The sequence below is a fragment of the Diadema antillarum genome, unplaced genomic scaffold, assembly GCF_040938485.1.
Source record: "Diadema antillarum isolate AM-2024a unplaced genomic scaffold, OU_Dant_1.0 seq00000845_RagTag, whole genome shotgun sequence".
NCBI classification, from domain to species: Eukaryota; Metazoa; Echinodermata; class Echinoidea; order Diadematoida; family Diadematidae; genus Diadema; species Diadema antillarum.
The window spans coordinates 409667-481755 of record NW_027271719.1 but is presented as its reverse complement, the minus strand read 5'-3'; the positions used below and the strand labels follow the sequence as shown (position 1 = coordinate 481755).

General features: G+C 38.2%; 1 protein-coding gene across 1 annotated transcript; it reads right to left on the bottom strand.

The window, feature by feature from the left end:
- Positions 1-17654: 17654 nt before the first annotated feature.
- Positions 17655-68506, bottom strand: LOC139740231 (carnitine O-palmitoyltransferase 1, liver isoform-like). The gene is made up of 19 exons (XM_071650815.1): positions 68422-68506; positions 44964-45145; positions 42644-42783; positions 41890-42061; positions 40603-40704; positions 39441-39656; positions 38653-38849; positions 37373-37483; positions 36924-37001; positions 35725-35848; positions 33246-33317; positions 27853-27983; positions 27090-27240; positions 26103-26267; positions 25078-25212; positions 24070-24222; positions 22188-22301; positions 21098-21190; positions 17655-19752 (listed from the first exon to the last, which is right to left on the bottom strand). The coding sequence occupies exons 2-19, from the start codon at positions 45102-45104 to the stop codon at positions 19678-19680; spliced, it is 2370 nt and encodes a 789-aa protein (XP_071506916.1). The 5' UTR covers positions 45105-45145; positions 68422-68506; the 3' UTR covers positions 17655-19677.
- Between the last annotated feature and the right edge of the window lie 3583 nt (positions 68507-72089).

The following is a 72089-nucleotide window of genomic DNA, read 5'->3' as shown; positions in this document are numbered from 1 at the left end:
ACTGACTGACATGGAGGAAAATTCTCTCCTACAGCCAGTCACCAAATCAATGTAGGTCAATTATGTGGCGACATTTGTTTTCCCTTCGTCTCTTAGGTTCATAACCGTTACCAGGCAAGTTGCCCCGCACGGAGAGTAAAATAAATCGATACTGGCCTGTCCCTTATGAAGCTGATCAGGAACCAAGTAATTATTGTGCAGGGGAGAATGGCGGTTCTATAGGCACGAACCCCCAGGGACGGTATTGTTTGCGTTTTATTGTATAGCGACAATATCCTAAGAGTTCATATCTGGGGTTTTTTTTTTCATTTCTTTTATACAACCTGATGCTGATGAACATTTTCTGCATGGTTGTCTTGCGTTTAATTGTGTACTGTACCAACTTCGTGGGCACACTCGCTCATCTAAACTCTGATTTAATTCTTCATTCAATTCTGTGTGAAATGTAGGCCTAAAAGCCAGAGTAGACCACCCCCCCCCCCACCCGACATAAATCAAACGTTAATCATAAAAGGAGTGCTTTGGAGTGTGGTTGCTTGAGGACACTGATATAATTGCACTCGCGCATGTTTACGTTTGGTCTATCATAACCGATGGAATCAAGCCATTAAAGTATCTGGGCTTTATTTAGGAAAACATAGCTGACAGGGCATACTTTTTTTAGGTCTGAAATGTTGAAATCAAGTTTTTGATTGATTCGGTGAATAGCCCATATTCAGCGACGCCATCTTCCATGGGGTCCAGAATATCAAAATTACAAATGCAATACAATATAAAAATATGAAAAAATTGCATATTACAATTGGTCCGTGCAAATTACAAAGGAAAAGATAGGGAAAAAGGAGGTACCATATAGGATTACAAATAATAGCCTGTATTACCTGAAATAATTACAAGTTACCTGTATTAATTGAAAACTTTAACGCCACCGAGACTATTTCCAGACTGCTGAAATATCGCCCAGATTTTGCATTTAGCGTATCTCTATTTGAAAAAAAAAAAAAATATATATATATTCACTCCAAATTCACCACGATTTCACTCTGAATTCACTCCTTTGTGAGTGAACGTTTTCACTCGTTTTATATGTATGTACATGTATATATATATATATATATATATATATATATATATATATATAAACATATACATATATATATAAACATATATATATATATATATATATATATATATATATATATATATATATTATTCGGCAATACAACATACTATCATTTCTGTTAGAACTACTTATCAATATCTACTCTAAATTTCACTTGCCTGATCAGATATTTTGGTATGGTATATTACTAATCCAAAGATCTGCTCTTATTTCAGCGATAAAGATGATGATCATGATCATGATCTTTACGATAATTACTTCTTTGTAACTAATTTCCAAATTGCTCTATACATCGTCGTAAATAAGCACTGAATTGATCAGTGTTTTGGTAGTTTCTTTTTGCCATTAAGCACTGATCAATTCAGTGTTGTTTTTACGTCGTTGTGTAAGGGCAATTTGTCAATCAGTTGAAATAAAAACAACTCGACGCAAGAATTTCATCAATTTGAATTAATTCCTTGCGTCACAAGATTGGGTGGGAGTCTTCCTCCCCCCCCCCCCCCAGGTCTAGCAGACGAATCTTCTGTTTGAAAGACACACCCACCTCTCTCCCTCTCTTTCTTTCTGAGCATGCAGCGAGTAAACCCATCTCCCTTTGCTTGCCAGAAGATCTGGCGGCGTCTAAGCCGGGATCTTCTTTTAGACTTTCAAGCCAAGCGTAAACCCCAAACTGTCCCGGCCTCGATTCTCGATGACGGATAGGAAATAATCGCGGATATTTTTCTTTAAAATCCTTCCACCTGTTTGCCCATTGAGTGAAGCTTATTTCCGGATCGAGGTCGACTCTGTAGCACTTCATAGTTATTTCTAGTGTTCCTTCTATTTTCTTTTCTTGCCAGCACATTATCTCGAAAATAGCTGAATATGCGAGCTATTGTAGGTCCCCACATCACACTTTTCGTACAAAAGTATTAGAATGTGTAGGACGACTGAAAACAACTCCGTGATCGAGTTTCTGTTATAGAAGTGAGATTTACAAAATTGACTTTAGCGCACCAATTTCAAAGTCGCAATCACAGGGAGGGGATTCCCTGAGAACTTTAGCCAATGTTCCCCGCATTATGAGCTAAATCAATTTGAAAATACCCCGGCCAACCTACCCACCAACAAATAAACAAACAAACAATAGGCACACTCAATGACGAAATACAAATGACAATGGTCAAAATGATGAATTAGGGTGAAGAGCCTCACTATTATTTCTGTTTTTCATGTTATTGAAATGAGAGCATATGTCATTCTCATGAGCGAATCGATTTGAACCAACTTTTGGCAAAAACACAAAACGACTATTTTGTGGCAGTTGCCGATTATCGCGAAAAAAACAAACCGAAACAAAATTAAATTAGTCTTACACATAACGTCCTGCCCCCACTAAAAATTGTCCGTGTCGGTGATGATAGCTTACGTGAGCTTCTGCAGAGTGTTTTAGGCTCGGTTATTGTTGTCGTTGTTGTTGTTGTTGTTGTTGTTGTTGTTGTTGTTGTTGCTAGTGTTTTTATTTCGATGGTCCATTCTCCAAGAGGGATGGACATTAATCACTTGTAAATTACTGAACCAGCGATTCATAGCAGATATATCATTTGTACGGTTACTCTCAAAATGATATTAGATCATCGTGCTTGGAATACCAATTACTTTGCGTACGTGATGAGGATTTTCGAAAGTTTATGGAATGATAGACAAATATAATCTCAGCCTCAAAGGTCCAATGGACCTGATGAATGCATCAAAACATCCAAGTTTACCTTGTCATGAAGACAAATAAACTTTAGTAAAATTCCACGGGAAAAATTATCTGAAATATTATTTCGCATACACTAAGTTAACCTATATGACAAGCATCAAAGAAGACATTGTTTACCGTATTAAGAGTATTGACATAATCAGCTTTCTACAGATTAACATAATATTTACCAAGGAAAACCGCAGGGAAGTCAAACATGTTCGCTGTTGTCAAGTATTCTTAGTTTTTTTCTTTGTGATGGCTAAACACCGAGGTCAAATATGGTAGAAGTAAGCACGGTGTAAGGATTTAACAGCGCATTGTAATTCCGTAACCATGACGACAAGAAAATAACAGTATGCATAAACTCGTCGATATTATATTGCATACACCGACTGTTTCCTGACTATCAAGAGAAGCTGAAAAATTTGCATTCGTCTCCTTCAATACAAAGATGAATAATGAAAATAAAGCGTTTACAACCTCACATCACAGGAAAAAAAAAATTCTCCTTTAATTCTTTCTTATGTGTAAGATAAATCCCCCTTTTGATGGCGAGTGCGTTAAGGTTAAAGCTGTCAAAGAACAATTTTCTACATATGCCACGTCTTGTGGAAAACAGGAAGATGACAGTAAACTTACACATAGGTATGATTGATCGCACAAGGCGTTTGCTTTTGGTGTTAAATTTTAAAATTGGATTTTTGGTCATCAACATCAAGCTCCAGTATATACTGGGTAACACAATCTGGTTTGTTTGTGTTGTTTTTCCCCTCTCACAATCTTCATTATATATGCCATTTACATTTGAAATTTCTTGTACAGTTAAGAGTGAAATTCCATCCTCTTCTTCCGTCATTCATATCTGCAAGAGAGCATGTGTGTGCATTTACAAAACTTCTCGCAATTTTATGGTAAAGTCAACATGGTCAACCTGGAAAGTATCACTAAAAGTGTTCGGATCTATGTATTTGTTGGCACTCCGCTATAATTTGTTTTGATTGATATATTTGCCATATGATTACAATATACGATGCATTCCCTACTGACAAATAAAGAATATAGAGAGATGGACAGAAAAGCATCTTTTTTAATGATCTTGCAGGCAGCGATAGGTACAGAACTAACACCCACATATAATTTCAATTTATTTTCCTTTTTCTCAATGACAAGTACATCAAATATAACCAAATAGAATGGAACATGAAATCCACCTTGGATGCGCAAACAAATACTAATATCAAACAACTGGTCCGTGTTTTTCATTATATTGTACAACCATGTGGCTAACATGGCTAATGCAGGACAGAAGTCGTTACATTGCCTGAAGGGACGTCACATCAGGCAATATCAGGCAAGAATTTAACTAGCTGCCGAGGGGGCTAGAATAAAAAGATGTGTATCTTTAGACCTTTATAATAATAATAATTAAAAAAAGGTTAGTCTTTCCTTGTCTATCTTTGCAATATGATACTTCGACGGTCCCTTGAGAGTTATATTTTCCCCTCGATACAATATTTTCCCGAAGAGCGCATCACTGAGGGAAAATATAATCTGTTGGGAAAAAAATAGTTCCCGCGGGAAAGTATTACTAGTATCACACCTCTAAAAACGCAGTGTTGTAAAATATTGTAATGGTAGTTTCATCAAACTTTAAATCAAGATTGAAATGTAGATAAACATGATAGGACCTACTTAAAAGCAAGCTTCTTAAGCGTACAGCTTCTTAAGCGTAGGTCCCTGTAGTGGTCGTGTATAGATACGGAGCACGAACGCAAGTGTGGAGTAAAGTAAAGAAAAGAACATGATAAAAGTAAGAATCATTACTAGGGGGTATAAGCATATGCTTAAAAAAATAAAAGAGAAAAATATAAACTCCCATGCTGTTGCCAAATTCACTGTTGTTATGATTGCAACGCCGAAACAACTATTCGCCTGGAAAAGGTGACTTAATAAGATTGAGCCATTTTAGAAGTATTTTGTGCGTGGTGCTCAGAAAATGTAATGAAAGTATCATAGGAAAAAAAAGCGAAATATACGTAACATTCAAGAGCAATCTATCACTATCTATAAGGGAGTATTATCAGTTCTGATAAGATACGCGTTCAACGTTCACATCGCACTTATGCAGCGACGTTCCTACGTAAGGCAAGAGATCGGAAGATAGAAAATGATACCAGATAGTGTAAATGTATATAGAGGGGAAGAAGCGTAGAGGGATAATAAGACTGTGTGTTCATAAGATAATATGATGGTATGAAAGTGCAAGGACAAAGCACGTTTCGAAAATAATTCACAATTTCAGCGTTTATGGCCTGTTATTTTCATATTTGTATAACTGATAGTGTCTCAAGTAACATGTCAATTATTTAAGATTTTATTTAAAACCCTCTACCGACTAGGTGAAAAAGAAAAAAAAATGGAGGAGGGCACGTGCGCCCACATTTGATTTAATCCCCCCCCCCTTTACGGAATTCCTGGATCCGCCCCTGTGATCATTACGAATGCGGGTTCAAATACAGGCAATGACAGAGCTATTCATATACCGCGCTTTAAGTGGCCTGTATTATGCCTGATAATAAGGTAAACCTTTAGCCATCTCATGTGAAAAAGGAAGAAGTTTTTTTTTTTTTTTTTTGGTGTTCTCCATGATGGGTGCATGTTTCCCCTTCACTGCTCCTAGTTGCACACCCCCATCCACAAGTCGAGCATCCAAAAGCCATCGTTACATCACGCAGGCAAGTTCGATTACACCGTGAAATGCTTGATATATAGCAATGAGGGTTAGGCGTAATGTAGCTGACCGATATTATATATATATATATATATACATATATATATATATATGCATGTATATATATATATATATATATATATGTATATATACATACATACATTAAAAACTGTGTATTGTAATGCAATTGTACTTTATTCTTCTGACTTTTATTTCAACATGCAATCATCATAATGTCAACTATAACTAACACATTTCCTTGAAACCAGTGGTTGATATTTCTCAGTAAACAAAGAAAACTATGATATCACATTTAAGTTTTAGTCGTTTACCCACCTCATCTCGTCATAAATACACTGATATGACTCTCGTTTTCTCTTACCGTCATTTTTTTTTTCATTCTACAGCAAACCTACTTTGCTTTAAAAGTTCATTATCCACCAAAGAGCATCGTCCGAGATTTCATGATGCTATACGAAAAATCGGATACAAGCGATCTGTGATCCCCCCCCCCCCCCCCCCGGGCTCGGTATTGTGTTTGTGTTTGTGTGCACCTTTCTATACTTAAACCCCATTCAGTTCCACTAGAAAGGCATTCACCCACTCTCTTCATACTCAGGCATGTGTAAAGGGAAGTCTTTCATAGATATTTCATACAAGGAATAAAGTGAGAGAGAGGGTGAAAGTGTGTGTGTGTGTGTGTGTGTCTGTATGTCAGTGACTGAAAGCGAAGGGCACAGAGATAGAAAGGCGAGATAAAGTGATAGATAAGAACAGAGAGGAAGGGAGAGAGTAGGGAGAGAGAGAGAAAAAAAAAGCAAATAGGTGAAGTACGCGGAGAGACAGAACAAGGTTAAGACTCAGATTTTATCAGAGTGGAGCAAACACTCTTTGCCAGATGAAAAGGAAATATGGGAAAAGTTCTAGACAGAGAGAAGATTGATGAAGATCGATGAGGAAAAAAGAAAAAGACTCAGAAATGAAGAAAGGACAGACTGAACAAAACATTAGGCGTATACATCAACAAGATTCAAGATAAGGAGAAAAAATGTAAAAGTTCCTCATTGAACACATCGATTGAATAATTGAGCTTTCCCAAGGAAATGTCCTCATTCTGGTATATAGTTTCCATGCTGGTTCATTAAGGGAACCATTATTGAGGTTAATTGCAAGGTCTCTCATCTTGACCCATCTGCTTCCAAAAGGCCGCCAAAATTTGCGCATCTATATCCGGGAAAGTGACAGAATGCAGTCACTACAACGGTCAAACGCTGTAACGGCTTTGATGCATGGAAATAATCGGCCCGTTGAAAACGTGAACAGACCCCTTTAAAATTGAGATTATGATAAAAGAATACAGTCTGGGGGAGGAAAATATCCAAGAAAATTAGTGTGAGTCAGAAAGAAAAAAAAAGGCACCCACGCTTAGAAATGAATGCAAGACGTTTAGTCGCAGTGTCAAATCGCGGTATGTATAAAAAAAATGCAGTAATTTTGTTTTCAGGAAGATGTGGAGGACATCTCAACATAAAAACAAACAAGTAGACACACACACACACACAAATCAATTAAAATTAGCAAAATCTACGACAGGTAGTTTGACTCTAAGGAATTAAATGTGACATCTATTATATTCAATCCATCTCTCTGCTGCGCATGAAAATTTCGAGTGTTCACCTACTGACTTATACTGCTATCTACTACAGATATGAAGTTATTAGCGTTTGTCATCTCACAGACTATAAAGTCGGCAACTTGAGCGATAAAAAACACGCCGGGTCAAAGGTAGGAACCATAAACTCTGTCTTCTTTGAGTATTCTATGTCATATCTTTCCTTTTTTATGTGAGGGTTTAGTGTGTGTAAGTGTGCGTATGTGTGTTTGTGTGTATGACATTACGCGACAGGGTGTTAGCAGCAATAAATCAATAAATAATTGAACGATATCATTGTCATTGCTCGCAGGAGCTCTGCATTACTCACCGCACTGTTAATTTCATTGAGATCCACACAATCCACACGTTATCGTCTAGTTTATATATTGCAACAGGTGAAAACGCCGCAAAATAATTTTCTCGTACGTTTACGGCATCATTAAGCCCTGAGTTTCACTAACACAAAAATAAGAGAAACAAAGTCAAGCTCTTTACGGTTCCATATGTTTCACTCGCTCTCCCTGGGTATACTCTTTCCCTTTCTATACACTTCTATTCAAAACACTCGCACAATTTCTGAAATCCTGACATGGGTCACGTTAATAGTCGAACCATCGAATGATTCCTATAGTAGTGCATTTTTGAGAGGTGTTTAGGGCGCTTCTTTTGAAGATACCCTATAGAGCACGCAATAACCATTTGGATATTGTGCTTTTCTCAACGTTTAGCGAATCCGCCAATTATAAGCAATAAAGTCTGAGACAAGGTTGGGAAGCTTTTAGCCAATAATACATAACACCTTACAAGTCTACTATCATCTATGAGGACATAATGAGTTACAACTGATCCAAAAAGCTCTCACATTTAGAGGTGACAGTCATAACGCTCTCCCAAGCATGGCAAGAACATAAGCATCATTAGAAAATAGAGCGGCAGTTCCCTATACATGTTAGGCGTAGCTCGTGTAATTCGAATGAAAATACATGTAGAATAAAAGATAATCTGAATACGTACCTTTATTTCTTGAGAATCGTTTTCATGCTTTCATCAAAACCACGCGACAGATGAATCTAGTTTGATGCATGTGCTTGGAAAGTTTGTTGAGTTCACAGTGAATATTGCCTTCTCAGACGTTTTCAGCACTAACCCTGAGATACGAAGATTGTACTGATGATGGCGGGTTTCCTTCTTCCTCTGCTTTCAGACGATGTTTATGTCGGAGGATGTTTGAGCAGGAAATCCGTCCTGATCCACAAACTGATCGTCAAAAATGACTGGAATGTGAAACGATGAAGAGCTTCACTGGAATAACACTTTAAATTAACTGTCAACATTTGCTGAGCGCCGTGATTTCCCGCCTATAGTTTCATCGCAGACGACTCCACAGGTTGCTTATGTGGGCGCGATACGAGCGCGTTTTTTTCACAGTATCGTCTGTCGAACCGATCGCATGTTTCTTCTGTTCAACCGTCTGCTAGCTACTGCTTGATGAGGCCCTCAAAATGTGTGCCTGCGTTCCTCTCTAGCTTCTCGCACAAGAATCACTTCTGACCCCCCCCCCTTTTTTTTTTCCGGCATAACGCCTTAGCTTTTATCGGAATATTTGTGGCGAGGAATAATCCGTCCTTCACTTTTTACATTGAACTGTCCCTCCGTGTATTTATCTCTCTGCTGTGAAGCAAATAATATTCTGAAGAAACGAAGAAAAAAGAATGTGTGTCCACATCCAATCATCATAATTATAACATGATATCTAAGCATTAAAAAACTTCAAAAAGAAAGCAGAAACAGCTTATTTTTATGTACCTGATGTACAACCCACCAAAAAAAGAAACACCAACAACAGCATAAAATAGATAATTATGCATTAAACGTTTGAAGACTTATTGACAGCAAAACAAACAAACAAACAAACAAACAAACAAAAGACAGAAATTGAAATGACGGAATAAGCTTTGTGAATGGATTTCCTGGGCTGAGACACATGCAATATGAATACACCTATATCTTTGGAATACGTTTAGCAGTGTCTTGTCTTGCTAAATAGAATATACGTAACGGTTAGACCCATGGGGCCTTAAGATCATCTCGTATTACACATCATAATCTGATGTGCGTGTACTGTAACGAAGATAAAGGATTTAAAAGAAGAAAACTCTATTTCGACATTCTCTTTAAAACTAATGATCCTCTGTATCATAGTTCCGTTTTAAAACACGGGTAAGAAGAACGAATGGGGTGTCCAATGATAGACTAAATCTTTGCAAATAGTCGTACAATTTTCATTCCTGATGGTGCGAGGAAAGAAAACTCCATAACGCTCACATTGTTTTCCAGTTGCATTTGGAAATACGAAGCTCTCAAAGCTACCGACATGCCTACGGCTGCGGATGAATGGTAGGCCTACGTCTACGCCGCTGTGAATAATTGCTACCAAAATGCAATTAATTAGGTTGCCCACCGGCTATTTCCACACGATATGACGACACGATTAAATGTGGCGTGATATATATCTAGTGCTGCTGGCAGAGAAAAATAAGGACATACATCCACACAATAACTGCACACATCGTTACAAATCAATGTAGGTATATGAATTATACTGCGATATCTCACAAAGATTATATCAGTGTGGATAGACTCTATGTGCCCTTGATAGCTGAATAAAATAATGGTAACATTGACTAAGTGACCTATATGGGAACAATTAGGCCTATTTGGATATACAGCCACAACCGTCTGAGTTAGCTTATCAGATTTGAAAAGCGTTCTACCCACGACCTGTAGATGGGATGAATTTGAAAGAGACAAAGATTTGTTGGTAATTAAAGTGATCAAGGTTGCGTCTGTGTCAATGAACACAAATACACGTGGCACACAACACGCGATCATACACGCATAAATTATTGACACGAATGAGTGCATGTATACATGGATACATGTGTAAACACACGATAGTAATATACATGAATAACATGTAATAATGAATGTACAGTGTGTCTATGATCTTCCCATTGAATGAATCAACATAGATTACGGCAAAAAAAAAATACAAACAAACAACAACCAAACAAAACAAAAAACGAATTCCACTTATATGACTAAGATCTTATTGCTCAATCACTGTCGTACATTAAATCAACCCTAGTGCAAGACACTAGTTTTAGCAGTTTTTTCTAGAACTTTTTTGTTTTGTTTTTGAAAAGCGTGATTAAGTATGTCTTGACAATAAAGGCCTCTCTCATCTCTTAAAACCCTTTATACAAACTACACTTTCAACTCTTGTAACTTTTGAAAGGATGATGCTACTGCTTTGAAAGTTGTTATTAGTCATGAATAGAATGTGTTAATGGAGCATGCTTAATCTCAGCTTCGTGTGCTTTCTTTCCAACATTAGGGGAGTCTATTTGTATTGAGTTAAACATCAAAATCAAAGTTTAAAGCCTGCTCTTTCAGAATCTGTTTAAGATTCAACTTTGATGAATAATTTCGGAGCTGGCAAAAGATACCTGCTATCGTCAGTTAAGGTTACCAAGGTAACACTTGTGTGCAAGTAGGATTCGCAAATAACATGACGTAACATTTAAAATGGAAACATCTTTGTGAAAAGGATAGTGACTGAATTTCAAATCAGAGGAAATCGAGGAAGAGAGTGCGCGTGCGTGTGAGTAAACCTATGTGTGTATGTGTGTTTCTTTCATTTGTTTACTTTTCCCTTCACTCAAATTGAAGTCAATATATCCAACATGTCCAATGAGACTATCAATGGTCCCTCAACACCAAGTTTTTATGACACTGAATGAAATAAAGCGTTGTAATTGAGAGTAGGGGCTTAGTTGTGGTTATTTCGGTAGACAAATTGTTTGATTTTTATGTTTAACTCGAGCGAATCTCTTCTGCAGTGGGTTATAAAGACCTGAGTTAGACTAGGCTTTGGCGAGAGGACCAAGAATCGACGGTTTGAATCTAGTTTGGATAAAAGGTATTTCGACTGAATTTGTCAGCTATACGTGAGGAAATCTGATGAAAATTTCGAGGGCTTTAATCACGTGGGGTGGACAGTTACAAGACATCATTCTAGGCCAGTGCGAACCAGTGTGCCCTGGAAGCAGGTGACACCTTTACTTTGTATGCCATTGTCTCGCTAATGACAAACCACTAGCACTCTTAATTTCAACTCGCAAGGGTATTCATATTGCCTGCACACGTAGCGGTGTGCAGCGTGCGCAGTATGCAAACTATTGAATCCTCATCAAGCTGTGGCCTCATCCTTGAATAGTCTGTACGTGCGCGTTTCTCTTTCTTTCTTCACCGCAGTCAGTCGTTCGTCGCATGGTACTCAGTGCATGCATTATGCATGTCTGGCGAAACTTGAGAGATTTGGTCATATGCCTGCAGGGGGTACCACGGACACGGCAGGCTGTTTTGAGTTTAGTGGCTGATAAAAGAGATCGCGACCAAAAAACAGTGCGGTTTCTATGGATATGGAGGCCTTACGGTTTCTTTCGCACGAAAATTGCAATAAATTTCTTGAGAGGAGGGGGAAGGGGAGGCGAGGCTTGCTAGGGAAAGTGAGGAAGAGGCGTCTCGGGGGAAAATACTGAGTTGGCCTAAATGCGCTCAAAACATAAAAGCGTTATTCTAGAAGGCCCGTTCTATTCTATTCATTCATCGGCATTATAATATGTGATCATCGTGAGTATGAGGACTCAGTGGGTCGTTAATGTCTGTCATCCTGTGATGCTGTTTTAGGAAGATAAATAAGAGATCTGTCTGTCCTCCCCTACTTCCAATCATATGGGACTTACATATGTACACACACAGACTCACTGACACATAATATGTTATATATATATAATTATATATTACACACATGTATGTATATAAATATACACATATATATATATATATATATATATATTATATATATATATATATATATATATATATATATATATATATATATATATACACTTGGTGATTCTATCCTTCTATGAAGAGTGCTCGATATCCTGATGATTGCCCGATGATGATTAAAAGGAAACTGTAGGCCCTATATACATATATCATTAATATATCTATATATATATATATATATATATATATTTATATATATAAATTTATATATATATATTTATATATATATATATATATATATATATATATATATATATATATTTATATTCATTTATATTTATATTTTTTTTCGATATTGATATCCTGATGATTGCCTGATGATTGCCCCTCATGGAGGTGGCATGAAACTCCGAGTAGCAATAAAATACGGATGAACCTGCTGTCAACCGAGTGAACTTGTTCCAAAATATATATATATATATACAGTTGAACCTCTATTATCCGGCCTCCCTTTATCCGGATCTCTCTATTATACGGACGCAATCTCGCCGTGATTTTGCCCAACTCCTTGAGAACTCCTACACAAACACACATGAATTACATATTACTTCCAACATGATTAACATACATTACATCAAATTTCCTTCCAAATTGCTTACCCTCAGACATTTTAACATCCCCAAACATCCCCAAATGTAACAATGAAAAGGTTGCTGTATACACATTACTACATGTGGTACTACAATGGGCTACATCAGTACATGTGTATGTATGTACATGTATAAAGCATTGAGTCTCCCGTATCCGGCCAAATCCCTTATCCGGATGAGCCCCGGTCCCGACTTGTCCGGATACGAGAGGTTCAACTGTATATATATATAGGGCCTACAGTTTCCTTTTTATAATCACTATGATTCATTAGCAATTCATATTGAGTCAACGTCATTAAAAGTGATACTTCCTGCGTGAATTTGAAGGGCCCTTCACAAAATTGTCGTAGGCACATAAATCACGCTTGGACATGTTATACTATTCTGACCATACATTATATATGAATTTGAACACACTTGGATGTGTATACAGATGTCAGACAAGATGTAGTTCAGATAATGTGGACATAAACGTTCACTATATGCATACTCGCTATCATAGATCTCTCGACAAAAGATAAATGTGGCCAAGAGCTCAGGAACAAAGGAACCCATATACATCTAATCGGCTTCCTTCCCCCCACCCCCCCCCCCCCACCCTCTCTCTTTTTAGTATAAAAGCCAGCTACTATTTACTAAGGTACAAGAGATGCAAGAACAAAACAACAGCATAACAACAGGAACAAGAGCAGAAGCTTCACTTTTGCCAGATGGTGATAAATCATTTACTTTGCTATATATACAATCACAAAAAAAAGAAGGAAACGGCAATTTCTGCAACACACTGTAACATCACACGCTTCCCCAACATCTGAATTTGTATGAGAGTATTGAATACAACAAAGTTCAAATGTCACTTCACGCAACTTCTTAGGTTTCCGACTATAAGTGGGCTGTGCAACTATGACCCTGACGTAGGCTAGTAGACATCAAATCTTTAAACGCGTGCACACAACAAATCTGTCTTTAAGAAAAGCAATCGGGGCAAGCCTAGGTATATCGCATATAGTGTAGGTGTCAAACACATCGTTAGCATCTACCTATGCTCCTGGGCCAGCTGACTAAAAAAAAAAAAAAAGCCTGTAGTGCACACGGAAAAAAAAAAATCAGACCACTACAAATCCATCAAACAAAACCAACTTTCAATAGCAGCACCTTACTGGCTGCATCACAGCTAAGATTATTGATATTTAATTAATCTGTCATGATTTAATACAACAATAAACTGACAATTCGCTTTCCACCACTAGCTCACCAAGAGAATATTCCATTTAGGTTCTATTTGCATAATTACACATAAAAATTTCATATTTATACATCTGTCATATCACAAAGTATTTACCACACACAAACATAAATGCCAAGCACATTATGGTGGAAAAGTATCATTCCATTGCTAATACATTTGATAACTTTTATGAATAGAACGGATGGGTACAACATTATGTATACAATCTTACATATTCAATACATCTCTGTGCTTGCATGAATTAATTAACTGTCTCCTCCCTCCCTATAACCCACAAACTAACTAACTCACTCTCATGTGGATATGTACATTAAAGGGCAAGTTAAAACCAAAGACAAAAACAGTCATTTTGGCTTCTAAGTTCAATGGTTGAGCTGCAGTTTAGTGTTTAGGGAAGAACATTTGTTATTACAATTGACATTTCTATGACTATTGCTTGTGGTCAATTTTTTCCTGACTGCTCTTTCAAATTTGGTTATGTTGACACTTGAGCAACTTCTGACATCATCAAAATTATGTGCTCCTACTCACATGCTTTTTCAAAACTTACATACAAATACACCCTAATCCTTCAGGATTTATCATTCCTGTCGTAAGCGCAGTTTTCCCTACGAATTCACAAATTTGTCTGGTTGCAAGAGACCAATCAAGAAGAGAAAAAGAAATTTTACAAATCTAGTCTGTACTACAATTAGGTTTCCTGAGAGTAGGAACAACATTTAGACAAGCAATGAAGCTGGTAGTACACTTACATTGGTATCATGCCGTTCTCTTCTAAATAAAGAGACTCTTTCTTTTCTGTATTTCAGCTCAATTTTGCTATAAACTTGAAACGCCTTGAAATGGGCATTGCCATAGGAACCTTAGCCTTAGCACCGATGACAGGTTTAATAGTGAAAACAAAATGCTGAGAAGAAACATTCAAATTGCTTTAGCGAGGCTCCCTAAAATCAATGAAATATACAGTGATATTCCATCATGTGGCTAAACATGCCCACGATCTCTGTACACATGGGGACACACGTGAATACTGCCTTGCTCAATGCGCAGCATATACACGGCGTAACACGGTCGTTTCCCTGTATTGTTTCATGAACAGCAAAGGGGAAATAATAATCATAGCACAAACCACAAATACTCCAGCCTATGGCCATTCTATCAAGCTACCTGCAAGGAAGCACAGTGGGCATTTTAAACACCACAATATACATAGTTTTTGACAGTGCCACCGTTCAAATCAAATCACCATGTCATAAAAGTAACCTGGTTCAGTTTGTGTTCCTACGTGTATGTGTATTTCTAATTCCACCTCTACAGTCCTATGCATGTATCTTCAATAATTCGAATAATAGCCTCAAGCCAAAATATGTCTCCAGCATCTATGGCATGGATGTATGAAATAGTATTAGAGAGAGAGAGGGAGAGAGAGAGAGAGAGAGAAGAAAAAACAACAACAACATAAATCACACAAGAATCAAATACAAAAACTTTTGACACCTATCCAAGGTCTGGCTGCTCATACGCTGCCTGAATAACAGATTCATATACATGTATCACCAAAACTGGCCATACCTGTCAGTACCACAAGCGAGAACAGGATGAGAAAATTTAGTCAGTGGCACGGAGAGTTACATACATGGCTGTTCATAACAATCATACAACACAGGAAATGTATAGAATTAAAACATTTGCATGACTGCTCAGTACACAAAATCTTACATTAAAAAACAAACAAACCAATAACGACATTAACATATCCTTTTTGAAATGGGGATAAAAGGTTTTGTAAACTCTACATTCTGGCAGAATAGAGAAATATTTACATTCTTGTCCCACTAAATAAATAATGTCAAACTGAATGACTATCTCAGTATGTTTAAAGAAATGAATGGCTACCACATCAAAATGTGCCCTCCACACTGCAAATGAAACAAAACTGATGTTTCAACACTACAGAATGCATGGGAAAAAAAAAAAACACTGTGAGGCAAGGTGGTACGACACTAATCCCTGATGTAGGAAACAAATATTTCAAGAATGGTAACACAAGTACACATACATCTGTCAGGACTATTTCACAATGCAACCAGTAGCCCTGAGTGGAACAGATGGGGGGGACAGCAACTCAATTTGTGTGTCTCCATAAAAATCACAAGTTCCCAAATTCTTGCAAACTTTAAACACTTAAAAATCACAGAAATGACAAGAGACAAATTGAATGTCACATCCAATACAGCATCTCCGGATCAAATGTCAATCCTCAAGTACGCATTACCCTCTCTTTAGGAGATAGCTCCACTCAAGCCGCCACATTCTGGTAAACATTTGCCTAAACCAATGCCAATGAAATACCCCACGACGTACCACGTGAGAAGAGTTTGTTGTTATGGATTTAATTCCTCATTCAAAGGCAGCCCTGGCATTCTCAAACAGACGTCTTCCTCCACTAAAAATCGCTACTTTCTATACACTTGACCACAACAGCTCCACTGGTCAAGAAGAAATGTGTGCTTTCTTTGACTGGTAGCTTTTAACCAGCCATCAGTACAATCGTCCGTTTGACCCCTTTCTTCTTATTCAGAGATTTACAAACATTGCAACAATTCACAAGAAGTTTGTGCCTGCCAGCACTTTCTGATGTACTGTAAATGTGAATATTTTTGCTCGAGTAATCATTCATGCTGGGCTGGGTAAGATGAATTTTGCGTGTTTAAAATTCTGCAGAATCTACAAACATTTAAAAGTGGTACATATCAAAAGCAAAATGTTTGTGTGCTTTTATTTTCGCAGTAGCTTCTGGTTGCGCAAAACACAAACATTCCCACTTTAACAGAACATGTTCTGCTCCCTGTTTTTGTGTAAAATACACAAAATAGAGACCTCTCACATACTTTATTGTTCTTCTTCATAAAGATTGTCCTCATACATTACTCTTACATAACTGACACAAGAAGCTGGCCCTCAAGGCTTAGAGAAAGAGGGTAAACATTTAAGAAATGTCACTGACTCCTCGGATAATTCTCATGCTTGAGGTTTCTGGAGCAAATGAGAAAGGTCAAAACTACAAGCACTGTCCACATATTTATTTTTGCACAGACGCACAAATAATTTCCTGTTCGAGTGTTGTGGGTTTTTTTTTCCCCATTCATCCACATGTTTATTTTCGCACAGATGCAGAAACAATTTTCTGTTGTGTTTTTTTTTTTTTTCTCCTTTCGTTTTAGATATGCTGGAATAGCAAATTTCAAAATCAGCATGTGGATTTCAAAAGGCACAAAAATCTACAACAAATGATAACCATGCAGCACCACCATAACCATGGTGTTACACAGCAAATCAAATGAATTCTCATAGATGGAGAATAGGGAAGTGGGAAGAGCAGCAGCTCAAGCCCATGGGTTGGAATAATTGCACCTCTGAAATATGATAACATAAATTGTGTAGTAAAAAGTTTATAGTGTTGTCAGAGAGACATCCTTGATTTCAGACTTTCTTTTTTTCTCTGCAGCATTCTGCTCCTTCAGCCCGCATACTGCACTAAAAAACTGTACGAACATACTGCAGCATCCACGTAGACGTACCTCGAAAGCACAAACAAACAATCGTTACCATGTTTAAATCCCTGAATAGCCACCCTACTCCCTCTTAAACACACCAAAAAAAAAAACAGACAATGCAACAAATCAACAATCACAAAAACCCTGCACAAGGAATTGTACACCATGTGCAGGCATCCATTAAAGAAGAAGAAGAAGGAAAAAAAAAAGGATTTTCATTTCCATGTTAGCTACTGCACTGTATCCATGACTGCATACTCTCATGAAATAATTACAATAATCACACTGCATTCTCGGTTATGTACAAAGTTGTGCGTTTCATGACTTTCTGCTCACTCACGGAGAATGAACTTTTGCAGAATTATGTACAACGGGGGGAAAGTATTTGCAAACTAGAATAGATTTAGAACTCTTGCGTAAGGGGGAAACAGTTCCCGACACAATGTACAGCTTTTGTTGGGCGCAGGACATGATCAAAGACAGAGTACGTATTTCACTAGACACACTGGTGAATACACAGCCAGACAGGTCAATTCACTTCACCAGTCCAGATAATATATGCCCAAAAGGCGCGGTCAGTCTGGCAAAAGATCGAGAAGTTAAAGATCGCAATCTTTAAGATCATGAAGATTTGCCAGTGTGACTGCAAACTTCCCGCGAAACTTCTCGATCTGTATGCAGGCAGTGCCTCCGAAGCGCGACGCCATTGTCATGTACAGATGTGTTTTGTTACATAACAATCACTAGCCAATGGACGGCGCATTCTTGCTTGCGCATGTACTGATGGCCCAAACTTCGCGATTTTAAACTTCGCGATCTTTTGCCAGTCTGACCGCGCCTACAGTGAAAATTTAAGATCTCGAGGACAATTCCCTGTATCATGGTGTGACTTCTTCCCTGTATATAACTTTTGTTGAGACCAGTCAGCATGTTCTTACCCGACCTCTGACAGCAGACTTAATGGGGACTACTATCAGTAGTGAACACTAATCTATTCGTTACATTTTGGTTTCTTTTTGTTTGTTTGTTTGTCTGTTTTTAAAAACTCCTTTGTGGAGTTGGGCTGGAGAGCTGTTTTCAATCCTGTGTACTTTTATAGACAGACAGTCTTGGCTCTTTAGGCACATTTCACTTTACAAGTGTATGTGCACTTCGGTCATAGTTGGGCAACTGCCTCGAAGACCACATAGGGATACGAAGTTTGGCCAATCTACATAATTCGAATTTAATGTTTTTAATAAACACTGGTTGTAGGATACTACATATCTCCTCTTCAATCTAGTAGTTATAGCTACAAGACTGCACCCAATACTCATCAGTAATCAAGTCTTCTTCTTGTTTATATTATGTGATTTTATATAATTCATGAAGGAGCAAATTTTAAACCCCATAATTTGGGAAGACACTTCACGCAGTTGCCAACAGTCAGCTAATATTCAACATGCTAAAAGGCGACACAAGGCAGCAATGACGTAGTATTTCAACGAGATTTAACATAGGGAGTTTTTGATAGCCATACATTTTAGCTACTTAGGGAGTTTTTGATAGTCATACATGTTAGCTAATATAAATGCACACACAATTTCAGTGTCTACCACCTCAAAAATGAAACCAGAAGAAGAATCTACGACCTAAACACCTGCCATAAATAAATTCAGTTCACATTTATTGAAATAAATACATAGACGACATATCAACTTGTGATAATTTTCTTCCTCCTTTATCATTTTGGCCACATTTGCAAATATACTATCTACAATCTTTTTGGGTCTATGTACACAGCGCTATGTGGTGCTCGAATGTCTAATGTGTCAAGATGAATTTTGTTTCTTTGTTTGTTTTTAAAGTCTACATATAAGGAGAAGAGATGAATGTGAGATTACCAAATGAGCAAAATTTCTTTCATGATTCCTTGATCTGCAAGACTGGGTTGCTTTGGGTGCTCTTCTCATAAAAAAAAAAAATTAATGTCATCTGTCCCTATCAGAACACAATTAGTTTTTAGCATAGCAGACAGACAAGATTTTACTCTATCTCAAAATAGATAAAAAATATGCACTATGTCACTCATTTTGGTTCACGAATATGATGGCAAAATATGGTAACGAGCATGGCTTTCTTGAATGACTAGTCGTCTTTGTCGAAAAGCGCCAAGACGTCGCTGAGGGCTTTCTCGATGTTGTCACCGAATCTGTACGCATCCTGCAAGATACAAAAATGGAGAGGAAAGATTGCATTATCAGTGCTGCATTCTCAGATGTTTCATGAACATGCATGGCGTCACCACAGCGATAAATATCACTAGAGAACAGAAATTGCAAAATCCTGACCCAATGCATAGATTTTCAGTGTTATGCTGTCATACTGCTCAAGTTTACGACACTGTCGACTTTAGCTAAAAAAAGATGTCTTCATTCAGTTAAGCAGGACAATTTGACATTTGAGAGCTGTACAGCGGCCAAATACTTGAAAATTGTATCGGTAGAGAAATAAATTGGCATGCTCTTGTAAGAGCTTGCTAATTCAAGGCTAGAGTGCAATGAGCTTTTTTTTTTCATTTTCTGTTTGATTTTCAGCAAAGAAACTATTATCACTCTGAGAATCACTAGCTTGGAAGATGTTGCTTTCTTGTGGGTCTCTTATCAATATTCTATATTTATAAACCACTAATAATTGTAACAAAGAGGTAATGCTTTCCAATAACCCGATGAGTCAAGGAAATATGCATATGTATATCAGTGTCACATCACTACAGTAACCCAAAAGACTTTCCCTTCAAATTTCTCCTTCATCTTCTTGTGCTTAAGACTACAGCACCAATGAATATTCAGAACATTCAGCACTATAAAAAACACCATAGTGATACTATAAAACATGCACACTAGTAATAATGGGCATGGTATTTATGTGCCCAGCATGCAATGAATTGGAATAGTGGATTCATTTTTTTTTCTTTGATTTTCTACTGGACAAAGTGAAGAATTCAGTGAGGCTCAAACCCATCACAAACTGATTGGTAGGCAGTACCTCAACTGTATGTCTGTACTTGATGGAAATGCTGCAACGAACAGGGAACACCTGAGCAGATGCATTTGATTTTTGCCACATCTCCATGTGTAGTTTAAGCAATGTTGCTGCCCCTCTGCTAAGCATGCCAGGCAAAATTGGCTCTGGCTTTTGCCTGATAAAGACAATTTGATTTTGTTGAAACTATAGATATCATATACTGACTACAGCCCACAGGTCAGTGTCACGGAAGAGTTACAAATCATATTATGATGCAACAAGGTCAGAAACTATGACAACAACCAGTAAACAACCAATCAGCTGTAAGCATTTAAGTCGATGATGTAATATCTGCAATTATTTTGACGTGAGTAACTGCAAACAACTTTCTTAACCCATTGAGGACGGACTGATTTCGCTACAACACGCATTTCCCATAGACACCTAGCCAAGTATACTCAGGACTCGTCCTCAATGGGTTAATAACCCCCCCCCCCCCCCCCCCTTACAGACAACAACAGGATAGAGAACATAAGCTTACAGTGTGTGAAGAGCTCTTCTTGCAGGAGATGTGGAAGAAGATGAGGTTTTCTCCGGCGATGATGTACGACACTCCGTAGCCGTCGTCGGCAACCTGCAGGGAAAAGACAGAGCGACACTAAATGATTTACTAGCACGACATTGTTTCACCATTTACCCCAATTAGCAACTCTATCCATGTTTGTTCGTGTGTTTGTTTTTGCTTTTTTATATATCTTATGGACCTTGAAGGCCTGTAAGAAGTACTAAAGATGCAGTTCTGGTGGGAAATGTCCAAAATCAATTAGAGAAAGGGGCAATCCATTTTCCTCAGCAATATGTCAGGCACTGGGTTCTCCACAATATGTGAGAATGGTAACAAATAAATGTAAAAGAGATTCTAATAGGAATGTTTGTTCCTTATTCCAAGGATGTCCAATGTCAAGTTATTGCTTTTTGAATAGGAGGACAAACAACTGACTTCAAAAACACCCCATCAGCAATTTTTAGAGAAATTGTAACATACAATGTACACCATAATGCTGTGTTCATTGGACAATAAAAGGTATTGTATGTAGTTTTGGTCGAGACCTATCTTCAGGTTTCTAACTTCTTTTGGTGAGATAATGAGAATCTTCTTATGAAATATGAAAGTGGATGTAATGGAAAGAGGAATTCAATGTTTAAGATAATCATATGAGCACAGACATATCGATATGATATGACCATTAAAAAAAACACTAGGTACAGTTATTGACTCTTTCCCTAACAGACTTGAAAGCTATCCCTGATAACATCTGGACTACGTTACTGTTAAAATCATATAGTTAGCATCTGCTTTGACTTGAAAGAATGGTAAAAAACAAATGAAACAAGCAAACTTTGTTTTCTCATTTAAGGCATTGTTTATTTTGTAAATATCATGCATCTTGTCTTCACAACTTATTGTGTGATTATATTTATTTTGATATATTTAGAATATAAATATTGCTTTTTTAGCATGATATGTTTTGTACACTCATATTCTTTGTTGAAAATGACAATGAAAATGAATAAATGGAGTGAAATGAAATTAAATGTTTTGACAGGATGACTGAAACGGATTTGCCTACCGGTCCGAATCCTCCGCCAGCAGACAGGCATTCGGGGTTCTTGTTGACATCGACCCGGCCGGTCTGGGAGGGCGGGGTCTGGCTGGAAGAGAGGAGCCATGGCTCGCTGAGAACCTGAAGGAGAGATGAGAAAAAAAACGCAAGGTGTGAGCGGCAAAAATCAGTAACATCTTACATGCTACAACTGCATAGCGAAATGTAATGTGCCGAGGTTAGATTAGACATTTTCCTGTTTTCCCCCCTTCGTATTTCAGTCTTGTTTGTTCCAGTCCTCGTCCTGGTGAACATAAAGCTATCAGACGCTGTTCTCACAGTGTCTGGTCAGGCTAGACTATCAATATTTTCTATTGCTGCACACTATGGATGGCCTCCAAGTTTTGTTATACAAATGATGCACAGGATAGAGTGCGTTAGTGTAGGCGTATAGTGCACTCGAGGGTATTTACAATTGTGAAACATGCACGAGGTGAAGCCGAGTGCATGTTGCACTACATTGTAAATACCCGAGAGTGAGCTACGCCTCCACTAACGCCACGAAATAATCCTGTGCATCATTTGTTTTATAAAATGGGTCGAAAATTCGAAAACTAACAGCATTTGTCAGCGTTTTTCACGTACCTTTGTGGGTCAAGACGTCCGAGGATGTTCGTCCCAAACATTTACGCACGTCGCACTCGGAAATCCCGCACATGTAAGTACTGTACGTATAAGCGTATACGTACGCCACATGATTGTTGTGCACAAGAAAGGCCGGCTGGCAGCCCGAACGAGAAGTTGTTTACAGGATTGACAGTGCGTATGGTAGCGCGCGACGCACTTGTAACAACTGATTAAGTGCGCACTGCTAGTGTAAACATTGTGACGTCAGTGACTTTACGCTTTTGCAAGGCCGTGCATGATAGTAAAAATTAATGCACGCACACGTGACTCATTTCAGCGCTTCCAATTGGCTACATTCTTGAACCCATTTTATAATATGGTCTATCACATGCCGTCGTGTTTTGTTGCCTTCACCCCGTTTTATTACAGCATACAAGGTTTCTCATTAGCACCGGGACTGTCGTAGCAAATTTCTTGACAGTTTGAAATTCTGACACGGCATCCACGGCAATCACGGCCTGTCACGTTTCCCTATCCCGTCTCACCGCATTGTTTCACGTCCATCCCGTTTTGTTCACGATGGCCTGAAACGCAATTACTGTGGCTGTAATTCTTGAGTTACACTGGACTGTATACCAAACATGTCACAAAATCACATTGCCTCACATGAGAAAGATATGGCAACTAAAAAAGAAGTGAAGCTTTTATGCTTAGCTGACTTCAGTAGTGCCAATTAAGTTGAACACCTTTTTGTATGTCCTCATTTTATACCTGGTAAGAATATATCCAGACATTTTGGAAAAAAAAAATCACAAAACCCATACAGACATTACAAATTTAGATTGGCTAAAGGCCAGTCATATAATTGAGACAAGACAGAATCTACAAGGAACAGCCGAATTCTCTTCAAGACAAGCATTCCCATTTTTATAATCTTTTTCACTTTAACATACTTTGTAAATGTATTCTCCTCTAGAAGTGCCTTGCTCACTAGTGATGGCTAGACTGAAATTAAATTTTGACACTATTTTGTCTTAATTTGTTATATCATCATCATTGCTTTTTTTAAACATCATACAAGCTAGTATGATCAAGTCTGTGTTATGTGTTTGTGTGTGTGCAAGTGTGCTGGTCTGTTTGTGTGTGAGTTTGTGTGTGTGTGTGTGTGTGTGTGTGTGTGCGTGTGTTTGTACAAAATCAATCAGAAGGGCTATTACAAGGCAGCCACTGCTTTACTGCAGGGAGCAAATGACTCGAGCTCCCTCCTGAGAAGTGCACATACCTTGCTGAGGAAGGGTGAGTCAAGGTTGAGGTACTTGGAGACCACGTAGAGGCAGAAGAGGTGCCTGTCCACTCCCTTGCCGCACATAGCATCACGGTAACCGGCCACGTGTGCGCCCACGGCCTGTCTGAATTTGGCCAGTCTCTCCGCTTTCTGCCATGTCATAAAAGAGCAAAATAAAGGTGAGAATTAGTCATGAAATTCTGTCTTATTTTGAGATACACAGTTGCCTGTGAATCTTTCTTTTCTTTCTTCCTCTGTCTTTCTGTCTGTCTGTCTGTCTGTCTCTAAAATCCATAGAATCTGACCTCTGTTAGACACATAGTTCCATTTACATTCAAGTGACCATAAAGTTTTGAAAAAAATGCACCAAATGTTTCCTGGCTGTCGCCATCATCTTACGAGACTGATTTTATCATCTCACTTCCTCTTACTCTCACTGATGGTGTCATTTGCATTGCTTTCTCCACACCTTTCAGTATCACTGCTTTATTTGTCTTTGTTGACCAGAATATATACAGTGCACTCCCGTTATAACGAACACGGTTATAACGAAATTCAGTTACAACGAAGTAAAAATTCAGGCTGCAACATTATTCGTTTCATGTTTTTCATTGCTTATTTGTTCAGTTGTAATGAAATTTTGATATGACGAAAGAAAACTGCCAGTCCTAAGGACTTCAATACAATGGAGGACTACTATATAAATATGTGGGAGCGCTGAGGTATAGTGGATACAATTCCAGACTTCCATTCGGAGGACCCTCAGGTTACTTAGAGGTCTTAAATCCTCAAGCAAAACATGATATGGTGCATAGATTTAGGATGGTTCATGTCATGAATTTCCAAATATCTGCTATTTTATTTGACTGATTATGAGCAGAAAAGTACATAGACAATATAATACTTAGCAGCTTGAAGGCAAGATTCAAAGTTTTTGATGAAAAACTAGAAACAAAAAGAGAAAACAATTGAGGGGCAAAAAATCCGGGGTGCATAAAATCTCACCGTGCTGTTGGGATCGTCCATTGCCCGCGCAAAGTCACACGATTCCACAGTGCATGACCTGACGGTCTCTGTGCGTCCTTCGCGATACAGTCTGGTCATTGATGACTCATAGGTCAGGCAGAATTTCTTGGCATCCTATAAAACCGTACACAGGAGGAAGGGAAAAAAAAAAGGTATTGCAGACATGAGAAGAATACAATAAACGGTATCCACATTTCTGTTTGCTGGTACACATCATGTACCACAAACAGAGCAAATTGTATATCTACATTCTTGAAAAACACACTACAAACAAGGCAGCACCTGCTAAGATGTGATTCATGTGCTTTGCACTTGCCAAAGGCCTAAAAGATACAGTACAGACAACGCATGCCAACTAGATTTCAAGAACTACAGTGTATTCAGTAAGGACAAGTGAATATAGGGAGTTTTGTCATGTATACACAAATCAGTGGATGTATCTTTCAGGTGAAAATGTGCAAATTGTAATTCATTCACCTGCTTTGTATTCAGTGTGAATCTATGGTTAAAACCAAAGCCTTATCCAATTTAACATCACTTCTTGTTCACTAGGTAGGAAAGGTCCGATAGGTGTCTTGTCATTTAGAAAAAAAATATTATGTTTACAACTTGGACATAAACTACAGTTGTATTTAGTTGTTGCTGAGTGGGAAAAGGACAAACTTTCTGGTTGCCAAGGAAAATCTTTTGCTCTTGGGTTGTGCATATGATTTGTAATCTCCCTTATTGGAATGCATTAATTGACTTTCCTCATTACATGCTGTAATACTGGAAATTTTTGAGTATTTTGTATTTGATCTCTTTGATTCTGCAGAATAAAAAATCAAACAAAATTCATTTACCCGACTAAGAGAGATAAATTACTCGTGCAAAAATGTCCATGTATACAGAAGTCCTCTATGAAAAAAACCCTGAATTAATCCACATACATATACAGTAACAGTGAATCGAGGTTGAACGATTCTGATGCCCTCCTGCTTCAAAAAGGATGCCTGTAAACTCACCCTGTAGTAAGCTAGCTGCATAGCAAGCTGGATGAATGCGTCGGGACTGACTCTGCACTTCTTCATGGGGCCCTTGCCAAACTTGTTGTGGACTCGGACATGAATCTGGACATCGTCCACCAGTTTCTTGGCCACCTGGTAGCTGTTGTCGATGATGTCGCTTAGCTGGGTAGGATAGAATGAAGAGAACAAAATGTGAACATTGCATTAAAGGCAACACCATTGATTCCTCATGAGGTACTAACACAGAGGGTACTCATATCAATGTGATTGCAATCCCTCTGCACGTACATGTGACTGGCCACGTGGTTCCAGCATTTCCTGGACTTTGGTTTACTCTAAATTTTCAATGTTAGCAGTATGGAACTTTTGTCGTTCATGATGGTAAATAAGCAACTCCAGGGGTCCGTTGCATAAAACTTACCATTGAATTTCAATGGTATCTACCGTCAAAATTAGGCATCACAGCCAATCAGCATCAAGGATTATAAAATTCACCGCTAATTTGAAGACTTACCGCTAGAAAGAAACGGTAAGTCCAGCGGTAAGGGTTTTATGCAACAGGGCCCAGGAAATAACACAAGTCATTTGGTGCCAGTAGTTTACTACAAGCTCTGAAATATTAATTCAAGGATAACCCAAGATGTTTTGGTCAGGTCAAGAGATATGGATGCATACTGAAGGTGAAATAATAGTCTTAACTTTCATACTGTGTGGTGCGATACGAATCATCTTTACTGACATACACTGATGGAGAGACTGGCCTATTGTATAAGTTTTGTATGAAAACAACAATCTTCCTCTAATCTTCCCTGAGCTTTAACACAGGAAACTTCATGAATGTACAACTTAGCACACTGAAGACCTTGACTTAGATGTTTAACTGTCACCCACTCAAAGAGGTACTATGAGTGATACGTAATGACACTCAGTGTTTCAAGTCATACCAGAGTGATCCCTTAGGACAACTATGACCCTACACTGTACCTCACTAGGGATCTCCCACTCCAACCTCTGAGGGGGCTTGAGGACCCTGGATGACTCCCCCTTGGTATGGCCGTCTGGAGTGTACCCCATGACCAGCATGTCCTCCACAATGGCATCCTCAAAGGCATGTGAGTAGATCGGGGCATCCGCACTTTTTTGGGGAAAGGGAAAGGGGGCCATGAGGAAAACAGAATGTATATGAGAAACTTGTCTTTATGTATTTATGGGCACCACGCTTTACACACAAATTTAGGGATTGAACAAGACATTGTCCTGCACTGCAAGGGAAAGTCTAGAACATAGTCAAAGTGTGGAAGATATGACAAAGGTAAGTTCAGTTATTTGGCAGAGGAGAGTCTTTTAAAAAAAACATTATTTTTTAGTTTCTTCCTATATGAATTCTTAATCTAAATTGCAATTTTAGCTCCAATATAATTTTGGGCTCTCTCTCTAAATCTCGTAATAGTAACAAATGTCATTTGAAAGTGTCATATCGTTTGGAAGTTGCCACAGCAATTGGATAGAGATAAAATCTCACAAAGTGATATCTGTAAGTGGTACAACTTTACTTTTGAATACTGTTTTGTGAACAACAGATGTAATGTTGATACGTCCCTTGATAATATCTGTGCAGTATCAGTGGGAGTCTACAAGATCTACCGAGGTGTTGCTGCTAATGAACTTTGAACCAGCGACCTTATGGAAGTGTGCAGATGGTTCCCCACGGAACCACATGGCCTCCCCACACTCGTCAGGTACTCACAGCGAGTGCTCGGCATTCACACCCATGTGTCCGTTCTTGAAGATGATGAGGTTGAAGCACTTGTCAAACCACCTGTCGCATACGTTGCCGTGGAGGAGGGAAGCAGCGTACCTATCCAATCGGCCATCAGCCTTGTCCTGGTAATGATAAAAGAGTTTGCTTACAAATATAATTCCGAACTCACACTCAAATCTATACACCTCATAGAATGTGTTAGTCTGATATTGTTGCAGGAGAGATGCTCAGTAGTGCAATATTAGTTTGAAAAGGTGGGCAGCTGAAAAATAGAGAATGATATTTGGCAAGTTTCAACAGTGCACAGAAATTAGGGACATAACGTTTCATCATTTCTTGAAGCAAATGACACTTCACAGCACTGTTAGCCAGCAGGAATTAAATCTTAAGACTTTGACCTTTGGACAATTATCATCTTAAAAAAGTATTCCAATTACTAGAGTATCATGTGCATGCTAAATAATTAGATACATCTGCATAAAATGTACTACATGCAAAGGTAACCACCATATGAGTATATACAAAGCATTTGAATATTCTCAAATATGACATCTAAATCTAACAAAAATACACCACAAAGGTTTACTTGCATACTTTCATCAAATTTTAGGCAAAAAAAAAACAATAAACAATGCATTGAAAACACAAAAATAACTAGACAGACTTGTAGAACCATATGAATAGAAGAACTGCTGTTTTTGCTGTGATTTACAACAAAATATTAGAAAACAAACAAACAAACAAACAAACCTGCAAAACAAACAAACATACATTTGAGTGAAAGGTATTTCAATAGAGAGTCCAGACTTTCATGCAATATGGTATTTGTAACATCAGTCTTTGGTAGGAATTGATTTTCCTTATGCCAATTTACCTTGCTTCTGAAAAAAAAAAATAGTTATGGTCTAATTTGCAAAATGAGATAAATTTCTGTGAATTTGAAGAAAAAGGAGACCCATAACTAAATCCTTTAATATCAAAAGCAGAGGCCTAGAAGATCTCAAAATTCTTCGACCAACCTCTATCTACAGCATTTCTGTTTTTCCATACTAGTAATCCCTACTTTCTGAATTTCATATGCCGCTTAAAGGGATACTACAGTATTGGTGGAGATGAGAATTGGGCTTTTAACTTTTTGCGAGATACCAAGAAAACACTTATGATATAGTACAGAGCATACCATTTTAAGAGGAATTCAGAGTTTATTTGATGAAAATCAGGTTTGGAATGACTGAAACATCCAAAAACAAAGTAAAACAAAGCGATCGTAATAAAGTGTGGGTCCCACACTTTATTAGAATCGCTCTTTTTTTGCATATCTCAGCCATTTCAAAACCAATTTTCATCAAATAAACGTTGAATTCCTTATAGAATTACATGCTCTTTCATATTTCATAAGAGGTTTCTCATTATATCACCAAAAATGTTAGAAACCTGAAATTAGGTCTCAACCAAAACTGTACGATCCCTTTAAAAGAGAATGATTTCATGCCATGCACTGGTACAGAAATGATGAAGTATCTACATACATTGTATTAATCCTCCTAAATTCACTAGCATTCATCTACTGTCGGCACAGCCATGCCATGATAATGATGTGTTGTGCAGCACCAGCAAGCATGTCCCATTGCTAACTTGTTAAGTTTTTCTTTTCCTTCCTTCTTGAATATGAGAGTATGATGATAGGCAATACAACAAAAATTCTAAAAGTGGCCATTTTGTGGTCTGGTTTCGAGATTTCGTCAGAGCCTACAGAGTGTCAGGCATTTTTTTTTTCTCTCTATGCATGTTATGTGTCAGCGGAGAGGAGACTACAACTATATGATGAAACAGACTTGCAAACACATTGTGAGTTAAATATTAGAAGCAAGACACCAATAATGGCTTGTTCTTTAAAAGAAAGAAAAACAACAAAGAAACAATGACAGAAAAGATCACAAAGAAATGAATAAATGCACTTTTTGAAGAAGCAAAGCGCAATAGATAACATTTAAAACAAAGCATTTGATTGAATTTTTTTTGCACGTACACAAGGACATTACAACAAGACAATTCCCCAAATTCCACGCAAAATCTATAGCTACAGCTGTAGGAGCAACATAAGCGCAATTGAGAAATTTTATGCGAGTGTTACAAAGTCTGTTCCGATTTGGAAGAAATGAGCATATCAACTACATAGCTAGAAACAAAATTACACAGCTAAAAAGAAGACAAAACAACTGGAAGGTGACTTGCAGATACCTTTGATATGCAGGATTGATTCCACAGAATTATAATAATAAAAAAAAAATCACATAAAGTGAAGTCAAGTGGACATACAAGTATTGCATAATGTACATATGTAAGCCGTCATACTGGAGGGGAATACCAGATAGGTAATCTATGGGTCCCTTATAAAAAGAAAGAAAGAAAGAAAAAAGGTCACGTGGGACTATGTCAAAATCTTATCCAGTTCACTGTCAAGGAATTTTCTAAACATTACAGAACAACAATCATACACTTCACAAACAGACGTGTGCACTCAGGCTCAATATACAGTGTGCATACAAATTCCTACACTTGCGCGAAGTACGGTTATGCATATAACTATTAGAGGCATACTACGGCAAAACACACTCTCATGCATTTCGAATTCAATGTATCTCTCGTCGGCACCAAGGGTCAGAGAGTAGTAAAGCTTTTAGCAATACGCACATTCCCAAAAAGAATACTTCTTCTTCTTCTTTTATATTTCTGTTCATCAGTTCATCCTGGATCGTGATTCAGATACACGTAACAATCTATAAAGCTGGTCTGACGGAACATTACATTACAAATCTCAATTTTCAGGGGGAAAACTTTTAGACTTAAACTGAAATGCTGTGTCTAACTGCTTATGAGTACCAGAAGATTATTTTAGAATTGCCTCCGTTCCACTTCTAGAAAATGGTTCGTTAGATTGATACAGCTAATTCAAGCCTTTAAAGGACACAACAGAACAAAAAGAAATTGCCCTGACCGCCACTTCATTGAAGCATTTGCTATGGGTTCCTTACATTTCTCAAGCTTTGCATAATTAGTCATTTGAGGGTGTTGTTTATCCCTAAAAGGATTTTGTGTGTGTGTTCCTTTTTTATTTTAATCAAACAGGATCCAAAGTAATACATAGGCGCACACGAACTTTATGCAAAAAGACTATGAAAATAATACAAAAAGATCATAGACTTCTGATGGGAAACCAAAAGAACAAAAATACTGTAAAACATGATATATTCGCGGCATGAAATTTTCGCGAATTGGAGCTGACAGCCTTTTTCGCTGCATGAAATTTTCGCGAAGTGCCACTGGCGTTCAATGCATATAGTGTAAACAAGAACTTTCGCGTGCATTTTAATTTCGCGAATCTTGGCGCTCGCGAAATTCGCGAAATTAAAGTGCACGCGAAAATTCCTCGTTTTACAGTAATGATGTATGAAAGTCAACTCTGCGACTACCTCCCTGCAAAGACCTCTAAATCTGAGCCCATGTTGATGAACCCGTCTACAAAGATGACTAAATCTGTGTCCATGTCAATGAACCTGACTGCAAAGATGACTAAATCTGTGCTCATGTCAATGAACCTGTCTACAAAGACCACTAAATCTGTACCCATGTCCATGAACCTGACTATAAAGACCACTTAATCTGTGTCCATGTCAATGAACCTGACTATAAAGACCACTAAATCTGCGTCCATGTCAATGAACCTGTCTACAAAGACCTCTAAATCTGTACCCATGTCCATGAACCTGACTATAAAGACCACTTAATCTGCGTCCATGTCAATGAACCTGTCTACAAAGACCTCTAAATCTGTACCCATGTCCATGAACCTGTCTATAAAGACCACTTAATCTGTGTCCATGTCCATGAACCTGACAACAAAGGCCACCTGTCCAAGATGACTGCTTATTTTTTTGTCTTCCTTTGGTGGCAGGTACAGATGACTTAAAGTTTGAGGTATCTGGTACATGATTGCAGCAGAAAATGTGCAAATAAAATTTCTCCCATCTAGTGTAGCATTTGGCAAGCCATTAACATAACACACCATGGTAAATACTCTGTTATGAACAGGTGATGATAGCAAGCTAATTATGTACTCTTAAAAAAAAAAAAAGTACATACAGTGCCCAGATATTAATTTTTGGTTTCTTTTGCCACAGGAACAGCCACAGCCAAAAATAGATGAATAAAGAAGAAACATTTGAAATTCAAACGCAAACAAAATGCAATATGAAAACAGCTCAACAATTTCACCAAACTGCATTAACAGCTATTGGTATACAGACTATATCAAACCAGATAAAACACTATAATATATAAACACACGGAATAATAATGAACTTGCATGATAGCTTGCAAACAATTTTGAAATACAAAAATTGTCATAGACTTACGTGAACATGTGGGAGGAAGAGTAAAGGGCAATGGATGTATTATTAATACCTGGTATAAACTCTTACAACTTTTCTTTTTTGACGGTCCAAGATGTAGAAAGGCATTTCTTAAATCGTAGGATTACAATAAACATGATGTATGCTGAGTGCAGTGTACAACAAGCATCCAGGAGAGTGAGAGAACTTAAAGAAACCAAATAATTGTGACTTTTTGCAACTACCTGTTTGCCTATTTGCTGCTTGCCTCATCCATAAACAAAATACATTTAAATCAGAGGACAAGATTGCATTTTCAAGCATTTAGTAAGATCAAGTATTTAGAGACGGTATACCATTAAATCTATTGGTGAAGATTATGGAGATACCCATGTTGTATGTGATATAAAGAGTGCTACAAATTCTTCTCAGCTCACTGAAAAAAATGCAATGTTTTTATTTCCTCCTCCTCATCACTGCCCCCTCCCTGAGCCCCCACCCCCCACCCCCCCAAAAAAAACTACAAAAGATGTCGTATACAAGCATTGAGGACAGTGTCGTCTCAGACAGCACCAACAAGAATTTTTTTATTACCATTGTTATTACTTATTCATAATCTGCTTTAGGTACACACATACATAATATGAACAACATAAAAGAAAGTCAGAACTTTCATGATTTTTTTCTTTAAAGTTATCCCTGGTTGTAAATCACAAATGATACACTCAGAAATACACACTGCAAGGTTAACAGGTTATTCCAGAATTAACACAAATTCACACCACTAAAACACCGAGACTCATGTATGCCATTCCGACAGGCTTCAACCGTAACTCCCTCCTTCAAATCATTGTATACGTACGACGTAGAAACAACAACACACACAATGTATGACATGCCAATGACGCCGTAATGTTACGAACGTCAAGAACGTGCCCATTTTGAGGAAAAAACACACACGAGGCATATCATTGACGACAACTTTACCTTTGTTGCAAACGGGTCTCCCTTGTACCATGCGGGTACCTTCTGATGCTTGAGGAACTCTCGCAGCGGCTCCTTCAGAGTCAACGAATGACCACAGAGGGAGCCATATCAAAATGAGTGGGGAGGATGAGTAGAAGATGAGTCAAGGCACGGTGAAGAGAGAAGATTAGATTGAGAGTGATTACCACGTGAGAAATTATGTGGGTTAATTGAGCGTAAACCCCTGAAAACAAAGCGGACATGGAAGTATGATTATATAAAACATTTTGCCTTCAGAGATTCACCGCTTTGATATGGAATGGAATGCAAAGCGGTACAACTATATCTCTACTAGGCCTTAAAATCTTGGTTTCTGTGACAATCTGAGGGAGCACTGAATCTTTATCAATTTGAGCATGCTCACTCTTCTCTAGAAACTCGGTGAATGAGAATATTCTGCAGAAAATTAGTTTTTACTTGATGCCGATGATTATTTTCCAAATGCACACTGTGGGAAAGAATAACTTGATGATTACGGTTATGATGTACTTAATTATACTCACCATTCTATATGTACAGCATATGAGGAACACATAGTCAACAAAAGCAAAACTGATTAAAAAAACAGAAGCTTATTGTGTTTTCATTTGTGGCTAAATGATAGACTGGTTTACTAAAATATTCAAGCTTGATGCTTAAACATCTTTAATGGGAAGGACAGTTCTTAACATATACAAAATCTTGTTCAAGCCTTGCCAAAACATAGCAATGACTGAGGCATGGAAACCGAATTTCAAGTATTAAAGTGCATAAAGAATACAAAAGTGCATAGAATAATTTGTTACAAGGTCCTCAGCGAGACATATCCATTAATTTGAATACATTAGTAAACCAGTCTACAATTTAAAAAAAAGAAGAAGAAAATAAAAAATAAGCTACCAAGGCATACCTACAGGACATTTCACTTTGACCACATACACCAATGCAATGTGTAATGCAGGTCTGATCCAACAGACACAACACTTCAAGTGATTGTGAAACAAATCAAGTTTGATACACCAGTAAATCTCCCCCAACTATCAAGTGAGAGATTTCATTGTTTAAAGAAAACAGAGAAATCAAAATAAAATATAAGAAGTGACACACATACATGCCATGTATACAACACACAAAAACAAAAACAAAGAAGAACAGAAAGAAAGGGAATACTGCACACTGAGTTATGATTGTAACATAGACCACAAAGCTAATGACTCTGAAAAACACAAACAAACAAACATTTCATGTAAGAGGTGCTTGGTAGTACCAAAAGTATGCTTTCATGGCAAGTGATAAACACTACATACTGACCAAGGACTGGACATACATTTCTCTTGTGGTCATCAGGTGGACACATACTTCCACATCTACTCTGAGAGCTGTGTATATGAATAAATGTTTTCACTGTTGTATTTTGTTTTGTTTTGCCTTGTTTTGGTCTCCCCCCCCCCCGAAGATACATGTACATCACCAGAAGGGAAGTCTGGGGAAGGAAATGGGGTAGGTGGACGTGATTTCCCTAGCCATTTTCATATGTCTTGCTCATATTTTCTCATCTGATGTGTGCCTCCAAATATAGGAAACTGAAACTGAAAAAAAAAACTGACTACACTTATCTGTGCCATTTCTATCTCTATAGAAAATATGTTTGGGAATGCACTGTACATTTAACTTTTTATGTGCTATGCTCCCAAGCTCAACTTATTTGATAAAGTGGCAAGTTAACATCATGGATTTATGATTCACGCGAGTAGATTGTTGTTTCCTTTTCAGTGATATGCTTTGCAGGGTACGTACTACGTGGTCAGTATACCAGCTGGCAATCTTCATACCCAGAGGATTTATGCACACTTGTGGTGGTGCTTCAATCGTGATCATTGGCAAATTTGTCAGCATGTTAACATTCCCTGATGTTACCAAATAGACAGTACGTGGCATACAGTGTAGTTACTTCAAAGCCCTAGCAGTCCACCAGGAGTGGGGGGGGGGGGGGGGGGCAAGGTCAACAATATCAGTGTTAAAATTAGACAGATTTTGTCACTGTGTGGACAAGCTTCCCCATAGCAATTGTTTATCTATTTGTTAAACCCACTGAAGACGAGTCCCAAGTATACTTGGGCAGGTGTCTATGGGAAATGCATGTTGCAGCAATATCAGCCCGTCCTCAACGGGTTAATGTGTACAGCTCTTGGGATACCAGTCAAGAATAGGAAATGAATGCCCAGTCCTAGTCAGCAATGTAGGAAAAAGAGGTTAAATCCCCTCTGCCCAAAGCGCACCAAAGAGCTACGTTTTGAGAATTTCATTTGAGCGAGAAGCTTGCCGTCTGTCCGCGTGGTCTTGAGAGATCGTACGGAAACAAGAGGCATATGACAAGATATTGCAATGGAGTAATAATAAAAAGATATATAAGAGGAACCAAAGAATGAGAGGAAGAGATGCCTCGCCTCTGATCACTTACGATGTCATATTCATGTTCCTCTTCATCCAGGACGACAACAAAGGCGGCTGTTTCTATGGCAGCAAGGGATGTCTTATTGATGCCCGTTGTGAAGAAGCGCTGGCGTGCTGCAGCCCATGGAATTCTGCGCAAAGCAAATGTTATAATGTAATCATGATCAGTGAAATTGCTGGTAATCAACTCTTTTTCTTAATCATCTACCTACTGTAAAAGTTGATATTTTCGCGCGACTAATTTTTCGCGCTTGGCCGTGTCAGAAGACTTTCGCATGTTTTTAATTCCGCGGAATCAAGACATCAAGTACTGGAACATATGGCATCCCAAAATATTCGCGTGCTTTTATTTTCACGCTAGCTTCTTGTTGCGCGAAATACGCGAAAATTTCAACACCGCGAAAATTTCCACTTTTACAGTATGTCACAGTTATCAGTCATTTCCACTGATTCATTTCAAATTACTCAGCAAAGGGGTGGGGTGGGGGAAATCAAAGAATGGATGTCAAAATAAAAACAGTGGACACACAATGCCACATCTGTGCCACAAACAAAAACAAGAGAGGATTTTAAAGAAATATAGAGTATTCGCTGATGATTTGTCAACTATAAGAGAGACAGAGAACAGTTCACAGGTTGACAGGAAAAATGTTTTATCTGCAACACAGTTGGCACAATGACAATAGCTATTCCTTAATCATTCTCATATCAACTCACATCAACAATTTCTTCTATCAAGATCATGTCTTCTACAGCAATCATTACTTTTTTCATAACCTAACACTACCAGCAATAATACCACAATCATCATAATAATCATCACTATCTATTACTCCAAGTTTATTACTAGCATCATCATAATCACAGCCATCATTACTATCATCTTAACCATCACCAACACCATCCCCCCAACACCACCATCACCACCACCACCACCACCATCACAATCATCACCATCACTATCACTATCATCGCCATCGTCAGCATCATAATCACAATCACCACCGTCATCACAATCATCAAGCACCATCACCAATACACTGTATCATCATCGTCACCATCATCATCACCCAACAACCCAACAACCCCCACCACCACCATCATCATCATCATCATCATAGTTATCATCGTCATCATCATCATTGTCATCATCATCATCATCATCATCATCATCATCATCATCATCATCATCATCATTAACTCTACCTTTCTCCAGCTGTCAGCGAGGCAAGTCTCTTCTCTTTGGTGGCTTCTGATGTGTCATCCAGGATCTGCTGGTATTGCCTTTTGGAGGAAAGTTGAAAAATCAGATAATACTAGAAGACGACAACAAGCGAAAACCATCAACTGAGTGGCTTCTTTTCAATGTTATTGTCACATGCTGATAATTGATTGGCAATGAATAGCTATTATATGTCAGTCCATCTATGGGCTCAGATATCCCTGAAAAGTAATGAAAGTTAGCTTGAGAGGGGCGAATAACAAAGCAAATCCACATGAGATTACAAATCAAATCAAGAAGCAGACTTAATTTCAAAACAAAACAAAACAAAACAAAAATAATTTCAAAAAAGTGGTAGAGAAAAGGGAGCAGAGTAGAACTGTAAACAGTGAAAACTGTTGCAGCTGAAAGTCCCCTGGAAGTCGACACTTACTTTTCAAGTTCACATGGCTGAATCATGCTGCCATTGGATTGGATGATGATCTTGTAAAAGCGCCCTCTAGACATGGCCACGATGTGGTTGCTTGTTGCATGGTGAACCAGTCTAGAACCAAACAGAACACATTGGCATATCACTATAATGCTCCGTCAGAGTTGAGTCAAATTTTACATAATTGTATATCTTTCAAGAGAGGGTTAGTTTTGGTTTAGATGGGGATTTAGGTTTTAACTGTTTGTGAGATGATTAGGAACCGCTTTTATGAAATATTACAGAGCATACCATTCTAAGAGGAATCACGAGTTTATTTGATGAAAATCAGTTTTGAAATGGCTGAGATATCCTAAAACAAAGAGGTCCTAAAAAAAGGTGGGACCCCCTTTTACTAGGATCACTTTGTTTTACTTTGTTTTTATATTTCAGCCATTTCAAAACTAACCCATCAAATAAACATTCAACTCCTCTTAGAATGGTATGCTTGTTAATATTTCATAAAAGTGGTATCTAATTATCTCACAAAAATGTAAAGCCTGAATCCCCATCTCAACCAAAACCATGCCATCCCTTTAACCTCTCACACCCCACACACAAAGAAGAAAAGAAGTTTAATAGCACTGTCAAAATATCTCAAATTGGCAAGTGAAACATTTGTGCAGAAAATCAGCTTTCCACATCAAGTTGCTTTGACTGGTTTTCCTTTATTCAAGAATTCCCAAATCAGACACTTGTTGTACAAGTGAATTATATCACCACTTTGGAGTCTCAATTAATATCTCTTCAGCAAGATATGATTGTTACTAACAGATGTGTTAAGCATGCAGTATTTTCCAGGTAATAAACTATAAGTCAGTGCCATATGGTTAATATAACAAACAAAGCATGATGAGTCCATTATTTTCCAGTTTGAAGTATCTGTAGAAATCTTGTGTCTGAAAAAAAAAAATCACCAGGGCAATAATACTGATTTTGTTAAAAAGTTTATTCTGTCAACCCAACTGGGAACAGACGGTGGCAAGACAAATTACACTTTTAAATGGCAGTGAGCACTTTTGGGTGTTCAGAGACATTTTTGTGATAGTTAGATCTGAGTCTGGTATGCAAAGTTATTCATTTGGCATGTTGTCATTAATAATGAAATGACAGGAATGCTAGAATATCAATAGTACTGCTACATATCACAATAGATGAAGTTTACTGCCATGGTGTCTGAGGCAAAGCATGTAATAGTTAGTGAGGGGGAAGAAGGATGGGGTAATTAACCCGACTACACCCACTTGTCGGTTTCCAGTCCAGGGATGCGGGTGGTGTTGAAGACTCTCTCGTACTGCTGGGAGCACAGCGGCACGGCTCTCTGCACCATGATGGGCTTGATCAACTCGTGGTCAATCTTCTTGCGGAACTTGAGCAGCGCCACCGTCACATTGGCTGCGCGGGCTGCCTGGTAGAAGGTTGGCTTGAGGGCAATGCCATCCTGGGAAGAGAAAGAGGAAGAGGGGATGGCTGGTGTTCACATGCATTGAGTCGTAAAGCATCATCTAGATGTGATGTGCTTGCTGGCATTTTGCAAGAGACACATGGCTGCATTTTAAACCTAATCAGGCCGGGCTTTTTTGGCTATGCTAAATCCAGGGGGAGGCAGACTCCCCCCCCCCCCCCCCCCAACAATTTCAGGGTTAAGAATATGGACATTCTTCATAAGCCTTTGAATCTCAAAAATATTGTGCCACTTCAGTGAATCAGATGGACAGAGTTGGAAATACAGTGACAAAGGTTCCACAATTTTGAAAAATGAGAATGTGCTACAAGTGTATTAAAATGTCTGCACACGCTCTAATGAGTTGTTGTTTAATGCACTGATGAACCCAGTATGGCATGAGATAATGTTTCTTGAAGGCCTGTAAACAATAAAATATTATTGACTCTTATACTCAAAAGATTACAAAAATACTCATTCAATGATGTAGATGACTGCATTTATCACACATCTATCCTCTAAAGATCTGAATAGAAATTCCCTCTAAAACAACACACGTCCAGTCGGAACTGAGCAAAATGTCCTCACCATGCCATAGTAGTTGCTGTTGACCATGATGGGAGAGCGCCCTCGCAGGTAGACATACTCTTCCCACCAGTCGCTGACGTAGTTGGTCGACCACAGCCACTTGAGCTGGAGGTAGCGCTGCAGGCGGTGACCGATGGTGCTCTCAAACTCCTTTGCGAGTCTCTCCATGTCGGCATACTTTTCTGGCGGAAGGTAGCCCTTTACCGACCTCAAGTACTGAAGGAAAAAAACAACAACAACAGAGAAGCATGACTTCTTTGTCCAGCTTGGACTAGACAATAGCAAATATTTGTGCTGAGATAAAATGTATCTAGTACTACGAACCACGTGATACCCAAAGATTACAAATCACAGTAACAAAGCATGTGTGCTTCTACCATGGTAGGATGACATTGCAAATACCATACCATGACAAATTGTTCTCCTGATACAAATCCTGGCTAAGAATTAGTTTGTCAAATATAGAATGTTCAACTTTCATCAACAATTTCCTGTAAACATATAGAGATAACATCTTCTTTTCATATGGCACAATGTGCCCTGTTGATACCATTTGCTGACTATTGCTAGTCACCGGAGGCAAACCATGAAGGCTTGGCATCATTCGCCCATTTTCCTTGTTCTGGTAGGTAGATGGACCACTTTACTGGGCAGGCACCTTGCTCTTTGTGATGAATGAATGAAGTGGGTTCTTTTACACGTGTGAGTCGTGAGTAAACTCACAAATGGACCTCCATCTAATGTCCTATCAGAGGGACAAAGTGTTTTTGCCTCTCCCAAAAGAGGACGGTGTGATTTCTCACAACATGGCTCAGCTAGACTCGGGACTCAAGCCTGGGTCATTTGGATTGGGAGGCAGACGTGCTACTGACTGAGCCAAATCACCGCCCTTTACAGAAAAGACATGTTACTCTGACAGAATGGCATGATTTTTTTGTTTTTTAGTTGTTGAAACCATGTAATTAAAAACCAAGGGGAGTATCACTAGTTTGTTGAGTGTGCATCGCTTTATGGAAGAGATTTGTCTGGTTAATTTTCTAATTCTTTAATATAACCTACATACACACAATCATTTCTTGTACATCACATTTCAACTTTGTCAATTCTGGTGACCAGTTCACCGTCAACCAAGGTCATCTTGATGCTGGACACACTCACTCACCCTTCTCATGGTATCCTCCAGCTTTGGTAGGGGCAGGTTGGGCAGAGATGCCTGGTAGCTGTAGAGGCTTGGGTGCCTAGCACAGAATACCCTCAGTAGCATCTGGTGGGGGGGGGGGGGGGGGGAGATAAATGAATCAGAGTGACAATGATTAGCTGTCTCGCTTCCCTTGTTAGTATCATTACTCTTCCCGTTCATTTGATTGCTTTACCTGATCTATCAATCGCAGCAAGACCCTTTTTAACCCTTTGATTACTTTACCAGATCAACCGGTTTCAGTGACGCTCTTTCTTTCCTATCATTTCCTCACCTGGTCTACGACACAACATTGAAGTTCACACCGCTTCAGCGTGTCAAGTCCAGGAAACCACATTTCAGTGGTTTGTCGGGATATCCTTGTTCGAATGCAGAAGTTTCAAAAGCCTCTCAAATATCAAAACATTTACACATGTAATCAATCTATAAAATGGCTACATATATGCACACATTGTAAGAATAATTTCCTGTCCTCTTCCCTTGTAAACAAAGCACATTTGTGTGATTTTTTTTCCTAAATTTTGTGGAGACTCAATGAATATAACCAGCTCTATTCTAAATAATCTCTCGCCATTACAAGACATGCAGCAAATTCAGACTTGCCAATCCACTAATGACAAGATGATGATATCTGCAGCAAATATCTCTGGATTTGATGGGTTGAACAGAATATACTCACATCACGGACAGGGAGTACTGTTCGACTACCAACAACCACAAATTATACGAAACTACAATGAGAGTTACTACAACTAATACCACCACTACAACAAATACTACTACTTCCACTTCAACTTACTACAACAACCATCATGCCCAACACATCATCTACCATTTATAGCAACTTGTGGCACTACAGCACCTACTGCTGCTCAGTGGTGCTGCTTCATGTACTACTACTACTACTACTGCTACTTCTACAACCACTACTTCTACTACTACTACTACTACTATTACTACTGCTGCTGCTACATACTACGAATACATGTACTACTACTACTGCTACTTCTACAACCACTACTTCTACTACTACTACTACTATTACTACTGCTGCTGCTGCTACTACTACTATGAACACATGTACTACTACTACTAAGTACCACTACTACTACTATTACTACTACTACTACTACTACTACTACTACTACTACTACTACTACTACTACTACTACTACTACTACTATTACTACTACTATTAGTACTTCTGCTACTGCCATATAGGGGATGGGGACATTCAGAACAAAGACTCACCAGCCAAAGCTTCGTCCTTAACCTCATCTTGCCGTGCTCCTCGTACATGAATCCGCGGTAGGAGAGCAGCAGCTTCAGCGTGTACCGCAGCGCGTAGATGATGGCCAGCCACAGGAGCGTGACGAAGATCAGGACGGCCAGGTAGCGGGTGGTGAATCCGCCGAGGAGGCTCCTAGGATCGACGGAACAAGTGATAGAGGAGAGAGTAAATGCAGAGAACTCCCTGTATGATTAACAGGAGTTTCACTGTATGATTACAGTGAAACTCCTGTTAAAAGGGAGTAAAAATTCATGTCCCAAAACTATTATCTAGATATATCTTTGTATATTTTATTGTTTGGCTATAACAAAATTTCAATATAAAGGAAGAATACTGCCTGTCCTGAAAACCTTGCAAATAATTGGAGTCACCTGTACAGAGATGGGAGAGGCACAATTGTGCAGAACATTAGAACATCAGCTGTTGATGACAATTTTGTTGTTTCTGTCACATCAATTCAATTCAATTGACTACTGTGTGTAATTTTGAGGCCTTTCTCACACTTATTCACACAATGTTTTGTGTTTAACCTACTACACATACAGCTGCACTTCTTGGTTTTCAACCCCTGTATCAAAATCAAGTGTTAATCGTGTGTTACCGTAATCAACAAGTGTTAATCCTCCACTGCTTAAACATAGACTCGTGTTTTAAGTCCTCTCAGATTTTCAGAAAGTCTGAAAGAGGTGCTTGTGGCCGTCTTTGTATACTTACACTGGGAGGAGACGGTCTCTAACAGTATCAATCATTCCCAACGATGGGTCCATGCGGGCCAGTGTGCATGCCATGACGGCGACTAAAACAGCTAGCCAGCTAGCCGGGCTTGCAGGGTAAGTGGTGGTCACCATATGCATCTGTGGGAAGAATGTGTATTGATTTTGACTTTCTGACCAACATCACCAATTAAAACCTACAGTACAGTATCTCCAAGGTACAATGGTAATTTTTTAGCAAAGCAAAGCAGAGCCAAAACAGAAGAACAAAAAGATTTGTTTGATTACTATTAAACCATAACAAATGTTTTACTTGAACAACTAAAATCCTGTACGCATACAGTATCAACAAATACAACTAGTATGAGTAAAGAGCGCAAAATTGCCATTTCGAAAGCTTTTTTTATTTACAATTACGCTCCACATTTATCTGGCTTCACATACAATAGTGTACTTTAAAAAGCGCTAATAGCCTTCATTAACAATGGTCAGAACATTATCGTTTGAGGGGACTTCCCAAGAAATCCAAACAAATTGGTTCACTGCTGCTCAAAAGATTAATAAACTATGTATGTGACCCTGCATCACAAAACCACCAAAACGTTGCCAGACATGGATTTTAAATTAAGGGTAAAACTGAAAGAACTGACTTGAAGCTTTAAAATTATAATAGACAGAAAGCACCTACTCTGGAAAAGATGTTTACTATAAGAAAAGAGGCTCTCAAGTTTAGGGTTTATTCAAGTGCAATATTTGTACATGTACTTTTTCTCTCACCAAGCTGTGTTCAGTGCAATGAATGGGAAAAAGAAAAAAAAAAACAGGAAGTAAAACTCCATAACAGCCACAATAGAGGGACTATTCGGTTGAAATTGCATGTCACACACTGTAAGCACACTCTATTCATGATTAATACCAACTTTCAGTGCAGTAGCATCATCCTTTCAAAAGTTACTATGATAGTTGAAAGTGAAGAGAATGTAAAGGGTTTTTTTAAAAATGAAAAGGGGCCTGTAACAAAACCTAATCACGATATCATTCTACACAAAGTGTTCAAGAAAAACTGCAAAAAAAATATAATTTCCCATTCATTCTATGATCTCATCCTATAGAATGATGTAGAGAAGAATTGTTCTTTCAGAAAATATTAGAAAAAAAAAAATTCACTAGGTTGACCAAATTCACCTAATTTGAGTTCTCATGTAAACCAGGGGGGGGGGGGGGGGTGCAACTTTTTTAATTTTGTGATGCAAAGTCACATATAAAAAAAAGTACATTGTGTGAATCATCATTTCTTTCAAATGGCAGGAAAAAAAAAAGAAAAAAAAAAGAACAGAAAATAAGAGAGCTTCCTGGTATAAAAAAGAAACTTCACTGGTGCTGTATTTGCCCAGCGGCATGACACGCCTAAAAATGCCCAAGTTTGGTGATGCTGCTGAAGGCAAGAACACATGGGACAAAGCGGGGGAATTCCCCCAAAAAATAGATTTTATGCATTGCTGCACACTATGAGAAGCTAGGCAGACTCCTATATGAGTTGCCCTTTTCAGCCAAAAGCTAGGCGCTGACTAACTTTGTTCATGTGAACTCTAAAATGAAGGAAAAGTTGAGATCTCTTCTGAGAATGGACACAAGTGTTAAATCCTGTACATGTTTGCATTTTAGGGTGCAGAGCATTAGAGCAAAGCATGGCAGTGCTGACCAGGATACATTTTTAATGTGACACAATTGAGAATAATAATCACAGAATGTCACACAAGACTTTGGATTAAAGGGCCACAATGAGAAAGAAAAAATGAATAAAACTGAGCTGCTTTTCGCAAGCTATTTCAATATTTTCTCTGCAATCTCAGTAGGGCAGGCAGTGTTCACAGGGAATTTGTGTCTTCTTTAAATCACCATCCTTTTTACCATTCAACATGAGCTTTACGCTTTATCATTAAACAGAGTATTCTATCATACAATCTTCCCAATGCCTATTACAGAAGTTTGACAGCACTTTGAAAAAAACTGAGTGTTGTGTAATGTACAACAGATAATTGAATATTGAGAACAAAGTACCTTCATAAAAACAGGATTGTCTCACTGGTACAATTTGTACGTACGTGTGACTTTTGTACCATATGTCTTCTGATTCATTGCATTGCTTGTAACTGCAGCACATACTCTAGCTTATCAACGAAACATTTATTTAAGTGGAATATACAAGGTTGGCTCAATTTACCGGTTGTCAGCACTACTAGACTGAACTCTGGTGTGGGATGAAAATTCGCACACATGCACACAACCTCTCCTCTCCGGAGGCCTGGCATCACACCCACCTGAAACCTCCTGAGCTTCTCGGCCCATGATCGCTTGCCGCTCTCGAAGATGGCCTTGAGGACTTCATGGTTGACATTGAGGTCGATGCCCTCGGGGGTGACCGTGAACTGGAAGGCGACGGCCGCGTGCGCTTCAGCCATGATGGGGCGGATGGACTGATTCACAAGCTTGGGGAAGAAATCTGGCCAGAGAAAAAAGTGAGAAAAAATTTAGGGGGATGTGACAAACAGACTTTGATTATTGTTTGAAATGAAACACATTCAACATGGGTAAACTTCACTGCACTTGGAGAGGAGCTCGAGCTACTTAAAAAAAAAAAAAAGCCACACTTGAGTGACATTTGGTAATTCCTATCTTATCTAATATGACAATATAGAGCACTGTATACAGAAGGGAGGTATCACTAAACATTCTTGTATATCAGGTACAGTACTTACACTTTGTAGATACAACTGTACAGCATCAAATACTGCAAGAACATCCACCAAGAAACTGATCGGTAATATCACATGGAAGTAAAAGTATTACAGTTAAACTAATTCTGTAACTTTTAAACATTGCATATTTACCCTATGAATTGCATCATATGGTAAACAGGGAAAAGATATTTCCTAACGGTCATGTGCTCATAATAAAGGGAGACAAAACATCAAAGCATAGCTCAAGCTACATGTACCTCTTTCATTTTGGCCATACAAGTGTAACAACCGTCCTCTCGAAATGACTTGCTATAATGACACACAACTCTCGTCAATGGTTTCCGAAGCACCAAACCAAAATAGCTCATTAAGTCACAGTTTAACATGTAGCTGAATAGCCTGGCATCACAACATGCGCCATCCATTATTACATCGTGCATTTACTCCAGATCTGAACCATGGCAAAGTGCCAACATTCTTCATCCTGTTGCTGTATACTATCATTTTATCAGCGCTCCTTTCTGGTCAAGACCAGACAATGCGCTAAATCTGATGTTCAAGCACATTAATGCAGCTTTGACAAAGCACTGAACATCAGTCAATCATGTCTTATCTCCAAGCAGTTATCTGAATGCATACATGAGATAACTTCAATGTATGTACAGTACTTCCTCATTGTGTAATGAATGAAGAACGTAAGATTACAAAGGCTGATAGGATTTGCCGCAGCCGAATTCCTGTGTTTGTCCTCTCCTCATTCACAGAAATGATTGACAAAAAAACAAAAACAAATATATTAATGTAGGTCAAGTTCAGTATTACCTTACACGTAGGCTCATTTCTGCTGTTGACTATCATGTACAGTATGTAATTAATCATCAAGGAATAATAATGTGCATGCAACGTTCTGTGTATTTCACTGTTCGAGGGTACTCTGATTAATTGCTGCCATTTCCCTCTTTAGGGCGAAAATGCACATATACAAACCTACATTGGAAATGTGTCTTCTTTCTTGCCCTTTGTTAATAATCAACACAAATTCACAATCTCCGGCCAAAAGCAACTGACATGTTAATTTCACACACATGTTCAAACACATAATACATGCATACATTACTATACACATGTGCTGTATGTGACACTAAAAACTTTTTCTCTAGTAATGGCACTGCAAGTTAGTTTATTTCATTTCTCAAAAAACTAGAAATGTCGCTACAGCGACTGGTTATACCCCCGCCGAACAACATTTCATAAGCTTGGTCAAAACAACATTTCATAAGCTTTGGTCAAAAAACTGAGGAAGTAGTTAAATCCGCAAGATCTTTCCTTGATCTTCTGCCATTACTATGCCGTTACCATGGCAACGTACTTTCGGGTACTGTCGAAAAATGCATCTTGCACATCTACAACCAAAGGCACACATCTGTACCAAGTTTCATGGAAATTGGGCAAAAACTGAGGAAGTAGTTTGCAACACAAAATTTTCCATCATTTTGGCTCATAATATATGAGCTGTTACCATGGCAACATACTTTTTGTCACTGTCAAGAAATGTGTCATGCTGACCTATATCCTAAGACAAACATTCAATATGAATTCCATGAGAATTGGAAGAACACTGATGAAGCAGTTTTGCCATGAAGCATTTTGCCCTATATTTTACCAATAACATGCCGTTACCATGGCAACGCACTTTTTGCCACTGCGGAAATATGTGTCTTGCACATTAACATATTCAGATGAACATCTGTACCTAATTTCATAAAAATTGATCAAAAACTGTTGGAGGAGTTCGCGACGCAAGATTTGTACCCATTTTTGCCCATAATATGCCGTTACCATGGCAACGTACTTTTGGGTACTGTCAAAAAATACGTCTTGCACATCTACAACCCAAGGCACACATCTGTGCCAAGTTTTATGGGAATCGGTTGAAAACTGAGGAAGTAGTTCGCGACGCAAGATTTGCAACGGACCGACCGCCCGACCGACCGCCCGACCGTCCGCTGATTCCTATATACCCCCTTCAAACTTCGTTTGGCGGGGGTATAAAAATCCCCTGATTTACTGCTCTTCGTTGAACTGATTTCATTTCAATTTTGAACAGCTAAATATTGTACCTTTACCCATTACACACAGTTTTTATCCATTCCGCAACTACAGCACTTGCAAAGGGGTTATCCTTTAGTCTTGGATCTTATCTTTTAGTGATCGTGAATTCTGTAATCTCATTGGTCAATCAACCACTGAATATATCCCGTATTCCGTGATAAGGTTATATTGTGCGCATGCGCTAAATCCACCACTGAATATATTCCGTATTCCGTGATCTATGACGTCATATACAGATACATAATATCTCTTTAAAGTTTCAAAGGGGGGGGGGGGTGAGACAAACTTGAGTGTGTGTGTGTGGGGGGGGGTAGGGGTGGGTGGTAATGATTAGTACTCTGCAAATGCCCTCGAAAGTAGAAACTGTAGGATTAATTGAGCCTTACTAAAGGAATCATATAGAATTACTTTAATAACTCATTACGGTATAATCCCCCCCCCCCCAAAAAAAAAAAAAAAGATAAATAAATAAATGAAATAAAATAAAATAAAATAAAAAATAAAATAAAACACAACAAAATAAATAAAATAAATAAAATAAATGAATAAATAAATAAAAATCCATCTGTGACATAAGTACTAAGATACAAGCTAAAACAACAACAAAAGGCATCTCCTAGAGTTTGAAAATGACAAACAGAAAGTTCAAGATGGCAGAAAAAGAGAATGAGATAGAAAGATAGAGAGAGAGAGAGAGAGAGAGAGAGAGAGGAAGAAGACAGAGGTGAAGAAAAAGAGAAAAAAGAAAGGGAAGATAAAAGGATCTATATAGAAAGATATACAGAGAAAGACAGACAGACAGACAGAAAATGAGTCCAAGACATACACTGTAGAGACAGGGAAGAGTCAAAGGCTGTGTTTATCATCTCCCCCCTGTTTAAACAGCTTTCAAAAGCCGTTTCCAAAGCCCTTTAGAAACGGCTTCCAAAATAGTTGCGTTTATCAACTCTTCGCGAACACGATAACTGGCCTGTTACTGCACAGCTGCATTGCACAATTCGACTCGAGGAGAAGAGGTCATATACGACGTGCAATGATCGTAACTGCAGTACAAAGCCATTTCAAAACAGCTTTGCGTTTATCTCGCTTCAAAAGGCTTCTAGAAACAGGTTTCTGGAAACCTGTTTAGGAAACCTGTTTCGGAAAGCACAAATGCAGCTTTCAAAAAGGCTTTCCGAAAAGGCTTTCAAAACAGCTTTGCATTTATCATCTCGTAAAAATTCCCTAAAAGCCGTTTGGAAAACCTGTTTCTGCCGAGAAAAAGAGTTGATAAACGCACCCAAAGTCAGAGGGAACCACACACTAAGGGACTGTGGGGGTGGGGTGGGGGATGTTACCATTGATACATACTTTAACCCTCTAACCACCCACCCCACATCAAAAAAAAAAAGAAAGAAAGAAGAAGTTGTATGTACATTGTAGAAACAAATACTTTAAAACAGATCTTACAGCTAACAAACTCTACTGTACTGCCTATAAGCATAGGTAGACTACAAAGTACTGTAGAAAATGTACGCCAAATATTTCTCAAGGTTTCTGTTTTTGCGAATTTTGCGAGTCAGGTGCTATTCATGAATTTAGAGACAAGCGAAAATATTTACTCTGATCCCAACATGAATGCTATGTGCACAATAATGATTATAGCTAGGCCTATTGACAGTGAGGGAGAAATAAAATTATTTTTTTGAAATGCACTAGGGTGCGTACATGTACATTGTGTGCAAGTGCATGTGTGTGTGTTTGTTTTTGTGTATGGATGTTTAAAATGCATTTTAAATACAGTGCAACTTTGAACAGGAAAAGGGTTGAATTTAATCAAAGATACAGTTCGGAGAAAAACCTACTTTGTACAGTGTAAACATTGTGACCAACTACCACTGTACATTAATCACCAATTTAAAAAAAATGAGACAGTCTATGTCTATTACGTATACTTATGACTTCATTGCTGAGAAACCAACACCACGCTGTTATGCCAGAGCTACCAAGTTTCACGCATTCTGCATGAGACTCAAGCATTTACAATTTGTAGGGGCCATCTCACGATTTCACGCATGGCACCCATTTTTCTCACGCATCGGGCAAAGTCTGCCACTTGGGCCTATAATAATGAGCATATCTCAAAAGATTAAAGTGATAGTTGCAATTGAAGGTATATTTCCCTTTTGTCTTCCAAAATAAGTAAAAAATAGTCACTTTGAAAGTATGCACCTGATCGCACCATTAAGAGCTAAAAATTGAAAAAGCTCCCTACCGTGGGAGGCCACAGGGGGGAAAAACCCCTCCCACACCCTTGCTCGCACGCACATTCGCATGCCGAGATGCCGAGTCATGAAAATCTCACTCATAAAATTTTTTTGAACTTGGCATCCCTGTTATGCCTAGGCCTACTCTGTACAAACACTACAGCTAAAAGTTATTTGAAATATCATTGTACAGAAAACAGTTTCCTGCAACTATACTTTTGTATTATTGCTGTTGCTGTGTCCATGTAATGTCTGTGGTATTTTAACATGGTACATGTAGTCTGTTGAAGATTAATTAAAGGACAAGTCCACCTTCATATACATGAGGATTGAGAGAATGCAGCAATATTAGTAGAACACATCAGTGAAAGTTTGAGGAAAATTGGACAATCCGTTCAAAAGTTACGAATATTTTAAGTATCTGCACAGTCACTGCTGGAAGAGAAGACTACTACAGTGCATGATGTCACATGCATACAACTATATAAGGAAAATAAAAAGAGAATTTCACAAAACTTTACTTCTTGAATAAAGTGCACAGTTCTTCGACTTGCTACTGACGTATGTTAAGGGTAATATTAGTCCCCCTGCCTTCTGAAAGAGAGAAGTCGAGTGTTCTTTTGTTACGGGAGAAAAATGGAAATATGTTGAATTTTCTTTATTCTTTCTTTATATCGTCTTACTCATGTGACATCACAAGCTATAGTAGTCTTTTCATCCAGCCGTGACTGAGCAGAAACTTCAAAAATTCATAACTTTTTAACGGATTGTGCGATTTTGCTCAAACTCTTACTGATGTGGTCAACTAATATTGCTGCATTCACTCAACCCACATGTCTATGAAGGTGAACTTGTCCTTTAACAACACACACACACACATACATAATTGTACACCCAAACATTTTCTATCATAGTGCCTGTGAGAACTAATTCAATCACTTTGCAAGAGCACTGAGATGATGTCCAAGAGTACAATATGTGCATATCATGTGATCTGCAGTGTTGGCCCATATTCGGGAAGGTCATCTATCGTTTGACCACGGTTTTATACACTTTTATAGTCCATGGACTGAACACCTCCCAGGAAGTATCTTTGACATGCACATGTACAATTGTACACGAGTGTATCGATCAACACACGATTGTTATTGGATCAATGGATGTCTGTCAGCAGACACAATCTGCCACATGCATATCCGCAGTTCAGAAATTTGCATAAACCATGGTCTAAATTTAAACGACTTTCATGAATATGGTTACTTGTGACCATTTGATGCAATGTACGGTATACATCGTGTACATATGTGACCTGCTACAACAAAAGGATCTTAAAGTCGCTGACGGCTGAGGCAAGAAATCGAGATTGAAGTCACATCATCAAAATTGGTCCACAACAATCAGATTTCTATTTCTGGCATAATTTTGTAGACTAATGTTTTGTCTATCATCTGCCAAAATTTCAAAGCCGAATGATGAAAGGAAAGGCAAAAAATCAGCGTTTTTCTGGGGCATGATTTTCCGACTTTCAATGTAACAGAGACGCGTCCAAAGATTTGGATTTAGCGCCGCAGCTAGACTCCGCCCCTACAATTGTAGTAACGCGGGAATTATCTTATTGGTCAGTGTGTGGCATCCTGATTACTGATTTGTCGTGCGTAGACCGCTGGTGTTAAGCTTGAATGAACATCGCGGAGGTCTCTAGGAGCATGCCTTCGATAATCAAGCGGTGAAAACTGTCTCGCCTCCACTTGATCATGATAGCGTCGGAAGGAAAACTTTGAAGGCGTTTTTCTCAAAACTCTGATTTCCTCAACCAATTGACATGCGCTAATAAAATCATTGGTATTTCCGCAATCGATTACTTTTATGAGTTGTGCTATATATGAAATTAAGTAGAAGAGTAAGGGAATGATGTCATGCCATTCTCAGAAAATTGTCCTCCCCCGACTTTCGGATCCTTTTGTTGTACCGGGTCACATATGTATCTAAAAGGATTTTAGCGCCCTGCACTGTACGTATATTCTTGTCTATTTGTGACCCACATCACAATTCAAGTGCTTCCAGTTCCTACATTGTATAGTCTTGCAATCTACAGTACATCTGGAAAAGATTAAGAGTGATTAGTTCGTGTAAATTCAACACTGGCACTGTAAGGTGGCACGTCGGTCAGTCTCCCTAGTCAGTCACCGCCTTCAGTATACTACAGTAGATCTTTAGGTACCAGTAAACCCTGTAATCAAGTTAATGGCAGGTTTTACAAAAGCTCCTAGGATCTGAGACAACTCGCTGGGCATGTGAAGGTCAGTACAATGACAGGCTCTCTGCGCTATCTGTTTTGCAAGCTGACATTTCACTACAGTGCATTTCTTCTATTCACCGGCACACTTGGCGTCACGCCAGAAGATCAGCGCAACCGACTTTAAAGGTCTACTGACATCTTTGTGTGGGGACAGACATCCCGGGCCCCCAAACAAAATGATTGATTCCCTATTAAAGCGATACAAAGTTACAATGTATAGGCCTAAGCCTCCTATGTACGATTGTTAGTGTGTGCTTCACTAGTAATGTTATGTTGTTGTTTTGGGGTTGGGTTTTTTGTTTGTTTGTTTTGTTTGTTTGTTTGTTTGTTTGTTTGTTTGTTTGTTTGTTTGTTTGTTTGTTTTTTTTTTTTTTGGGGGGGGGAGATTCATGCACTGATAGATACAGGAATGCCAAAAGGTACACAGCAACCTACAGCACATACCAAAATGTGAAATACTGATTACTGTAATCATTCCATCATTAGGCCTACTGTATTTATGCATTCAACCGCTCAAGGAATTGTTCTTAATTTCAGTGCTGTTCTATGTTGAGTCAGCTGGACCAACCAAAAGTACTGAACCTAAATAGAAATGTGGACTTCAGATCAGATAAATGTTGATAATGTGCGTGCTGTCCTAAATGTGTACAATGTATGTACTGTACACAAAGTATAACAGATAAACAAAGAGTGTAATTGCAATATGTATTGCTAAAGCATGCTAAGTTACACAACTGCTAAATTTCAGTCACATAATCTACAATGTGTACACTGTATCTTCTGTTATCTCAGACACAGCCGATAAGACAAAGTTTCTCCGCCCATATCAAACAAGTTAATGATAGTCATTGAACAGAAGTTCATTACCAGAGGTAATACAACCCTGTGTATGTAATCTAAAGCTGCAGCGAACAAGAAAGTATAATGATTACAGTACTAGTATCGTGGGTGTCAAAGAGTTTGAACCTATCTCTACCGACTTAGGAGACACAGAATCTGTGTGCTCGAAGGACATCAACATTGTCAACCCCAGAAAAAAAAAAAGAAATAAAAAATTGACAACCACAGCTGTACCTGAGCATTGCTTTTGCTTGTTCAGCAAATCATTGCAGAGAAAGTATGTGTAGCACCCAACTAATGAAATTCATAAGAATGAAAACTCAGTGAAATACAGAAATTTGGCATCCGACAGAGACTTAAAAAGAAAGGAAAGCAGAATTAAATGTATAATTACCCATCATGATCACAAGTACAAATTGTAACAAAAAAACTGTAGAAGCTAATGACTGTTGCAGTACATCTGATCGCTCCCAATTTCTGTGAAGGGCTGTTGTAAACTGACAATCATTTTAAGAAGTCCTATACACTGTGCATTAGAGCAATATGTCCTTCCTTTCAGGCAGAGTTTGATGAAATGATGCAATTACTCACCAGATGGCATATATACATGTATATGCTACGAACTCATCGCAAATAAAAATGACAAAATCTTAGTTCATTTCTTCTACTCATAGTTTCAAACTTCCTGAAATGCCGCAATACTAGCTAAGGAAAACATACATGTGATAAAATTCACTTATGATCCTCTTTTCTTTTAGGGGATAGACCCATGGCACTGGTGGTCTTGCCTACGGATGTGGCTAGAGCGTGTCTGCTGACATACATCACATGTACATATTAGGAAACTGGGAGAAATTCAGGAAGTTGTAGGCTGACAGGCTTTTTTTATGAAAGTATAGATATTAGATAAGTATACAATGTACACCTACACATGTCTGGTATACTGTAATCTGAAAACCTTGTCACCAGAAAATATACCAGTACACAGAACATCGTTTTGCCAGCTACACATACAAGTGTGCAATTTTGGTACACACGTGGTACAGTACACGGGGTGTACACAAACAAACACACACACACACACACACACGAACAAATATGAAAATTGAACACCACAATATAATTTGATGATAAAAAGATAAATGACAATCAAATACTTGTGTGTCTTTACCACCATCAAGGAAGTTATGTTTTGCTGGTGCTAGTTTGTCTGTTTCTCTGTTTGATTGTTGGTAAATTAGCAAAATAACTCAAAATGTTGTGAATGAATTTGAATGAAATTTTCAGGAAAAGTTAACAATTAAGGAACAGATGAGGCCCTTGTTGTACAGGGCCCCATTTTTTTTCTCTCTCTTCTTTCTTTAAAACACAACATGATTACATTTTGATAGTGATCAGGATCACCCTCTAGATCCAGGAATGCTTAGAAATTTTTGAAGGATATTCTAGTAATATCATTGGGATATACATTGTAGGGCTGCTTGGTGGGAGTTTGAGCTCTCCAAGTACTTTTCTAATTACCTCCGCCAAGGGAGGAGGTTATGATGTTTTTATCGGCATTGGTTTGTTTGTTTGTTTGTTTGTTGGTTGGTTGGTTGGTCGGTTGGTTTGTCTGTGTGCAAAATAAGTCAAAAAGTTGTGAATGGTTTGGATAAAACTCGAATACAGGAAAGGATGAGAATGACACAAGGAGCAGATGATTAAATTTTTGGTAGTGATCTGGGAATTTTCATATGGATTATATGAACTTACGGATTTTTGATATTTTGGCAGGTACATTGTAGGGTCAATGAACTTGGGAGTTCAAGCTGCTCACTTTTTTTTTAACGTTTGCATACACCCACCGAAGTGCGTGCTCTGGTTTCTGCAAGGGCAAGGCGCGCCATGCAGCTGGAAGTTGATGACATAATGAAAGGCTGCTATACTGGGAAATTGGGCAATCTTCAGCATGCATACGTACTGTATGGGTGGAAATCACTGAATCTCTAAGGAAGAAGAAGAAGATCAGTGGTGGAAATGAGCTGCTTGGCGGAGTTCTGCGCTCTCAGAGTGCTTTTCTAGTCTAGCTTGTACAGTAAGTATGACATACACTGTAGAATAATAAAAGCAATGGAATCTTCTGCAGATGAAAACAAGAGCTCAAAGTACAACATATTTTTAGGCAAAAAGTAAGCATAACAAAATACTGAATACTGCATGGTTTTTGTCCATTCATGTTTTTGATTGGTTCACAATATATTATACAAGCATGCTCAGTTCTTTTTTTCTCTATACATAAATTCTTTGCCAGTATACGTACATTGTATGTGTACATCTTTATCTGTTAACTATCATTTACCCTTTGCACAGTCTAAAGAAAGTCCTTATTCATTGTGTTATGTTTTGTTGGGGGGGGGGGGGGGGGAAGAAAAGAATGAAAATAAAATGAATTGAATTGAATTGACCGTTACAGACAGCAAACTAGCATTGCAATACTTTGCATAAAACATAGTGTACATGTACATCATGCATATTAGATTCAATAGTCATCACTTGGGGTTATTTGGAATGCCATAAGTACATCATATCAAACACAGAATAGCATTAGGTACTCTACAAATCTTACAGATACACAGAGTAGATTTTTGCTATTTTGTTTTACAATTTAAATAAAAACTGACAACCTTCCTCATTAAAACTACATGTACATGCAGGTAACTAGCTGCGCTACAGCAGGAACACTGATAACAGCTAGGATGTGCATTGCTAGATTATAGTATGATCTCGCCCCAGCTACTGGCCCCACAAGAAAAGAGAGACTTGCTAAAAATGACTTCCTTTCACAAGTTTCACTTTTAGTCTTGATCCACTTTCCCCTGTGTGAACACTTGGTGGAAAACATCATGCTAAACGGCTGCTTGTATAACCAGCTCCAGGATATTGTCCATTCATAGACAACCGTTATCAGTTTTTGGATTGCGATGCACAAAATTTGGTTCATTCGCTGCCGTTCACGCACGACCAAAAACTCTCACTTCGCTGCAAGCCACGCACGTTAAATTTCAGAACTGTCCATGTTGATGACAGAACGATGATTATGTGCACCTTTATAATATGTATCATGGGCTAAAAGGGGCAGGTTAGATCGTGGGGTAAAAGAAAAATATCGTACATTTTTTTTTTTTTTTTTTGCTTGCTGTTCCTACACAGTGTGAGGCATTTTATCATGAGGGTTTCCACGAAAATTGTCTGATTTTTACATTGCAATGAAAAGCACAAAAGCATTTTTTTTTTAATTTAAATTTTGCATTGCATTGGAAAAAAAAAAATCATTTGTCCAACCTGCTGGTTTTGTGTGTGCGTAAAAAGGGTCTATTGTATGGACTACACATTGTATGCCCCCCCCCCCCCCCCCCATGCCTTTCACTGAGGATTTGGAGTCTCATAACAGGGGAAGTTCTGAAAATAGAAGCAGCCAATACATCCTGGAGACCTGGTAAGGTTGAAAAAAAAAATCAAATTCTACTTATTGACATTCTACTTGAAGGTGAAGCAAACTACCTCATAGAATTAAAACATTGGAAACTGGTTTTATTTCTTTTGTTTCAACATGATCCTTTGTTATTTCTGGTCATTTTGTCTTCTATAGATAGTGCAAAATTGCTTCTTGGTTTCTCATTTTTGTTTTGTTTTTGTTTTTGTTTTAATTCCCTTTTGGTACAACAAGTACACGTACATACCAATTGTAAATATCCCACAGAAAGTGAATTATGACGTTGAAAAAAGAAAAATTCAGCAGAGCTGCTTCTCATTCTCACTGCACACATAGGGTAGTACATGTGGACACTACTATCGCAGAATCTATGAACTCCCAGAATTTCCTGAAGAGAAGTCTCCCACAGTCAGTTGCTGTGACATTGTCACTGACTTTCATCCTTTCGCTGTTCGATAAGAGGGCACACTGACTTGCGTACCCCTTTTATTCAACCCTAATACAAGGTGCCTGACTTCCACCCTGGACCATATCAAGTGACACAGCTATAGGCAGTAACATTAGTAGTCTCTGTTCCAGGCTACACGTACATGTATTAAATGGCATCTTTTTTAACCCGATAAGGACTAGTCCCGAGTATACTCGGGCAGGTGTCCATGGAAAATGCGTGCTGTAGCAAAATCAGTTCCTCCTCAATGGGTTTGTTCTATCTAATCACAGTATTGGAAGTGGGAGAGGCACCAATTGCATTTTTGTTGGGCAAAAACAGCAAATGGTAGAAATTTTGCAATTAATTCTCATTTCAGAAAAGTTTATAAGTAATACTAGAGCGGATGTTGTACAGGTAGGAAAGGAAACTGTTTAACTTGCATCATGATATCACTTCACAAAAACAAAAAACAAAGTCAAGCCTTTAGGATTTCTAGTGTTTTGATGCTTTCTTTAATAGAAGAACAGTTTATCACAGGCACACACAAAGGTACAAAAAGTAGCCAACTTCATTTGTTTGTTTGTTTTTTTTTTCCTTTGGGGTTTATTGAAGGGGGAACAAAGGGAAAACATTCTTTTAATTTCTTTGTAAAAAAAAATCTTTATTTTTTATTTTCTCATGGAGAACAGGCACTTTTTCCAGATGGAAAGAAACAAAAATAAAGGACCTCTTTGGTTTCCAATACGAGGCTCAGACAGGATGGGGTTTCAGGTAATAAATGTAAGAACTGACACATGCTGTTCTAAAACTAAATACCATTTTGTTTGAAATAATCTGGTAGATATTGAAACTGCTCAAGAGAAGAAAGGAACACCTAGCCTCGAACAGCCTTTTCCTTTGCACATGAAACACACACAAGTTGGAGATGGCACCTACATACTGTATATCATTTCACTTCAACGAAAAAGCATGCAACCAAACAAATCTCGTCATTACTTCATAACAAAAGTATTCAAATGGTCTCCCGATCATTGACCAAAGAGCATGAATATTAATTCACAAATCAATTAAGAATACTACAGGCCATTTCTGTGAATCATGTGAACTTAACAGTGACCATTAAAACTCCAATGAAAATGTACCAACTGCAGATGGAGTATCCCAAAGGAACTTACTATTTGCCATCTTGATGTCCGATTCAGTCAAACGAGCAACAAACGCACATATCCTCTTAAAAGTGATGTGTTTGCTGACATATACCAGGCTGTGATATCCAAGGAGGGGAAGCAGTCCTTGATGCAATGTTGGAGAAATCTTTAGGGGCAATCAAGTGCTGGTTTTGATGGATTCACTGCAGAACTTTCTTCCTGTCTCTTCAAGAATATTTTTCCACCAAAATGGTCCTACAATATTAACAACTTTACAGCTCTGTAGCTTTGTGATATTGTGCAGCATGTACATGTACGACTGTACAATGTACTCTCACTAAACAAATCAACAACTGCCTATGTACTGTAAAAGTTACAAGTGTAATGAACCACAAATGCACAGCAGACAGTGGTCCCACCCAGAAGATATCAATTCCATCAGCACTTGACGGGACTGCTGTGATAATCCATTGATATAAGCACTGCATTCATCATATGGCCACAAAATTAGCCTGTGTGTTGTTATTTTTATTAAATCTTATAAGTATCCAGTTTAAAGAAGAGGAAATGTAACTCCACGATGACAAATTCGCTAAAGCTCATGAGGCAATTTTCCCCAGTCTGAAAGCCAGCAACCCATATGGCAGGCCGATGGAATTTCAAGCACTGTTAACACAGCCAGCATTTAACTCCTTCCAGAAGAAAGGCCAAGTTTTTGAAAGACGGCTTGAAAGTCAAATGCAATGAAGATGGCAACTCAAATATCCGTCGCAATGCAAATTCCAACAAACATCACTGAAATGCAGGCACTTTATAGAAATAAAACAGGAGGAACTGTTGAAATTAGCTTCCTCAAAATGCATATAACATGCATCTCAATACTTTACTAGATGTCATCTTTTATTCTAGAACTATTTTACGCTACAGTATGTGCAGGCTGACAGACAAAGTGTCCAAAATCCTATGGATACCTGGATGGAGACTTGTGTGAAACGTAATACATGTACTTCCAAACTGTTCGAGGGGTAGAAGAGTCAAAGTGAAAACTTCATCATGAATAAATCATGAGGCTACTGGCCAATCACATCCTGCCTTTCACGCTTGACTGAACACAAGACAAGCTGCGCTGAAGTTGCTTCGCGGAAACCGAACGTGTGAGACGCGCACACACACTCACTTACATGTGCACACACAAAATAAAAATTCTATTTAATTTGTCAGTGGGTAGCTTCATACACTGTACTGTACCAGCAGGTCTTTGTTGTATACCCTTACATCTGACAGGGAGGAAACAATAATTTTTGTAGTCCTTGAGAAAGGATGGGGGTGGGGGCAAAAAAATAAATGGAATAAGATTGTACATTAAACTACTGTCCCCATAAATTCAAAAATAAACTCTCTTGACAGCTTACAAAACTTACAATTGTACAATCTCAGTTTTTTTTTTTAAATTGATTCATCACATAATCTACAAACAAATTCATTCATTATTGTTAAACATTTTGTTCATTTGTATGTTTATGAACCATAAATGTGACATTTCTGTCAACTAGAATATAATGCAATAGTATAATGACTCTATATGATATTTTTGAATATGATCTACATTATAAACGGTAGGTGAAGAGAATTGCCAACATGACTACTTGAAAAAAAAAAAAATTATTGGTATGCCCATCTCCAGTTCCACTGGAGGTTTCTTCTCTCAACAACATTCGCTATTAAAATACACTGTAGAAAAGTTCACAAAACCACCAGTATACATACTACGTAATTTGAATTGCGATGCAAAAACCATTTTTTTTTTCCCGTTCATGAACATGATAAATGCAAATATGAGTGAGATCCAAATCACTATCAGCATACCACTATTAAATGTGCAATGTTTCTGAAATACATGTAGTTGTGATTACAGTGTATTTGTGTGCATGAATAATGTGCAAAATCGTACTGCTTTATCTCTGTTTGTTTTTTTATATCCCACAATAAAAGGAGGGTGTGAGACACTTTTGAACAGATAAGGTCAAAGTCAGGTCAAACTCCAAGACTCATGCATGTGCAGTTTAGCCTTCCTCAAACTGGTGCATTTTTTTTTTCTCATGTACACTGTACTTGTACTTGTGAAGCAGAGCGTATAAAAAGCGTGTATTGAATTGCCCATTCAAATCATGCTTTTTCAGTGTTTGTGACTGGGCCGAATGATGAATTGTTTCAAAGAATTGACAGCAATGCTTCAAAGTCCCTTAAAGGAGAATGAATCCCAAATATGCAGCAATATTAGAAGAGCATATCAGCGACGTTTTAGGAAAATCAGACAGTAAGTTCAATCATGAACTTTTGAATGTGGCGCAGCCATCTGTCACGGGATGAGAAGACTTCAACATTTTGTAAATGTCACGTCTGAACATCAATAAAACATAGCCGTAACAACTATAAACAAGTTGAGGGAGCGTGTACTTCTCATGAAAAATTACATCTTGTGGAATTCTCTTTTTAAATACTTTCTTTATATCATTGTACATATGTGACATCACAAACTGTAGTAGTCTTCTAAATCCAATCCAGAGATGACTACACTAAAACTAAAAATTCAGAGCTTTTCAACAATTTCACATGATATACAGTGTAGCTACAAGCTATACATTGTAGGATAATATGACTGCCAAGATAGCAGAGCCCTACAGGAAATGATTTTCCAAATTACAAAAAACATGGAAATACATGGATTGTACTTGTGGTGAAGCTTGACCACTGCGAGTGCTGAATTACATTTTACTTCCGATAAATCAACCTGTCTCATTTAGGCATCTTACAATATGCATGCACAGAGAGTATATGTAGTGTACAGTTCGGAGTTCTCCATCAGCCATGAACACAGCTACAGTATACTTTATCATCAAGGGAAGTACCGTGTAAGTAGCCAGCCCCTTCTGTTTTTCACTTGAAATTTGTGTGGACGTTCACAATCTATGAAACCGGGGTCACTGTATGCAGCACGCTGCATTTCCGGATTTTATCATCAAGTGGCGTTTACTATCAAATAAAGCAACGAGACATACAGCTTTGCTGATAAGTACCATTCTAACGATAAGGGCGACTTCACCTTAACTCAGCTGAAGCTGTCATTTATTGTGAGGTATAATGAAATGGTGATATGGATCCTAATTAAATGATTGGCTGAGAGCTGTATCACATAACCCATCTTTAATTTTGCTGAAGGCCCAACTTTACTTTTCAGTGCCACTCAGGCAATAGTTTACTAATGATCACTTGCCTGCACTCAGCTGCATTGCTTGTGTATTTGAAATTAGTATGCATCAAAATTGTTTAAAAGTGTGTGGTTACAAGAGTGTACAGGTGAGCTTTGTGCAGGTGTTGACCTGGGAATCTTGCAAAATGGCTGCCTTGGAATTTATCATGTCATTTTATAAAACAATTAATGCACATTTAATACTTAGTTAGGCATTACTAAAGTTATCCACCCTCCATATCATTTGAATTGCCCACAACATATTTGGCTTTGCCTTGTGTGTTTCAGACTGTTCCGAAGTTACAATCAAGCAGATAATTTACAGTTGTACACTAATGTCATGTGCAATATAATGCATTATTTGTGTGATATGTTGGATACTGTATAATATTTTCCAGATCACAACTACTGTCAACAAAACTACATAGTATATTGGCAAGGAACACAAACTCTGGAGAGCATGTACATGGTTATTTCCAATGAAATTCACTCTGAAAATTAATGGACTTGCTGTCATGCAGGCAGACACAATGCAAAGTAGCGACATGAACTACCAGCATTGAATCTTTATCCCTTCAGAGTGTACCAGTAAGATTATGCTACTAAAATTACCAGTAGATCTGGGGGGCGTTTCATCAACGAGTTCGTCGGAGTTTTCACCGACGAATTTGCTATCAGCCAATCAGACCAAGGATTTCATTAGCTTTTAACAGTTGTCAGTGTAAATCCTTGCGTCTGATTGGCTGATAGCAAATTCGTCGGTGAAAACCCCCGACGAACTCGTTGATGAAACGCCCCCAGGTGTCAGAAAGATACTCTGTGTTACAAAGTCACTTTGAAGTATACAGAGTGTATGATGGCTTCTGGTCTCTTTTTCCAACTACCCTCCACACGCCCAAACTCTTGCTGTATGTGAAACAAATTGCAACAACAACAACAACAACAAAAGAAAGCCATAAATGTAAATGAAAATTCCCCTCCCCCCCCCCCAAAAAAAAGTATATATATACAATGTACAGTATATAATAAAATAACAATGAGATGAGGAGCAATTTATGATTTAAAACAACTCTATACTTTACAAAGCAATTGCCACATTGGTGCTCCAGAGATGTACATTGTAATTTGTCCACGCTCTATCTTTGAAATTTACTAATAGCCCACAAAGAATTTTATACAAGTCTACCACTGGTATTGCAAGAAACGTCATAAATCTTTATCTATTTATGGATAGTACATGTACATGTATATACTCCAAGCACTGGTTTAATACTGAGATAAAGTGCATGTTGTCAAAAAATAATAATAATAATCTCTATAAATCCTTCAGGAGATGGGTAAAGTCCTACATGTAATGTCCTGGAAAGATATCACTTTGTGAAATTTTGTTTTATACTCCCTTTACTGCTCTCCTCACTGTGACATCATACGCTGTGGTAGACTTCTCATTAATGGACAGGGCAGCACATGGAATTCAACAAACCTATGAAAATTCATACATTTTAAATTGTCCCACTTTGTATGTTTTTAAATGGTTCACTATCTCTTTGCCTTCACTGATACATGCATACATGTACACCTGTATGTGGAATACACTTGTATACAGTGTACCACTATTAAACCAGTGACAATTTGAGCAAAGAAAATGGGATTCTCTTGGGATTCAACTGGAGACCTCCAGATCACCGACTGAGCTATAAAAAGTCCTATTCATAGTGCAGTGTTCGTCCCAGAAACCCTTAATTCTCAATGCTCATGACCGTGGTCAGAAGCTTTTCTAGTGCGTGTGTATGTACAATGCAACACACACACGTTATCCTGACGTAAACCCGAAGCATGTCAATCAAGTTGATTTAAAATTAACAAAGTGGAGGAAGATTCATCTGTTCTGTTTGCCTAAAATGCTAAAATGCACCATAAATTCTGAACTCAGGAAGTCTATAAGTTGTCTTAACTTTGTATATTTGAATTAAAAAAAAAAAATTACGGGGGGGGGGGGGGGGGGGGGGGCGAAGAAGTAATGTATACTCAGTACTGACTAATTGTCTAGCGTAAAGTCTTCCTTTACCGACACTACGACCGTCAATACCGGTACATATAATGCATAGATTACAAAATGAGGCATCTTAATATCTTTTCCTCCTATCCACACTTATCTGATGTATTATCAATCAAGCAAACACCCTCCTGGCACTGACATCTCGCGACGAACTTTGATACTATTTAAGATCAAGCAGTGGACACACACATTCCTGAGTAAAGTGTGCACATTTGTGTACATGGAGATTACTGTCTAGCCTTGGCAGAAAGTAACCTTCACGGAATGTGTACACACTAACACCTGGTCCAAGTGAACATGATTCAAGTTGACATTGGCACAGGTGCGGATCAAGGCACAGTAAGTTTTGAAGGTAAAAGAGTTGAGAGGAATTACACGTCCTGTAAAGAACCCAGCAGCATGGGGAAACAGGGGTGATCCCATTAAATCAATCTTAATTTGTCGCCAACTGGAGTACATTGTAGGCTGCATTTATCTAAAAAAGTTTCTGAGGCAGAATCACGATCCTAAACGCGTTTGAGGCATTTTCAGAGGTTAGATAAACGCAACCGTGTTTTGAAACGCCTTTCAAAGGGCGTTTTGAAACACGTTTGAGACCACGCAATGCCATTTTGAAACACATTTATATCTCAAGGTCAAAAATCCCAGCTGTTTCCGGTTGTGTTCTATACCCACTATTTGTGTGTGACTGAGGAGGCATGTTTGGTGGTATGCAGTTGACCTTTGCTTCCCAGTTCAAACTGCGCAAAGCAGCTGCGTAGTGACACCACTCGAATCGCGATTGTATGATGGTTAGATAAACACGGCACCCCGAGGATCGCGTTCCAAACCACATTTGCAAACGCCGTTCCAAACGCATTTTGAAATGTGATTCTCTCTCTCAAGTTAGATAAATGCAGCCTAACCACCAAGAGTGCCCATCCCTGGGGTGGATCCGGGAATTTGATAAAGAGGGGGTGCCTTTTTGGAGGGGGCACGCGCCCCCATTTTTTCTTTAAATTTTTTGTTTTAACAAGAAATAAAGGGAGGCATGCCCGCTGCCCTACCCCCTGGATCCTGTAAATATGCATCAAAGTGTACTCTCATTGGTAATGGTCAACTCCTGTTGAAATTCTTCTGCTGTGTGTACTGGTGTACACAAAATTTGTGTACATCAGAAAATACAGCTGTACAATGTACATAATTTGTCACAAAGATTATTGAATGTATTTGAGCTAGGCAAGCCTTCCTACTCCGTGGTGTCCCACACAACCAGTTCTCTCTTCACGCACCGAAAAGTGATAGATCAACCTTGCATTTGACTTGACTTTAAAGGGACTGTACAGTACTGGTTGAGGTGGGGATTCAACTTTATAACATTCCTAAGTGAGATAATGAGAAACCTCTTCATGAAATATGAAAGAGCATGTAATTTTAGGAAGGATTCAACGTTTATTTGATGAAAATTGGTTTTCAAGTGGCTGAGATATCCAAAAAAGTGATGATAAAAGACTACAGGCCACGCCTTTAATTAGGATCTAATTGTTTCACCTTGTTTTTGGATATCTCAGCCATTTCAAAACCAATTTTCATCAAATTTATAAACTTTTGATACACGTACCCCTTAGAATTGTATGCTCTTTGACATCTCATAGAGTGTATGGAACAATATTACACTGACAGAGTACTTGAGAATTAGAATCTGAATGAGAAAGTTATGGAACTGCAGTTTTGGCCCATTTCTCATAACATACAGCTTTATAAAACAGTGACAACCACCTTTAATACAAATAGGATGAGGTGATAATATCACTGCTTCACAAGTCTCCCTTCCCAAATTCTCTTTTTCAAACTAGAATTAAAATACAGAACTTGCATCCTTTGCATCATATCACTGTAATATGTCATATTCAAATTCATGAAATGAATGACCTATTATGTTATAGTACTGTCCATGTATGGTGATGGCAATGGTGACTTGAAGGGAGTACAAAGTGTCACAATTGATACATCATGGAATACTATACATACACTCTACTTCTTGTTTTGTATTAACCTGTTCAATGGCAAAATTGATTGAGACAAAATAATCACCTCTGATAATTGATATGTGGTTGTCACTTTTATACAGTGTACAAATGTATGATTGTACAGTACACCGTGTACATGTACAGCTGTAACTGTTCCATGAAAACATGTACAGTATACTGTACACAAGTTTAAATGTAAAATGTTATCATTCAACTTCTTTTCTGACTTTTACAGTACTTCTGCCATACAATGTAGTTTGTTTGATTATACTCTATCTGCAAAGTCACTTGAATATTGAGTTGCATCGCACATAAATACTAAACTTCTGAGATCAATAAATACTGTCCATCAATTCAAAGAGAAAAATCCCTGCTTAAAGAAAGAAAAAAATAATAGAACCCCCCCCCCCCTAAATTTTACAAGGACTCTGATTTACTGGGGGACTTTGTACAGGAAGAATTGTAATGGTCATTACTTCTGTTGAGGCACCACATATTTGACTTGGCATTGATCAAACACTTTATGGCTACTTACATTGTACAAGACTTCATGTTCATTTTGTACATGTACCTGACCCCTGGTGTAATCAGCAGTTGTGACTGACCAGGGGCGGATCCAGGAATTCCGTAAAGGGGGGGACAATATTTCTGGTGCTACAATGTACTTACGGGTTTCATCTCATTTTTTTTCTTTTTATTTCTTTTGTTCTAACAACAAATAAAGAGGGCATGCACCGGGCTCTGGATCCGCCACTGCTGACCATTGTAAAGATTAGAATTTAAAGGGTCAAAAGGGTAAAAAAGGGTAATGCAAATCATTGGGTTAACAAATCTACGATTTTGCATCTACAGTGTAGATGGGAAAGCAATTAACTTACACACAATGGCTTGTCATAATTATGCCATGAATTACGGCTTAAAGCTGCGAAGTGATTGCAATATCTACCAGGAGATGAAACCCAAATGCCTAAATGTGGATTGAGTAAATGCACCAATGCTAATAGCAAAATTTTAGTAAATTCGGACCATCCATTGCAGTGCTTTGAATTTCGAAAGTTTTAGTGCAGCCATCGCTGGATGAGAAGACTACACTGTGCTACAGTTTGCGACATCACATAATTATGATACAACGCGTATATAGAAAAAATAAAAAAAAGAATCCCACAAAATCTTCTTTTCATTAAAGTACATGTATACATTGAATAGACTTTCCCCCTGCTTTCTGAAATAGGTAAGTGAAAATATTGTAAATGAACCCTTCCAGGCAAAATAATTCCCTGACAAACCCCAGTACTGTATATTCCCAGCCCACCCGGGTAAAATAGGTGAATTCTTTTTCCCAACCCACTCAGCTCCCCCCCCCCCAAAAAAAAAGTAGCTAAAATCATTAATCTGTGACCAACTTTGATGCAAGTTCCAACCCTTCCCTGGTACCCAGCCAGGGGTAGGGACTGCAATTGACATACAATTGTACATGTGCATAAATTCACATGCATTGTATATTAATACATTGTATTGTACATTCTCCTGCTTTGCTAGTTTGCCCTACAGTATTACAAGACTATTAGTATTAAGTACAGTGTACTGACCATTATGCATAGTTGCACAGTAACAACTCTCTGAGATATCTAAAATATAACCACACTTGATGATGTACAAGTGTACATGCACATGTTCACTGTACAGTACACACCTGTCCTTTATGGCCTCATAATTAAAGGACAAGTTCACCTTCATAAACATAAGGATTGAGAGAATGTAGCAATATTAGTAGAACACATCATTGAAAGTTTGAGGAAAATCGGACAATCCGTTCAAAAGTTATGAATTTTTGAAGTTTTTGTGCAGTAACCGCTGGATGAGAAGACTACTGCAGTGTGTGAAGAACTTAGATGTCACATGCGTACAACAATATAAGGAAAATATAAAGAGAATTTCACAAAATTTCATCTTATGAAAAAAGTACACATTCCCCCGACTCGTTACCGACAAATGTTATGGGTAATATTATTCCCCCTGCCTTTAGAAAGAGGCAAGTCAAGTGCTCTTTTATTATGCGAAAAAAGTGAAAATATGTTGAATTTTCTTTATATTTTCTTTATACTGTTGTACGCATATGACTCACAAGCTGTAGTAGTCTCCTCATCCAGCGGTTCCAAAACAAAAATTTTAAAAATTCATAACTTTTGCATCGATTGTCCAATTTTCCTCAAACTTTCACTGATGTGTTCTACTAATATTGTTGCATTCTCTCAATCGTTATGTTTATGAAGGTGAACTTGTCCTTTAACTTTCACCAGTACACTGCGACCAAGGTGCATCTCTCACAATACTACTATTTTGACAAGTCAATTTTAACATTGCTCACATCCTGACAGTACATATCTATGATCTAGATTCTACGCTATAACATAATAGGCTATAAATGCTCTGTGAGTCTGTATTGTGCTCATGCTCGCTCACCCTTTCAAATGCTGTAGAACGTACCTTATTAAAAAGTTTGGGAATTTGCACTACTCTGGCTTCGATAGATCCGGTGTATCATTCGTACTGCAAACATTACTTTATACTTGTTACATGTAGGTCTAATTACAGCCTCAAGAACACTATTAACATTAGTATTAACAATCTAACGTGTCCACAGTCATGAAATTGTGTAACATTAACAAGTTAGTGTTGCAAATCAGATTTGTTTATCTGACTTTACCTACTTGTAGCTAAAACATAACCCGTTAGACCTCCTTCAGCCATCTCCATGGCGCATGCATGATCTCTCAACACGGCTCCAAATGACAATGACAGACTTGCCATGCATTTCATGCTTGCAAGGTCGTTTTCTCTTCAAGGAACTTTAGAACACCTCAAGCCCAAAACAGAGGAGCCAAAACAGGGCAACAACAACAGGGGCCAGGGGCGGGAGCGCAGGCAAAGCAAGGAGCCATGGCCCATGCCAGCGCAAGTACAGCCGCTCCACAGGCCATCGGCCACGACAGGGGGTGGCCTTCGCACGCCGGTTCATCTCTACTCGCAGCGCTGCGACCGCGACCGGCGTATAAAGCAGCATGACGCAGCTCTGTTGTTTCATGTTTGATGGCTGAAACGGACTTTAAAACACACTTAAACTGATAGATGGCACTAAATCATGCAATTCACATGCAAAGTAAAATACTCACCGGTAGTTTTGCTTTTGTAAATGTAATTTTTGTTGGATGTTTCCTTCTCCGGCGTACCGGTTTAACTTTCTTGCTCTAGCTCACGTGGCTCTAGTGCGCGTGCGTCGCGTAGCAAAACGTCATTGATATTTGGGATGTTCTATTACGTGGGGGCTCGAAGTATATTTGTGCTCTTTATTTCGTATCTATGTTTATTCAAGGAGAAAATTATGAAGTATTAAGCATTGACGTCCCAAGGAAAACTAAATACAATATCATGCTTTTTCAGTTTAGGAAAATTGTGGGTTTTTTGACAAAATATGACGCTGCTCCCTGTAATTATGCTTTGTTTACACCCCTTTTGTAATAATAGTACACTCGAAGGCGTGTAGGAGGCCAAACATAGATCGGAGCCTCAGAATCGATTTTCACAATATGAAAGCAATCGTCCTTGTGGTGACTTTCATCTCGCTCTACACACAGAGTATATGGGGAGTTTCATAACAAGGCTCTCTGCACGAATGACTCATGTAGTACTAGAGTAGTTGAAGCGGAAGAGACAAGTTTCTGTAATGTGCTTCGCACATACCTAGTACAAGTACATTCGCATCGAACTCAACCATAACACAGCCTAGAGTGACCTACTAGTATATATACCTGAAGCTGTATGAATATAATCTCCGGCGATTTTACAGCAATCTTCAAGAGGAAATTTCCCAAAGCATTATTAGTAAATTTAGCGAGTACAGATCGATTCGTTGGCATGTAGGCACGCCGCATGGAGAGATAAAAATAGTCAGTTAAAAATTGAGTTAGGGCCTACTTAGTATATCTGATCCACATTTCAAACTCTAAAAGGGAAATCTCCAAATAATGTGGCATTCGATGATGAAAAGACATAAAGATATATTAGGATTTTTAAATAAAGAAGATAAGTTTTAATTTTTTTCTAGGACAGCAAAAGAGCACTTGACGTATTAAGCTCCTCGATCCGAGAGAAGTGGAGAATATGTATTTGCAATACCTATTTAAGTCTATAGGCCTACGTGTAGGACCAAGTCAACTGTGAACTTGACATAATGTCGGTTTGTAAAATTCTTTTAATTTCTTTTTTTTTGTATCTTCTATACTGAGTCTATGGTCACGTGGATCCCATTAAGTGAGGAGTGTAAAAAGAATCTAAATTCAAACTCTTGATCAAAATTAGGGAATGGTCACTGAAATTAAACGATACTTCATACATCGTGTCTACATACTTGTCATTCAAATTTAATAACATAAATAACAAGCAGGATGACGAGGAATTGTCTTGAGTTTCGATTTGATGATAATGATAATGAAAAGATTCTTATAGACTGGCGCTCATTCTACCTAAAAAGATACTCATGGCGCTGTGGAACATAATTACAGTTGTATGTTACAACAGAGCATCATAGAAGATAATATAAGAACAGTATAGCAAACAAACAATATACGTAAATCTACAATTATGTACAATTATTGTCAATTTGAATTTAAAAGGTAGGTTTTGAGGTTCTTTTTGAAAGCATCAATAGAAGGTGCTTGTCGTAGAGATATTGGATGGTCAGTGTTCCAAAGTTTTGGACCCATGTATATCATGAGAAAGTACCGGATCCCCAAATAATGCAAAGCTTCCGTATATTTCTCCCAAGTAGAGGAGTCCGAGAAATTTGTGGGGGAAAACAGTAGTCAGTGTTTGGGTTTCCCCGACGAACTAGAATATTCTGCATTCCGCTTTTATTTGTTAAATATGACGAAAATGTTATTGATGAATTGTGCGGATGAAAATAGTATTGAATATGCCAGTATATATGAATATATAACTTGTGATCCATTACTATTTTTACCATGTTTTTTATTTCATTAATTTATCATCTATTTCGTGTGAATGTGAGTGAGTGTGCGTGAATGTGCGTGTGTGTGCGTATGTGTGTGTGTGTGTGTGTGTGTGTGAGTTTGTTTCTCTCTCGTGTGTGTGCGCGCGCGTGTGTGTGTATGTTTGCATGACTGTGGATGGGAGGTGGGAAGTCCCACCTCCCTGAAGTGAAGCCGAGTTGACGCGGATAACGAATATTCACTATTTGTTTTTAATACATCACCTAATATCAATGAGTCTGGTCCAGAATTAAGATCTGAATTATAGTACAGTAATGGAAATCATTATAGGAAACCAAAGCCTAAACATGAATGTTTTGAATTAATGCAGCAATATTAGTAGAACACATTAATGAAAGCTGAGGAAAATCGGAAAAAATTGATTCAAAAGTTATTATTATTATTTTTTTTAATAAATAGATTTGGTGCCGTTATTGCTGGATACAAGGAGACTATACTGCACTTTAAGAGTCATTGTGGATAATATACAGAAAATTCCACATAATTATTACTTTTTACTTTTCTATAGCATATATAGGCCTAGTGAAAGAGCACTTGACTTGGGTATACCTCTTTCAGGTAGCAGGGGGAATAAAAGTTATGATCTTTAGCTATACGGTCACGGCTTAATAGAATGTGTACTTTTCATGAAAAATGAAATTTTGTCAAATTCTTTTTATATTTTCCTCATATTGTTGTCCAAAACTGACGTCATGAAATGTAGTACACTTCTTATCCAGCAATGACGCCACCGAAATTTAAGAATTCACAACTTTTGATTTGACATGCAGTCCGATTTTCCTCAGACTACATAATTATCACTGACGTGTTCTACTTAAATTGCTATTGTCACTCAGTCCACGTTTATATTAGTTGGGTTTTGGTTTCCTATAATTTCTCAAGAAAGGCATGGTAGGAAGCGATCGGATGAAATAAGTTCTCGAGAGCGCGCTGCAAAAGTGTTAATGCATGCACATTGTGATGTCAGACTGTCAGTGGCTATGTTGCCAGAGTTGGCATAATAATAAGTATACTTTCTGGCATAATTTTATACGCTTGAGCATCTAGCATTATGCTAGGCATAATTTGTAATATGTTTTTAGCATAATTCTAGCATACTTGTTACAGAAAGGACATTTCTAGGCGTTTTGTGTACTGTGGTACTTTTTTTTTTTTTGGTGGGGGGGTGGTTTGTTCGTTTGTCAGCTGATTTCACCGCCGATTTTGACAATAAAAAGTTGATGCGAGGACGATTGGGCGCCATATGCGATTGGGCATCACATTATTTATTCTATATTCATTTCTTTTTTTCGTCCGCCGATTAGGCACCACAATTTGTAGCACAGAGGATTTTTTTTTTTGCTTGCCAGCTGATTAGGTACCACAATTGGTTGACATGATGTGATATAATTTCATCAGTTGGAATTTAGCATAATTTTAGACCGCGGCGTCAAGCACAATCCCATTTTTTAACGCTGGTCACACTGCGATGGTCAGTTGAGTGCAATAACTCAAAATTGCCAGTTTGATTATTTAGAGTGTGATGATATAATAATGACAAGTATGAATTAATGATACGGATTGAGTGAATGCAGCAGTATTAGAAGAACACGAAAGTGAAGTCTAAGGAAAAAATGAACAATTCGTTTGAAATTTTCGGTGCCGCCATCGCTTGAATGAAAAGAATATAACAACATTATAAGACTATATCAGTAGTAACTGTAAGTGAATCAATAGTTATTGTTCATGAATGACGTACGTTCGGCCAGCTATCATTCCAAACTGCTCTTCAA

Bases quoted from the DNA above. Each gene is read 5' to 3' on its own strand.
- LOC139740231 (XM_071650815.1), bottom strand. From the start codon at position 45,104: ATGGCTGAAGCGCACGCGGCCGTCGCCTTCCAGTTCACGGTCACCCCC. The intron at 40,705-41,889 runs GTGAGTCTTTGT...CCCCCCCACCAG, and splicing joins TAAGGACGAAGCTTTGGCTG to ATGCTACTGAGGGTATTCTG. The intron at 25,213-26,102 runs GTGAGTTTACAG...ACGGTTTTATAG, and splicing joins TGCAGCTAGCTTACTACAGG to GATGCCAAGAAATTCTGCCT.